General features: G+C 35.5%; 1 protein-coding gene across 1 annotated transcript; it reads right to left on the bottom strand.

Annotated features, from left to right (window-relative positions):
- Positions 1-37,451: 37,451 nt before the first annotated feature.
- Positions 37,452-59,393, bottom strand: LOC131160372 (E3 ubiquitin-protein ligase At4g11680-like). Its single transcript, XM_058115999.1, has 4 exons — positions 58,749-59,393; positions 53,931-54,050; positions 52,833-53,127; positions 37,452-38,041 (listed from the first exon to the last, which is right to left on the bottom strand). The coding sequence occupies exons 1-4, from the start codon at positions 59,189-59,191 to the stop codon at positions 37,880-37,882; spliced, it is 1,020 nt and encodes a 339-aa protein (XP_057971982.1). The 5' UTR covers positions 59,192-59,393; the 3' UTR covers positions 37,452-37,879.
- Positions 59,394-72,089: the final 12,696 nt, after the last annotated feature.

Here is a 72,089-nt window from a genome sequence, read left to right as displayed (position 1 = left end):
TGAAAAGAGTAAACGACAAATGGGAATTTGATGCTCAAAATGAGTAAGAAAAATTGTTTGGGAATTAAAGAATATGCAAGTATACTCCCAATAATTTTTCTAACATTTTCCAAGTGTTTAAGCTTGATATTTATCGATATTTTCAAATTATAGCCATTAAATGACCGTTGCCTAATAAAATAATATTTTATTTTAAATTTGTGTGACCGTTGGGAGCTCAATAACGGCTCAACATGAGACTTCTGATCGACTAGGACATGGTCTAGTCGACTGGACCTAAGGCGATTTCCATTTCACCGAGTTTCGGTCGACTGGGCCTTATGATCTGGTCTGTCGAATCGTCCTTCGTATTAAGGGCGGTCGACTGGGCCAAATAGGTTTTTGAGAAGCTGGTCAACTGGGGCTTTACATTTTGGCCATTTGGTCTTGTTGGTCAACTGGGGCTTTACTAAAAATATATTTTGGTTAAGTGCACTAGTCGGTCAACTGGGGCTTAGGAGCTGGTTGCTTGACTTCAAATTCATTTCAAAACCTTTGAATGGTTTTAATATTTTAAGTAAAAGGTTTTTCATGAAAATGTTGATTCCCTAAGGTCAATTTATGGTCATTTTTGGGCTTCAAATTAAATTCAAATGGAATGCATGCACACATTAAACCTAATTACTATTAGAACTTAAAAACATAAAGTCTTCAGTCTTATGCTCTCTGCAAATTCATGGAATACGCCTTAAGATATGCTCGATTAGGTGTGTCATGACTTCCATTTTACATCTGTCACTTGTGCTTCTAAAATTGTAAACATGTTCATACACTTGACACACAAGTGAGATGTTGTGGTTTGTCATAATCAAAATAGGAATCGGACTTAAAAAGTCAACATTTTGTTTTTATAAGACTTCCTTTAGTAAAAGGAATAAAGGAAAGTCTCTCATCATTAGAGAAATCCTCAAAGAGGCATAGAATCCCCTCTCATCCCCTTCTAAAGCCATGCCTGATCTTCTAGAGAAGGGGAGGAGTTTCAATAACTAGTTACTTCATTTCTAACCTTCTTCTTTAATTTTGCTACATAGCATTGTGTAGTAATTAACAAGTCCCACCCCTCCCTCACCCCACCACCAATCCAAGTTCTCCAATAGTATGCTAGATTGGTTTCCATCAAATATTATATTGATGTGATTGTCTTTAAGGGGTTTAGGCTAACCTCAAATGGCCTTGTGCCAAGGGAGTTCTACCACTAGGAAGTCACAATTATATTTGGTCTTTCTTGTGGTTGTCCTTAATATCATCACTAGGGTTGTATCACAAATCCTATGATGAGAGTCAAGGTTTTCAATTGTGTCACTAGATTCAAGGGTTACTGTTCATTATGTTGAAGGTATACATTATATTTTCCAAGATTTTGTTACCATAAAGGGCTCTTTATGTCATAGATTGAAATTACTAGTGTAAATACTAGGTCATCCTCATGAGGGCACATCAATTTCTAGATGCCTTTTATTTGAGAATTTGATTACCCCTCCCCCCTCTCGTACCCACGTAAAGAACTTCTATGTAGCACTTAGTCAATTTTTACTAGTTCTTTAGTCCAGAGTTGGTAGACTAAAGTCCTCAGTTTGGACACATGATCCATGCCTAACAACATAAATAAAATAATAAGATAATGAAAATTGAGAATGAATAAGAAAAAGAAGAAGTAGAAGAATGTGTTTAGAGTCACTACCTACCAACTTCTATTGCACGATTGGACACTTATATCAACAGACATAAACAAATATTGACTTCTAAAGGTATACTAACTAGAAATCTTGGTTAATTGACCTAATTATGAGTGGATAAAATGTTAGGCACCCTATTATATCCTTAACAAATAAGGGCTTTGATGTTCCAGCACTTTTTCCTTTTCTTTGAAAAACTATATGATTTTTTAAGTTTTATGAAAATGAAAGTCTTATATTGAAGTAACACTTCCATATGCCAATAGAAATGAAGCGGATGAAGTAGACATCTTGATATAGAAAGATAATGCTTTTTTATCCCTGACTAAGAAGTAATGTAACTCCAATGATGATATTAATAATGCAATCCAGCGTGGCTCTCCTTAATGTCATTATAGGGGTTGCAACCCCACTATGAAGTAGGCATTTTGATTTAGAAAAATAGTATCATAATAGCTTAGGCTTGTGAGGTCACTCATACAGTGAGAGAGAGAGAGAGAGAGAGAGAGAGAGAGAGAGAGAGAGAGAGAGAGAGAGAGAGAGAGAGAGAGAGAAACGACCTAGGCTGCCATGTGGTGGTGATGATGATTGTCACGTGTCATCCACGAAATGAAATTCCATTCAAACTAACTTATTACAATGTACTAAAAATTTCATCTACTATTTGGACTATAAAGGATTTGTAGTCAATGAACCTCAAATATAATAAAATTTCTTATTTGCTCAAATTCTCTTTTTTCTCTTAATTTCCTAATTTAGACATGGAAATTTGAGAGGTGGAAGATAAAGAGTGGGCTCACAATTCAAGATTGAATAACTTTTAGTGGCTTGTAAGCCTATGAGGCATATCAACATTATAAGCCCGCATGGATGATAATGAGTTAGGGTTTTGGGGATGTGGCTCATATTTAGAGCAGATCGTATGTACCGAAGAAAGCTACATGAAGCGACAAAAAATTGCTTGAGAGGAGTTTGCAGGAAGTCTTTTTCTCAACACCAAACCATCGATGGTTTAGCCAAACTGTCAACGGCTACTGTCGGCGCAAATTATGTAATTTGAATTCGGGGACTTGTATATTGGGCTTAACTGGAGGTTTTTCCCCTAAGGGATCGCTACAAATGTAGCTTAGGTTTACTAGAACACTTATGTATGCATTAGATGTTATATAAACATCATTATGTACCTATTAGGGTAAGAGACATTGATCATAGAGAAAACCCAAGTGCTGCTCTCATGGACGTAGTTTATTGCCGAACCACGTAAATCTTGTGTGTTCTAGTTGTACTTTTTTATTCTTATTATCATTATTTGATTGCTTTTTGAGTATATTTCATCGTCGAGTGCTTGCATTAGGTTGTTGATTGATTCGTGTGTGATTGTGTGCTTTCTCTATGCATGTTCAAGTTGAACGAATGTCAACAAGTGGTATTAGAGCTATTGAACCTACAATGGCCGGGGTCTCTTCGATTAAGTTTGATGTGAACAAGTTCGATGAAATTAGTAATTTCGGGCTTTGGCAACATAGGGTGAAAGATTTACTTGTGCAATAAGGGATGTTGAAGGCATTATATGGAAAGAAGTTGGATGACATGAACGACACAAGTTGGAAGAAGCTTGAAGCAAAGTCGATTTCCATGATCAGGTTATGTCTAGCCGATGACATGTTGTATCACATCATGGATGAGGACTCACCGGTGGTGGTTTGGTTGAAACTAGAGTGCTGATATATGCTCAAGTCTATTTCAAACAAGTTGTATCTTAAGAAAAAGCTTTATTGGCTTAAGATGGCGGAGGGTTCAAACTTTTCTCAGCACATCAACACATTTAATCAAATCATTAGTGATCTGGGGTGAGTTGATGTGAAGTTCAAGAAGGAGGAGAAGGCATTGATGTTGCTAAATTCCCTACCTATGTCACCTATGTAAGAGAATATGGTTACAACATTGACTTGGGGGAAAGAAACCCTTGAGTTAAAGGACATCACGAGTGCATTGCTAGGGCTCCATCAAAGGAAGAAGACCAATGATGAGGGTTCACATGGTGAAGGGCTCGTGGCGCAAGGTAATCAGGATTGTGGGAGAGGCAAATCCTAGAGTGGACTGAGTGGTAATAAAACTCAATCCAAGAGGAATAAGGATGTTCGCTATTTTAAGTGTGGGAAACTAAGGTACATAAACAGAATGTCCAAAGTGGGAGAAGGGGAAGGCAAAAGCTCAAGGGGGTTCATAAAAATTTGTGAATGTAGTTGAAGAATAGGACTCAGGAAGTAGTAATGGTGAGATGCTTACTATTTCATTAGGTTCAAAATGTCTCACGGGTTCTTGGATCCTATACTTGGGCTGTTCTTTTCACATGATACCAAACAAAGCGTAGTTCACCACTTAAAGATTGGTGAGTCCTAGTTCTGTTCTAATGGGAAAATGTGTGGTTTGCAAAGTTATCGAAATGGGGGATATCAGGATCAAGATGTATGACGGTGTGGTAAGGACGTTGTGTGGGGTAAGGCATGTGCCTGATCTACAAAAGAACGTGATATCATTGGGTGCTTTGGATTGTGACGGGTATAGTTACAAGTCCAAAGGCAGGACGATGATGGTGTGTATTAGAGTATTGATGGTGATGAAGGGATAGAGGATAGCTAAGAATCTCTATGCACTGCAGGGTAACACAGTTGTAGGTGGAGCTACAGCTAAGAGTTCTAAGTCAGGAAATTCTATTTTGTGTAATGTAACCACACACAAAACGGTGGGTGTTCTTAACTACATTGGTGTGGATGTTTTGGGACTGTCGAGGACAACATCACGGGTTAGACATGGGAATTTCATGAGGTTATCACTAAAGGTCTGGGGGTATCTCATGCGGCACAAGTTGGAGTCGTTTTCTAGGTATAACTTGTGGCTAAGGTGGAGTACCAAACCAGGAGAGAGTTCGTCAGGTTAGATATTGGTTCTGAGTACGCTGGCATTTAAGGAGTTTTGTAAGCAAGGCATGATGTATGCAGGGCTTGCAAAGGACTTTTTGGTGATGTCAGTGAGTAAGGCGTGTTTCTAGATTAATCAATCGCCAAAGGTATCACTAGATGGTAGAGTTGCAAGAGATGCTTGGACTGGTTATGCGATACACTTTGGAGGTCCGGCTATGCACGTTTCTAGTGAGGTGGGATTTAGGCTTGGTGTTATGTTTAGACAGTGCATCTTTCTTGTATATAAGAATGATAAGTTCAAGCTTGGTGATCTAATGGAAAACAAGGTGGTGATTGGTAGAGACATGGTTTTAGGTTTTACAACCATGGGATAACAAACTTAGGTAGATGAAGAGAAATTGGTGCTAGAAAGCTACAATAGCAGCAATGGGCATGTTATGCAGGTGAACTTGGAGACTCAGGCCAAGAATGCAGGGAGTTCTAACTCATGAGACTTATGGTATCATAGGATAAACTAGAGCAAAAAGGAGATTGTGTGCATATGGACTTTCAAACTCAGGGTAGGGATGAATTTGGTTATAATTTAGAGAGTTTGAGCTCAGAAGACTAGTAGGTTCACAATGGGCTCAGAGGCGCTATCAAGCCACCTCTATGGTGTGATCTAATGTATTATCGAACCATTACTACCAAGAAGGATCCTACTACCTTTTAGAAGGCAGTGCGTGACCAGGAAAAGGGTAGGTGGACAAGTGTCATAGTGGAGGAGATGGAGGTATTGTAAGAATCAAACGTGGGGGTTGGTGGTGCTCCCTGAGGGGAAGAGGGGGATAGGTTGCAAGTGGGTAGGTATTCTGTGGTTTTATGCAAGTGACATTCCGATTACTGGAAAGGTTTCGACTGAGGTAAATCAGTCAGGGACTCTATTGAAAAAGGAGGTTGACATGAAGGTGTTGGGTGCTTCCAAGAGTATTCTTGGGTTGGAAATTTGCAAAGTTAAAGTTATAGGGAGATTGGGATTATCTCAGGGTGACTTTGTAACTGTGGGAAGATTGGTGTTATCTCAGGGCGGCTATATGGACAAAACTACATGGAGATTTTGGTTATCTTAGGGTGATTTTGGGGATCATGTGTTGGTGAGGTTTAGTATGGTTGATGTTAAATTGGACACCCGTGCACCATTGGCAAATCTAAGTAAATAGTCTACCACTCAGTACTTGAGGACAAACTATGATATTCGGGTCGTGTTAAAGGGTTCCTACACTAGTGCAATTGGGTACTTCAGCAGGCAACAAAGGGTTCCGTCAATTGTAAGGTTCGCATATGGTTTGGTCAAACCGTCGATGGTTACTGTCGATGCAGATGACGTAATTTGAATTCGGGGGCTTGTAGATTGGGCTTATCTAGAGGTTTTTTCCTCTGGGGATCGCTACAAATGTAGTTCGATTTACTAGAACACTTTTGTACACATTAGATGTTATATAACCATCTTTATGTAACCTTATTAGGGTGAGATTCATTTATCATAGGGAAAACCTAAGTGCTACTCCTGTGGACGTAGGCTATTGCCGAACCACGTAAATTTTATGTGTTCAATATGTGTTTTTTATTCTTCTTATCATTGTTTGATTGCTTCTTGAGAATATTTCATCTTCTAGTGCTTGCATTAGGTTGTTGATTGATTCATGTGTGATTGTGTGCTTTCGCTGCGCGCGTTCAAGTTGAACGAACATCAACACGGGGAATGCAGTTTGACTATCTATGAGGTTTTGGCTCGCAAAAATTGTAGAAGACGTCAAGGGTTCTCTGCCCTCTGTAGATAAGAATTTATTAGAAGAGTTCCAAGTGAAAACAAAAACATCAAAGTTTAGAACTCCTTGAAAAGTGGTCTGGGAAAAGCCTCTAGTATGTGGGTTGAAGCTAAATATTGATAGCTCTTGTAGAGGAAATACGGGTTCTTGTGGTGGTGGTGGTATCATCTATGACTCGTCTAGTAATATTAAGGCCACTTTCTCTAAAAAGTTTGAGTTCTATACTAACAATGGAGTGGATTTGCAAGCTCTTACTAGTGGTGTTCGGCTTTGTAAAGAGTTGGGATATCGAAATATTTGTATTGGAAGTGACTCGAAATTGGTGGTGGGATGGCTCACATCTAGAATTTGTTCCCCTTGGTAATTATGGGACTTTTGGAAATTATTATAGAAGCAGTTACAAGGTCTTCATTTCTCTATAAAGCACCATTTTAGAGAAGGTAATTAGGTGACGGATTTCTTGGCTCGTCAAGGCGAGGGAGGCAATACGAAGAGATATTTTGTAGGTGATGTGCAGCCGAGTAAAATGAGAGGTCTCATTCGTATGGATAAACTGAGCATCCCAATCCTTCGTCTTTAATTAACATCATCTAGTTTTCCTCTACTTTTTTGTTTGTAGGTAATTGACATCATTTTGCAAGTAATTTGTTTATGTTTGTTTTGTTTCGTTTTGATTCCATATAGACATGTTTGGATTGGTTTAGTTGGATTATGGTAGTGATTTATTATTATTATTATTATTATTATTATTATTATTATTATTATTATTATTATTATTATTATTATTATTATTATTATTGATTTTGATGCCTGAGATGATTTTTATAGTTTATTTGTAAATTCCATGTGTCCTACTTGTAATCACGGTATTCCTCCACCACAAGCGAGGACTATCAATAAAATTGGGGCTATGTTAAAAAAAAAAAAAGGCATATCAATAGTTTCAACAAAGCATTTTTAGCTCTAACTAATAGAAAACAAGGAACAAGAAGGGTGAAAACTCCTATGTTTTAACAAATTTGAGCTAGACATAATATAATGTCAACATACATGTGATTTTGTTATGAACCTATTATGATTAGATGGTTCTTATTCACATTTTTGACATTTGTTGTTGTGGCCACTTGTTGTGTAAATATAGAGAAAATGATTTTATAAATTTTTAGCTATGCAATCCAAATGTCAGAATATAAGAATTTTGTGGATTAGCGTAGCCTATTTTGTATTGGACCTTTTTGAACAAATATTATTAGGTCCCAATGTAACAACCCAAAAATTATACCATTTTTTTTTTTAAATAAACTGCAAAACATAACATTATGATACTCCTGAATTATTTGTTATAACTTTCTAGGCCCCAAGTGAGCACTGAGGAAAAACTGATTATATTACACACCTATGCAGCAAAAAAATATAAAATATAAAACTATTCATCCATATAAATAATACTAGAATTTAGTAACTCTTCCCAAACCATACACACATATATACACATCACCCTAGAATAATCTACTCAAAAATACTATCTCTTCTATACACTTACCCAACAAATAGGGTAGTGTACTCGCCCTCTCTATTTGCAAGCCCGATCCGCTCGCCTAACTGGATCACCTGAAAAATATTAAATCACTGGGATGAGATAACGATCACTAAGAGGAAATATGTTGTTACCAGTGCATGGCAGCTGAGCTTTCAAACATATTATACTGACAAATAACTGAAACTAAATTTAGCTGGTAAAACATCTCATAGTACATCGTACATCCATATAATTTAAAAATACAACTCATATCTCTGAGTACTATTTATTCTTAATTCTAATACTATAGAATATCTGCTGTTCTTTTGTAAATCCATACACATAAAAATAACTATGATAATACACTAAAAAAATGTACATCATGATTTAACCCCTCATGACAAGATTATGCTGCCCGTAGGAGGGACTTAACACTGATTGGCTTACCAGGATAAGTCAAACTGCACCCCACCAATCCTCAGCCCGGCCCTAATGCAAACGCCGTGGCACGGTAACTGGTAAACTGCACTCCACCAATCCTTAGCCCCGCCCTGACACAAACTTCGTGGCACGATAGCTAGTAAACTGATTTGAAATAGCAACGGTATTGTGCTCTGCTGATAACTAAACTAATTTGTCAGGGTCGAATACTGTATATATATGTATTATCTTACCATTTCATCATGATTTCAAATAACCATAACACCATAAACTGATCTGAAAATACTGTAATAATTGAACTAAAATATTTATAATAATTGACCTATATTATCTGAACTGTACAAACTATATTATCATAGTGTTATAGCTTTAAAGTTATGGAAATCATGGTAAAGTGTAAATACTGTAAATCATAGTAGTCTGAAAATTGTATAATGTTATTTTCTACTAATATATTGTAAAACATGATATTTGAAAGTTGCATAAATATTGTACCAATCTATTACGAGCTCATGCCACATAACTAAATAAATAAAATCTCATTCTCAAGAATCTGTATTTTCTGATACACTAATAATTTGTGAACTGAACAATAATCTAGTAAAACATATAATTTTCTGATAACCATACTAAAATTCCTAGTATAGCATATTTCTCTTACCTATCTGACTAGGAGGCTCGCCTCTAACTTTACCCTCACGTTCTCGGTGTACCAATCTCGAAATCCTGCAATAATACATTTATACAAATTTCTCAATGAATCACTGAATTTCCCCAAAAAATTATCCACTCATATTTCCTGAACCTGCCTATTCAAAATTTCTTAAAATTTAATATACTTGGGTTCCTATAAAAATACCTACTGGGGTTCTCAACCCATGCCTGCAGGGTCTCAAAAATACCCTAACCCTAAAAACATAACACCCAAATTTTACTCCACAAAACTTCAATATATTCTTATATATTACAAAATATGGACTCAAATAAGCCTGCTAATACTAAAAATACCTAAATAATCTACTTACCCTGATTTTGGGATGATGTTTAAAATGTCCAAACTAACAATCTACTCTAGCAGACTTGTAACGAATCTCCCCAGGATCAACGTAGTGGCTTCTGATCTTCGAAACGGGGAGAAACGGGGCGAGAAATCTAGAGAGAATGAGAGAGGATCCGAGCTAGAGAGAGAAGGAAACAGGAAAAATGAGTTTCTCCACTGAAATGTCATTTTTGGCTATTTATAGTCCTCTTGCCACGTGGCCTCATCGACGAGCCACGTCACCTCGTTTACGAGTCCAAGAAGGGAGTTCGTCGACAAACACCTAACCCTCGTCGATGAGTTTTAGGCCCCGAAAACACTCCCTCGGTAAACTCTTGTCGATAAGACACGCGTCCATATCGAGACCCTGTTGCGTCCCCTTTAAAATTTCCTTCTTCCTCTCACTTCTTTATTATTTAATTCCCATAATCATCCAGGTTACTACATTCTCCCGTCCTTATAAAATTTCATCCTCGAAATTCGCTATCTGTATTGAACACCATCCATTGAGAGAAATAAGCTACTTATTTTATTAATTACCCTCACTTATGGCGGAGGAATACCGTGGTTACATAAACGGTTCTAAGAGATTACAAATATACCCATAAAAGAAAACTCTCTCAAAACCAAAACACTATCTATCCTATGATCTAAAATACAACTATACATTCATCACTCTGTGCTGAATAAATCAAAATTAACTTTATTTAAATAATACTGATTAATATTGTACTCCATTAAATAGGTGTGGGTATTTCTATTTGATTTCCTCCTCAAGCTCTCACGAAGCTTCCTTTATGTCATGATTCCTCCACAGGACTTTTGCTAACTGAATTTTCTTGGTATGCAATTCTTGTTCATTACTGTCTAAGATCTGCACTAGTGCTTCCTCATATGCCAGTGATCCCTGAGCTCTATCTCTGCATAACTAATCACGTGGGATGGGTCTGGGATGTATTTCCTCATAATAGAAACATGAATTTCATCATGTATTCTAGACAAAGTTGGTGGCAGAGCTAGTCTGTAGGCAAAGGACCCCACCCTCTCAAGTATCTCGAATGGGCCATTATACCTAGGGCTTAGCTTACCCTTCTTACCAAACCTCATAACTTCTCTCGGTGGAGCTACCCTCAAGAATGCCCGATCTCCCACATCAAACTCTAACTCCCAGTGGTGAGTATCTATATAACGTTTCTACTGACTCTGAGTTGCACTGCTTTTTTCTTTAATTAGTCGGATTTTATCGTACGCCTGCTGCACCAATTCTGGTCGTAAAACTTGCCTCTCACCTACTTCATCCCAGTATAGTGGAGAACAACACCTCCTACCATACAATGTCTCGAAAGGTGTCATGCCAATGCTGGCCAGATAGCTGTTATTATATGTGAACTCAACTGGTGGCATATATTGGGTCCAGCTACCCCTAAAATCTAGCACACAAGCTCGTAGCATATCCTTATATATCTAAATCGTCCTCTCTATCTGCCCATTAGTTTGAGGATGAAAATTTGTGCTAAATGCTAACTGTGACCTCATAACCTCCTGAAAACTCTTCCAAAATTGTGACATAAATCAGGGGTCATGGTCCGAGACTATGGATACCGGCACACCATGGGGGGGAACTATCTACTGAATACACAACTCTGCTAGCCTGTTCATAGAATAGTTGACTTTGATAAGGATGAAGTGAGCGGTCTTCATTAGTTGATCTATGACCACCCAAATAGCATTTTGTCTCTGTTGTGCTAGCAGTAGCCCTGTTACAAAATCCATAGAAGTGTGATCCCATTTCCACTCAGGAATGTAGAGTGGCTGCAACTGTCCTGTAGGTCTCTAGTGCTCAACCTTTATCTGTTGGCATGTCAAGCACTGCTTTACAAATTCAGCAATCTCCTTCTTTATGCTGCTCCACCAGAAGGATTCCCATAAATACCGATACATTTTAGTACTACCTAGATACATGGTGTATAAGGATTTGTGAGCCTCCTCCAAGATAACTCTCCTAATATGAGCATCTATAGGCATGCATAATTTGGTACGAAACCGCAAGGTTCTGTCATCTGATATACTGAACTCTTCTTCCTACCCGTCTTGCACTTTCTCTATCAACTCTATTAGTTCTGGATCAGTTCTCTGGGAAACTTTAATCTTTTTTTTCAATGTAGGTTGTAACACCAAGTTAGCAATAAATGCATAGTGACTGCCCTCTATCAGCTCCACACCTAACCTCTCCAAATCCATCTTGATAGGGCGCTGAATCTCCACTGCTGACACTATTGCTTCTACTGTTTTCCTGCTCAGTGCATCAACCACCACATTTACTTTCCCTGCGTGATAGCTGATAGTACAATCATGATCCTTGATAAACTCTAACCGTCTTCTCTGCCGCATATTCAAATCTTTTTGGGTGAAGAAATACTTTAGGCTTTTGTAGTACGTGAAGATTTCACATTTCCCTCCATACAGATAATGCCTCCAAATCTTGAGAGCATACACCACTGCATCTAATTCCAAATCATTCACAAGATAGTTTTTCTCATATTCTTTAAGCAGCCTAGAGGGGTATGCAATAATTCTGCCGTGCTGCATCAACACGCACCCAAGTCCCTTCTGACACGCATCACTGTATATACGAATCCATCCTCTCCTGATGGAATAGCCAACACCGAGGTGGTGACCAACCACTGCTTCAACTCCTGAAAGCTTTGCTCGTAATCATCAATCCAATCAAACCTCACATTTTTCCTTGTGAGTCGTGTTAGCGGACCCAAAAATCTTGAAAAACCCTTCATAAAGTGTCAGTAGTAGCCTTCCAAACCCAGAAAACTCTTAACCTCCATGACATTTCCTGGCCCAACTCACCATTGCCTCTATCTTACTTGGGTCAACTGATATGTCGTCCCCAGAAATCACATGCCCGAGGAAAGTAACCTGCCTCAACCAGAATTCACATTTCTTGAATTTGACATATAATTTCTTTTCCCTTAACATCTATAACACCAACCTCAGATGATCCTCGTGCTCTTCATAACTGTTAGAATTGGTGTACTCCCAATATGGGGGGTGAATTGGAATTTAAAACTTTTTTCTCCTAGGTTAATTTATCCAACAACAATATATACACAACCTAGGGTTAGTTTATGCAATTTCCAAATGCGTAGATAAATAAAATGTGGGAAATTAAGTCATACGCATCATTCTCCCATAACATACATGTGCGGTAAAAATAGAATGCAGAAATATAAACAAACACACGATATGTTATTGGGGTTCGACCAACTGTGCCTACGTCCTCGCCTCTAACTCACAAGCTAGAGGATTCCACTAACAGCTCACTTAAGGGTGGAGCGGCACCGATTACAACTAGGTCAAATTAACACAGGGCTAACCTCAACCTACACACCTTAACAGGACGACGCACCAAGCTTTCCTAACCGGGTCTAAGCCAATCCGGGACTATTCCAGAGCTAGTCTCCCTATTTCGACCCATGCCTGGAAATACAAAAAATGTGTATTTAATCAAATGATACAGTGTTTGTACTTTCGTGTAAAGCATATATGTACCCAAATACGTGCAATAACATACACCACAATATGATTCAATATGTAAGCTCAGTGTGGTCTAGATAGTTCAACTCTCAAAAGTATGTTCTATCAGTGTAATGCGTACGTGAGAGTGTCAAACAAGCAATCTTTGTTTCACAATATATTCAGCCAATAAGTTTACACAAAGATGTCAAGTCTCAAGTATTTCAATCAGCAAGATGTCTCAAGCATGTAAATATCAAATGATGTATATGCTTGGTTTGCAAAAGATGTATAATCTTTGTATTCAACAAATAATATATAAGTGAATGAATATTGCAACAAAGATCACTATCACATGAACAAATATCTTCTCAAAGCTATATCAAAATAAATACCACAAGATATTTGAAAATGTTTTGAAGAGATTTTGCAACCAAAATACTATACGATCTTCTCAAGATATTGCAATGAATATACACCCTCAGAAGATCAAATAAAAGTCTTCTTAGGAGAGACTTATTAACAAAGTCCCCGAAGATTGGGTTTAGCTCTCAAGAAAATCAAGTCAATCAATCAAGGCAATGAGAGCAAACCTATGGAAACAAACACTCAATCCACTTACAAATGATCGTAGGCACTAATAGAAGGTAAGCATGAGTGAATAAGGCTCAAAAATAAGTAGTATATGTTTTTGGATTATCAGAGAATTCTCCCTAATCAAGGTAGCTCATCATGCCTAATTTTCACAAATGATCACATATATATAGACATGGGAAGAAATATAACCGTTAGGGACCTATTGGGTATTATTAGGGAAGTTTAATGACATTTCAAATATTTTAACCCTGTTTAAAAAATGTTTAATTGCGGTAAAAATCAGGGCAACCTGAGAGGTCCGGTCGACCAGAAAGGTTTCGGTCGACCAGATCTCATATGGTTCGATCGACCAGGAGTATTTTGAACTAAATGGTCGATTGACTGAAAGTCCTCTTCCAAAGGTGATTTTCCTATTTTACCAAGGTTCGATCGACCGGACCATTTTGAACTAGCTGGTTCGGTCAACAATATTGTTGGGATTTCTCCCGAGGACCCTTGATTGACTAGGTAGTTGGAGTACAAAACTGGTTCGGTCGACCAAATGGTCAAAATGTTGACCCAGGGAGGTTTTGGTCGATCGAGGTTTTTTGAACTACCTAGTTCGGTCGACTAGGACCTTGGTCAACTATTGACCTAGGTTCGGTTCGGTCGACCAAGCCAAAATGAACTATGTTGGTTGGTTGACCGAAAGTGCACCAAGTGTGGTGCATTTCGGTCCCATTTTGAAACATACAAACCCTATTCAAGTGCCTAACATACATAGATGCAAATGTGTGTGTCTTAGGGTCATTTATGTCCAAAATAGTGACACCGAAAGAATCTTGTGTCGAAGGTTGACCTACGGGAAAACCCTAAAGTCAAACCAAGGTCATTTTAGGTTGTATTTGGTTTGAGCTTACATAATAAATCATGCAAGTGATGTGTGAGTTTATTACAAACCAAATGTCCTAATTACTATTACAGACCAATTTTCTTAAATGAAATATATTACAATTAAGCTCGATAATCGGTCTTCAAACTTTACTTGCTTTCTACCCATCTGGATCTTAACAATTTTAGTTCCTACACACAACCTCAAACGCCCATTAGATACAAGGAGTATTTGTCATAATCAAAACTTGGCGTGACCGATAAGGTCAACAATAGCTCTTCGAGTATACCAGTATATCATCAATGAATACCACAACAAACTGGTCCAGGTACTGATGAAACACCCGATTCATTAAATCCATAAATACTGCCAGTGTATTATTCAATTCGAACAACATTACCAGAAACTCATAGTGCCTGTATCGGGTTCAAAAGGTTGTTTTTGATATGTCCTCTGCCTTGAATTTCCCCTGGTGATAACCTGACCAAAGGTCAATTTTGGAGTAGACGTGGGTCCCCTAGAATTGATCAAATAAATCATCAATCCTGGGAAGAGGATATTTATTCCTGATTGTCAGTTTGTTCATTTTTCTATAATCTATGCACATTCTCATGGTCTCATCTTTCTTTTTCACAAATAGGACTAGTGCTCCCCAAGGCGACACACTGAGCTTGATAAATCCTTTATCCAGCAATTCCTGCAATTGATCTTTCAATTCTTTCAACTCGGTTGGAGCCATTCGGTATGGTGCTTTAGACATTGGTGTCGACCCTGATAGTAGATCCACAGTAAATTCAATCTCTCGTTCTAATGGTAAGTCAAGTAATTCTTTCAGAAAAATATTTGGAAATTCTCTGACCACTAGAATATCAACTTGTTTTAGTTCTTCCTTTGGCAACTCTTTTCTGTAAGCAACATATCCTTGGCAACCACCCTAAAGCAACCTCCTCACCTGAATAGCTAAAACCAACAGTGGCAAGGCAAGCACACATGAACCCTTAAATCTGTATTGGGTCTGAAAATTACTTCTTTCTAATGGAAATCTATGCTGTCGTGATTACCTTTCAGTCAATCCATACCCATTATTACATCAAACCCCTACATATCTTTAATCACAAGATCAACTGGTAGTATTTTCCCCTCAAGGTTCACTAGAAATTTCCGAAGCACCTTCCTACACCTCATAGTAGATCGAGTTGGCATGGCTACAACCAACTCAATATCTAACAACTGTGCTTCAATCCTAGCTAATTTTGTAATAACCCCAAAAAGGGATACAGAAGATTAGTGGAGTGATTCCCAAAAAAAAAAAAAATAATTAATTAATCGGATTTAAAAAATAAGAAAAAAATAATTAAAATTTATTTTTATTTTTATTAATAAAATATATTATTATTATTATTATTATTATTGTTATTATTATTATTATTATTATTATTATTATTATTCTCCTAAAGCTAGAAGCTTCAAGAGATTTGTTATAATTCTTTTGGTTTTCTTTTCTTTTCTTTTCTTTCTTCTTCTTCTTCTTCTTCTTCTTCTTCTTCTTCTGTTTTCCTGTGCGCACAGAATCTCTCTCTCCTCTCATTCTCTCTCCCTCTCTCCTCAATTTCATGACGGATTTTTGCCCGATCAAAAATCGAAAGATACCGTTGGACTCCATTCTTTGCTACCGTCATTTCTACCGGAGCGGATCGGTGGTAGGAGCAGCGTACACGTATCTCCTAGGGTAAGCCAATTTTCCCTTTTTATTTAATTTCTTACAAATTATAAGCCCAATTGACGAACGGACACCACCACGAGAATCTAGGAATGATTCTCTACAAGTCTAGCGAGACAGAATTGTTGTGGGGTCATCGTGAGCAAAACCCCAAATTTGGGGTACGGGAGTTATTAAGAGGCTTATTTTTAATTAATTAGGATTAATTTAGAAATACTAAAATCTTAAGCATCTGGAGTTGAAGTAGAATTTTTGGAATTTAAGGTCCAGCTGAGCACTACGGGTGTAATTTTGGAACTCACAGGCAAAATTTAGAAAATTAAGTGGGGGCGTTAAATATTAGTTTAAATGTTAATTTGAGTTATATGGAGCCTACAGAAGGTTAGATGGATATTATTTTGGGTAAATAGATTAATTAATCTGGAAAAAATGCAAATTTCAAGAGTTGAATTTTGGGCGCCAAGGGTGTGAGATTTTGGGTCCTAACGAGACTCTCAGCAAATCAGGTAAATGGAATAAATTATAACAGTATTTTTAGAATTACTGTTTGAATTAATATATGAAAATGACCATATTGTATTTTTCCTCAAAAATTATTATGATACAAATATCAAATAAATAGTGTGGCATTTGAGTAATATTAATTTGTGATGCTTTGGAGTCTGAAACTAATATATTATGAATAATAGATGAAAATTGCATGGCACATAACATGTGTTGAAAAATGTGAAATATAATGATGGGTATTTTCTGAGAAAATATTGAAATGAATTTGCACAAATTGTTGATATGAGTAATTTGGGAAAATGTGAAAAATACATGAGATATGATATATGTTATTACGAGATGATGAAATGTGCACAAAAAATGATGAGAATATTTATATTAAACTGAATTGTGATATACTGGAATATGATTGATGAAATGCCAATACCGCATAATGATTGCGGGTATGTGGTAGTGAACCCTGATGGATGGTTATGATATTGAGCATGGTACCGTTGCTAGTGGTGTTAGTGCAACCACACGGACTCTTGGAGCGTGTGGCATGACAGTTAACTAGAGCCATTGTGTAGGGTTGTTGGGCCCCCTAAGTTCGGATCAAGGTTATAGGCTGGTCAATCGTAGTACAAATGCAATATGTGATATGATACTTTGATCTAACTGAGTCGACCAACCACGGTTAAATCCAGCCTTCAGGCCGCACAACATTGACCATAGGGGGAAGCATGGCGTGGATAGAAAGATCCTCAAGGTGGCCATGAGTTACAGATGCGATGTTGGTATTTGATACCAAGGATACTCATCAACCGGAAAGTAAAATGAAAACCGAAAGTGAAAGAATGATAAAATTGGCTAAAATGAAAAATGAAAAAAAAAATGGAAATTGAGAAATAAAGAATGTTAAATATGATAAATAAACTGTGTGAGTTGAGGAGATAAATAATTGAGGCAAAGTGAAACTCTCTGCCTAAGGGCTTACTGAGTAAGGTGAGTGCCCTGATAGGTATCAGATGTGGTCATACCCGGCTGCATAACGTGTTAGGGCAAAGGGAAGCTACCTATATGGGTGGGTAATCTTCCCTATTCTTAGGAACTTCGCGAGTAAATATGTGTTGGAAATCATTGAATTTGAAAAATGGTATTAAAGCTTATAAAAGCTTGTGTTGTATATCTATATGACTATGAGAATATATTTTCCAGTATATTTTCTCAGGTGAAATGATGATTTGAAAAGTAAAGTGTATTATAATTGTACTCATATGGCCACACACTGTAAATAATTTATTCCTTCTTATTGAGATGTGTCTCACTCAAATTACCTAAATTTTTCAGGGGATAGAGATAGGCCAGGCGATAGAGCTCCGTGACCATTAGAAGCTGAGACCCTAACACACAGGGTGAGTTTCTAGACTAGGGGAGGTATAATTCCTCTAGTTTTGAGTAATTTTTGAGTTTGTGATAATGATGTATATGTGTGTATGTAGATACTTTGGGTATTGTATTCTAAATGATATAAATACATTGTCTTCTGCTGTTCAGTTTTATAAATAAAATGACTTTTGACCCGGTACCCAATGCGGGTTGGGTTGTACGAATGGTAGTACGGTTGTTGACATGACCGATTTGTGAATGTTATGGATGACGTGTGAATATTTAATTTATTTATTTATTATAAAAAAATTGTATGAAAATCGGGTTGTCACAGTCTGGTATCAGAGCCTAGGTTGCTAGGTTCTGTAGACTTTAGTAGACAACAGAATACAATACCAGAGTATAGGAGTGGATTTTGAGGGAAATATGAGATGGGTAGATTGAAATAGGAGTTAGTGGTTGTTAGAGGATGAGGTGAGAATTTAGGATTCTATCTTGCGGCCTAGAGACAAGAGTATCAGGGTTTTTTTTGTGTTTTTCCTGGGGTGACGATTTCAGGAAAACCATGGATACTATCCCTGGGTCATGTTTCTGAGTGGGAGGAATGAATCTTAAATGGGGATTAAGGATGTGGATAGAAAAGTAATTTATGAGTTATTGTAGTGTATGGGTTGTGTGATAGTGATTGTATGCTAAGATTAGCTGTTTCCTTTGTAGGATGGATCCGGGGAACAGTAACATGAATACGGGAGGTGATGAAGTAGGACCTTCCAGTATGGGTGGTGCAGACCCTGACACGGTATTGCGTAGCGTCACTCAACAAGTGATGGCTAAGATGGCCAGGAGCTCGAGGCAGCAGAGCTGCACGATCGAGCAGTTCACGCGTATGCGACCCCCATATTTCACTGAAGGAGCGGACCCACTGGAAGCAGAGACCTGGGTTTAGGACATAGAGGACATAATGACAATCCTCTCATGTATAGACGAGCAGAGGGTGTTATTTGCCATATTTAAATTGACCGGGGAGGCAAAGCGCTAGTGGAGATTGGTGAGATTACTTGAGGAGCAGAGGCCTGACCTTGTAGCGATGATATGGAGTTGCTTCAAGGAGATTTTCTTTAAGCGGTACTTTCCCGCTACGGTTTGGAGTGCGAAGGCGTCAGAGTTTCTATATCTGACACAGGGGTCTATAACAGTGCAGCAATACGCAGCGAGGTTTTTTAAGCTGTCCTGATTCGCCCCGTATATGGTGCCAGATGAGGAGAGGAAGGTGAGGAAGTTTGAGGAGGGCTTGAGGCAAAACCTGTATGAGCAGGTGGTAGGTTTCCAAGTGTAGACCTTCTCAGAGATAATGGACAGAGCTGCGGTGATTGAGAGCAGCATACAAAGAGGCGCAGTAGCCCAGAGCCAGAGGAAGAGGCCCGCGCCTTCTGATTTTTAGGCAGGGCCCAGTCGAGGGCCGTGGAGGAGATATGATAGCAGAGAGGGATGATGACAAGGAGGAGGAGATCAAGCAGTACAGGGTAGACAGGTGGCCCCTCCTTGTCCCAAATGTTTGAGGAGGCACCCATGAGAGTGTCGAGCGAAGGAGGTTGTCTACTATCAGTGCCACCATCCTGGACATATGACGAGGGACTGTCAAGCACTGCTAGCTCTAGCGGTTGCTCCTCAACCATACAGAAAAGGTTATCAGGCACATCAAGGTGGATAGCAGAGGAATATTGCCCCGACACGATTTTATGCACTGATGCTGGGAGATGCTGAGGCGGCGAGAGATGTGGTGACAGGTACTATTTCAATACTGTCATTTAAAGCTACTATCTTGTTTGACTCTGGGGTAACTCATTCTTTTCTCACCCAGGATTATATGAAGTTGTGTGGATTTTAGCCTTAGTAGTTAGATATTAGTTTGTCTGTGGCTACGGCAACTGGGGCTATAGGGATATGTAGAAAGGTACTCAGAGACTGTCTAGTGGGTATTCAAGGGAGGTATTTGCCAGCTAATTTAGTGGTTCTTGATATGCATGGGTTTGAGGTAATATTGGGAATGGACTGGTTAGCTGCCCACTATGCCAGCATTGATTGCCATAAGAAAGAGAGTATTCAGATCTCTAGAGGGACAAAACTACAAATTCGTGGCATCACGTGTGTGCACCCCACCTCAGTTATTATCTTCTATTCAGACGCATGGATTTCTGTCAGAAGGCTATTAGGGATATTTAGCCTGGCTGAAGGTAGTAATAGATGGGGAGCTGAGGGTGGAGGAGATCCCAATGGTGAGGGACCTTCCTGATGTACTTCTTGAGGATTTGCTGGGACTACCTCCTAATCGTGAGGTAGAGTTCGTCATTGATCTGGTTCCACGGACCGCGCCGATTTCGAAGGCACCATATAGAATGGCACCGGTAGAGCTGAAAGAATTGAAGTTGTAGGAACTATTAGATAAGGGGTTCATTCAGCCCAGTGTGTCACCCTAGGGAGCACCGATTTTGTTTGTGAGAGAGAAGGATGGCTCGATGAGGTTGTGCATCGACTATCGAGAAATAAACAAAGTGACTATCAAAAATAAATACCCGCTCCCGCGTATCAATGATTTGTTTGACTAGTTATAGGGGAGACAGAACTTTTCGAAGATAGACTCACGCTCTGGGTACCATCAAGTGAAAGTCAAAGCCGGAAGATGTTCAGAAGACAGCATTCAGAACACGGTATGGTCACTATGAATTTATAGTTATGCCGTTTGGGTTGACGAATGCTCCTGCAGTGTTTATGGATCCGATAAACAGGGTGTTTCACCAGTACTTGGATCAGTTTGTGGTTCGTATTTATTGATGATATACTGGTGTATTCGAAGAGCCCAGTGGAGCATGAGGAACATCTGAGGATAATGCTTCAAGTACTGAGAGAAAAGAAGTTATACGCGAAGCTCAAGAAGTGTGAGTTCTGGCTGGAACAGGTTGCCGTCCTTGGACAAGTCATATCCAAAGGTGGTATTTCTATTGATCCGAGTAAGATTGAGGCGGTAGTAGACTGGGCATGACCAAAGAATGTGCATGAGATCAAAAATTTCCTGGGATTGGCTGGGTACTACCGTAGGTTTGTTGAGTGCTTCTCTAGACTATTAGGCCCATTGACCAGGAAAGGAGTGAAGTTTGAGTGGTCTGATGAATGTGAATAGAGCTTCCAGGAATTGAAGTAGCGACTCACCACTGCGCCTGTGTTGACGATTCCTTCAGGAGAAGAGGGGTTTGTAATTTACAGTGATGCATCCCATAAAGGGCTCGGATGCGTGTTGATGCAGCGAGGGAGAGTGATAGCCTATGCCTCATGACAGTTGAAAGAATTTGAGAAAACTATCCTACCCACGATCTAGAGTTGGCGGCGGTTGTTTATGCACTGAAGATTTGGAGACACTATCTATATTGGGGTAGGTGTGAGATATTTACTAACCATAAGAACTTAAAATATTTCTTCATGTAGAAGGAATTAAATATGAGGCAAAGGAGATGGCTGAAGCTAATAAAGGATTATGACTGCACTATCAGCTACCACCTTAGAAAGGCTAATGTGGTCGCTAATGCTTTGAGCTGAAAATCAGTGGGTTCATCTGTGTCTGTAGTGGAGATTTAGCATCCAATCCAGATGGATTTGGAGAGACTTGGTGTGGAGCTAGTAGAGGGCGATCACTAGGCATTCATTGCTGACTTGATTTTGCAGCCGACTCTACAGGAGAGGATTAAAGTAACTGAGAGGAATGATGTAGAACTAGTAGAGCTTATGGGAAAGGTATAGGATGGTCAGGAAATAGAGTTCAGCATCTTAGATGATGGAGCCTTGTGGTTCCGTACCAGGTTATGTGTTCCTGTCAACCCTAAGATCAAGAAGGTTATTTTGGAGGAAGCGCATCGGTCTTTGTATACTGTACATCTAGGTAGCACTAAAATGTATAGGGATCTTCGAGAGTCCTTCTAGTGGAGCAATATGAAGAGGGAGATAGACCAGTATGTGGATCAATGTTTGACGTGCCAACAAGTGAAGGCTGAGCATCAGAGATCGGCGGGATCATTGCAACCACTTCATATTCTTGAGTGGAAGTGGGAGCATATAGCAATGGATTTCATCTTAGGATTACCACCAGCATTGCATGGACAAGACGCTATCTAGGTAGTGGTGGATCGACTGACAAAGACTACCCACTTTTTGCCGATCAGAGTTAGCTACTCCATGGACAGATTGGTTGAGTTATACATCCAAGAGATAGTTAGACTCCATTGCGTCCCAATGTCCATAGTTTCAAACAAAGACCCACGGTTCACGTCTTATTTTTTAAGAGTTTGTAAGGGGCCATGGGTTCTCAATTGTCGTTCAGCATAGCTTTTCATCCCTAGATAGATGGACATACAGAGAGGACGATACAAATTCTAGAGGATATGCTGCGAGCATGTATGCTCGACTTTGGAGGTCGTTGGATATAGTATATGCCACTAGTCGAATTTTCGTATAACAACAGCTACCAGACCAGCATTAGGATGGCACCGTATAAGGCACTATATGGTAGGAGGTGCTGATCCTCATTGTACTGGAATGATACTGGGGAGAGACAGATATTGGGGCCAGAGCTGATATAACAGACTCAGGATAAAGTCAGACTCATCAAAGACAGGATCAGGACATCGTAGAGCCAGTAGAAGAGTTATGCTGATACTCGTCACCAAGAATTGGAGTTTGACGTAGGAGATCACGTGTTCCTGAAAGTGGCAGCACTGATGAAGGGAGTTATGAGGTTTGGGAGGAAGGGTAAGTTGAGCCTTAGTTATATTGGACCATTCGAGATTCTTGAAAGAGTAGGTCCAGTTGCCTATCGTTTGGCATTACCACCAGTCCTATCTAGGATCCATGACATATTCCACGTTTCTACGCTGATGGAATACATCCCAGACCCCTCCCATGTGATCATTTATGAAGCACTGGAGTTGGGAGACACTTTAGCTTATGAAGAAGTGCCAGTGTAGATTCTTGACTGGAAGGAATAGAAGCTACGCATGAAGAAGATTCCACCGGTGAAAGTTTGTGGCGCAATCATGCCGTTGAGGAGGCTTCTTGGGAACTAGAGGATCAGATGCGCCAGAGATATCCACACTTATTCAGTGGAGCTTAGAGTTGAGCCAGTCAAATGAAAAGAATAATATTATATATTTTTATTTGTATAGTGTAACATAAGATAGATAGGGTTTTTAATTTTGAAATATGAATGACTTTGGGAGAATTTTGGAAAAGTTGTAATCTCCTAGAACCCTTGTTATAACCATGGTATTCGTCCGCCATAAGTGAGGGTAATTAATAAAATTGGAGATGTTTTTGCTAAGGATGGGAAGTAAGGGAATAGCAAATTTCGAGGACGAAATTTTTATAAGGAGAGGAGAATGTAATAACCCCAAAAAGGGATATAACAGATTAGTGGAGCAATTCCCAAAAAAAGTTTTAATTAGTTAATTAATTAATCGAATTTTAGAAAAAAAGAAAGAAAAAAAATAAACAAATAATTTAAATTTATTTTTATTTTTATTAATAAAATATATTATTATTAATATTAATTAAATATTATTATTATTATTATTATTATTATTATTATTATTATTATTATTATTATTATTATTATTATTATTATCCTGAAGCTAGATGCTTCAAGAGATTTGTTATATTTCTTTTGGTTTTCTTTTCTTTTCTTTATTCTTCTTCTTCTTCTTCCTCTTCTTTTCTTCTTCTGTTTTCCTGCGTGCACAGACTCTCTCTCTCTCCTCTCATTCTCTCTCCCTCTCTCCTTGATTTCATAACGAATTTTTGCCTGATTGAAAATCGGAAGATACTGCTGGACTCCATTCTCCGCTGCCGTCATTTCTACCGGAGCGGATCGGTGGTAGGAGCGGCGTAGACGTATCTCCTAAGATAAGTCAATTTTTCCTTTTTCTTTAATTTCTTGCAAATTAAAAGTTCGATTGACGAATGGACCCCACCATGAGAATCTAGGGACGATTCTCTACAAGTCTAGTGGGACGGAATTCTCGTGGGGTCGTCGTGGGTAAAACCCCAAATTTTCGGTACGAGGGTTATTAAAGGGCTTATTTTTAATTAATTATGATTAATTTAGAAATGTTAAAATGTTGAGCATCTGGAGTTGAAGTAGAATTTTCAAAATTTAGGATCCGAGTGAGCGCTGCGGGTGTAATTTTGGGACCCGCAAGAAAAATTTAGAAAATTAAATGGGGCGTTATATATTAGTTTAAATGTTAATTTGAGGTATATGGAGCCTAGGGAAGGTTAGATGAGTATTATTTTGGGGAAATAGATTAATTAATCTGGGGAAAATGTAAATTTCAGGAGTTGAATTTCGGGCGCCAAGGGTGTGAGATTTTGGGGCCTAATGAGACTCTCAGTAAATCAAGTAAGTGGAATAAATTATAGCAGTATTTTTAAAATTACCATTTGAAATATATGAAAATGAGCATATTGTATTTTGCCTGAAAATTATTATGGTACAAATATCAGATAAATTGTGTGGCATTTGAGTAATATTAACTTGTGATGCTTTAGAGTCTGAAACTAATATATTATGAATATTAGATGAAAACTGTGTGGCACATAACATGTGTTGAAAAATGTGAAATATAACGAAGGGTATTTTCTGAGAAAATATTGAAATGAGTTTGTATAAATTATTGATATGAGTATTTTGGAAAAATGTGAAAAATACGTAAGATATGATATATGTTATTACGAGATGATGAAATGTGCACAGAAAATGATGAGAATATTTATATTGAACTGAATTGTGATATACTAGAATATGATTGATGCATAATGATTGCGGGTATATGGTAGTGAATCCTAATGGATGGTTATGATATTGAGCACGGTACCGTTGCTAGTGGTATTAGTGCAACCACACGGACTCTTGGAGCGTGTGGCATAACAGTTGACTAAGCCATTATGTAGGGTTGTTGGGCCCCCTGAGTCCGGATTAGGGTTATAGGTCGGTCAGTCGTACTACAAACGCAATATGTGATATGATACTTTGATCTAACCGGGTCATCCAACCGCGGTTAGATCCAGCCTTCGGGCCGCACAACTTTGACCATGGGGGAAGCATGGCGTGGATAGAAAAATCCTCAGAGTGGCCATGAAATACAGACGCGAAATTGGCATTTGATACCAAGGATACTCATGAGCCAGAAAGTAAAATGAAAACAGAAAGTGAAAGAATGATAAAATTGGTTAAAATGAAAAATGAAAGAAAGAATGGAAATTGAGAAATAAAGAATGTTAAATATGAGAAATGAACTGTATGGGTTCATGACATAAATAATTGAGGCGAAGTGAAACTCTCCGCCTGAGGGCTTACTGAGTAAGGTGAGTGCCCTGATAGGTATCAGATGTACCCATACTCGGCTACATAACGTGTTAGGGTAGAGGGAAGCTACCTACATGGGCGGGTAATCTTCCATATTCTCAGGAACTTCGCGGGTAAATATGTGTTGGAAATCATTGAATTTGAGAAATGGTTTTAAAGCTTATAAAAGCTTGTGTTGTATATCTATATGACTATGAGAATATATTTGTCAGTGTATTTTCTCAGATGAAATGATGATTTGAAAAGTAAAGTGTATTATAATTGTACTCATATGGCCACACACTGTAAATAATTTATTCCTTCTTATTGAGATGTGTCTCACCCAAATTATCTAAATTTTTCAAGGCACTGAGATAGGTCAGGCGATAAAGCTCTGTGACCATTGGGAGCTGAGACCCTGACACACGGGGTGAGTTTCTAGACTAGGGGAGGTGTAATTCCCCTAGTGTTGAGTAGTTTTTGAGTTTGTGATAATGATGTATATGTGTGTATGTAGATACTCTGGGTATTGTATTCTAAATTATATAAATACATTATCTTCCGCTGTTAGGTTTTATAAATAAAATGACTCTTTACCCCATACCCAATGTGGGTCGGGTCGTACGAATGGTAGTAGGGTTGTTGACGTGGCCGATTTGTGAATGTTATGGATGACGTGTGAATATTTAATTTATTTATTTATTATAAAAAAATTTGTATGGAAATCGGAGCATCACAAATTTAGTATACCTCAATGAGACAAAAGAATGGGTAGCACTTGTGTTAACAAAACAACAGTTTTATATGAAAAAACAGTAAAGATACTTGTAACAACGTCTTCAGCAGCCTTAGCATCTCTAGGCATCAAAGCATACGCCCTTGTCGGGGTTATGTTCCTCTATTGGTCCCTACGGGGTGCTTGATAACTACCCCGAAGTGGTCTATGAGTTGGCATATGGATCGACTATCCTCGACATAATCGTGCCATATGACTAGGTCTCCCACAAAGATAGCAAACATTTTCTCCCCTTTTACATTCACCTAGATGCCTCTAGCCACATTCAGGACAAATAGGAAAGGTCTGCCCACTCTGAAAACCACTGTGCCCCATCTTCTGTCCTTGACCGCCTCCATACCGGTCTCCTCTCCATGGGCCCTGACTAGAACCCACCTAGAAACCTTGAGACATGGGCCCCTTCCTTTGACTCTGAGCTGCGGTGCCTCTCTGCATGCCACTCTCAATTATTGCAGCTCTGTCCATAACCTTTGCAAATTTCTGAGCTCGAAAACCGATCACCTGCTAAAACAAATTTTTCCTCAAGCCTTCCTCAAACTTCATTGCCTTCTTCTCCTCGTCCGGTGCCAAATGTGGGGCAAACCGAGATAACTCTATGAAATGGGTTGCATATTATTGTACTGTCAACTGTTCCTAAGTCAGGTGTAGAAATTATGTTGCCTTCGCCCTCCTAACTGTAGCAAGGAAATATCGGTCAAAAAAAAACTCCATAAAATGGCTCCACATCACCTCTACCGAATTAGACCTTTGTTCCTCAATCAACCTTACTGATCTCCACCAGCATTTTGCCTCCCCGGTTAGCTTAAAGTCGTAAACAATACCTTTTGCTCAGTAGTACATGGGAGGACCGTCATCATATCCTCAACATCCTGAATCCAATTTTCAGCCGCTAGAGGGTTTGCTCCTCCATAAAATGATGGAGGTCTCGTTCGTGTAAACTGCTTCATCATACAGCTACGCTCCCCTGAGTTTCTGGCAATCTCAACCATCACCTGCTGGGTGATACTGCGCAATACCGCATCAGAATCTGTACCTCACATACTAGAAGGTCCAGCTCCATCACCCCCAGCATTCATACCACTGCTCCCTGGGTCCATCTTGAAAAGACAATGAACATAATTTAAGGATCCTATCTCCCATACAGATCTAATTTATTTCATCTAACTGAAATCTCATATTCACAACTAACTACCCTCCTTGATCCTAATTCAAAAGTCAATCCTACAACCTAGACACACCACCCAACAATAGTTTACTATGGCTTTCCTGAAATCGTCACCCCAGGAAAGACATAGAAACCACCACGGAAATCATGTACCCAGACTACAGAACAAAACCTCAAATCCTTTTCCTATATTCTGGTATTATTTCCACTGCATTCTAGAGTCTACAGAACCTAACAACCTAGGCTTTGATACCAAACTGTAACAACCCAAAAATTATATCAGTTTTTTAGAAAAAATAAACTGCAAAACATAACATTGTGATACTCCTGAATTATCTGTTATAACCTCCTAGAGCCCAAGTGAGCACTGAGGAAAACCTGATTATATTACACACCTATGCAACGGAAAAACATAAAACTGTTCATCCATATAAACAATACCATAATTTAGTAACTCTTCCTAAACCATACACACATATATACACATCACCCCAGAATCATCTACTCAAAAATATTATCTTCTGTATACACTTACCCAACAAATAGGGTAGTGTACTTGCCCTCTCTATTTGCGAGCCTGATCCGCTCGCCTAACTGGATCACCTAAAAAATATTAAATCACTGGGATGAGACAACGCACAGTAAAAGGAAATATGTTATCACTAGTGTGTGGCAACTGAGCTTTCAAACATATTTTACTAACAAATAACTGAAACTAAATTTAGCTGGTAAAACATCTCATAGTACATCGTACATCCATATAATTTAAAAATACAACTGACATCTCTGAGTACTATTTATTCTTAATTCTAATACTATGGACTATCTGCTGTTGTTTTTTAAATCTATACACATAAAAATAATTGTGATAATACACTGGAAAACTGTACATCATGATTTAACCTCTCATGATAAGGTTGTGCGGCCCGTAGGTGGGACTTAACACTAGTTGGCCTACCAGGATAATTCAAACTGCATTCCATCAATCCTCAACCCAGCCCTAACACAAACTCCGTGGCATGGTAGCTGGTAAACTACACTCCACCAATCCTTAGCCCGGCTCTGACACAAACTCTGTGGCACGTTAGCTGGTAAACTGATCTGAAATAGCAACGGTACCGTGCTCTGCTGATAACTAAACTAATTCGTCAAGATCTAATACTGTATAAATGTATTATCTTACTATTTCATCATGATTTCAATATAACCATAATACCATAAGCTGATCTGAAAATACTGTAATTTTGGAACTAAAATATCTATAATAATTTACCTATATTATCTAAACTGTATAAACTGTATTATCATAGTGTTATGGCTTTAAAGTTTTGGAAATCATGGTAAACTATAAATATTGTAAATCATGGTAGTATGAAAATTGTATAATGTTATTCTATGCGAATATATTGTAAAACATGATATTTGAAAGTTGTATAAATATTGTACTGATCTGTTACGAGCTCATGCCACAACTAAATAAATAAAATCTTATGCTCCGGAATCTGTATTTTCTAATATACTAATAATTTGTGAATTGAATAATAATCTGGTAAAATATATAATTTTTTGATAACCATATTAAAATTCCTAGCGTAGCATATTTCCCTTACCTATCTAACTGGGAGGCACGCCTCTAACTTTACCCTCACACCTTCGCGTACCAATCTCTAAATCCTGCAATAATACATTTATGCAAATTTCTTAGTGAATCACTGAATTTTCCCAGAAAATTATCCATTCATATTTCCTGAACCTTCCTATCCACAATTTATTAAACTTAAATATACCTGGGTTCCTGGAAAAATACCTATTAGGGTTCTTAACCCATGCCTGCAAGGTCTCAGAAATACCCTAACCTTGAAAACATAACATCCTAATTTTATTCCACAAAACTCCAGTATATTTTCATATATTAAAAAATCTGGACTCAAATTATTCTGCTAATACTAAAAATACCTAAATAATCTACTTATCCTGATTTTGGGATGTCTAAAATACCCAAACCAATAATCTACTCTAGCTGACTTGTAGAGAATCTCCCTAAGATCAATGTGGCAGCTTCTGATCATCGAAATGGGGAGAAACAGAGCGAGAAATCTAGAAAGAAGGAGAGAGGAGCCGAGCTAGAGAGAGAAGGAAACAAGAAAAATGAGTTTCTCCGCTGAAATGTCATTTTCAGCTATTTATAGTCCTCTTGCCACGTGGCCTCGTTGAAGAGTCACGTCACCTCGTCGACGAGTCCAAGAAGGGAGTTTGTTGATGAACACCTAACCCTTGTCAATGAGTTTCAGACCCTCAAAATAGCTCCTCAGTAAACTCTTGTTGATGAGACACGTGTCCACGTCGACGAGCCCAAGAAGACTGTTCGTCGACGAACACTCTACGTTCGTCGACGAAGCCCTCCTGCGTCCCCTTTAAAATTTCCTTCTTCCTCTCATTTATTTATTCTTTAATTTCCATAATTATCCAGATTACTACACCTTATGTACAAATTGACAATTTCAACATGAATTATTTTTATGAATTCAATGGTGCAATTTGTACATTGCAAAATCAAAATTAGTTTCATAGACATGTACTACTACATAGATTGGGATGATATTTCTTAGAGTTTGATTCGAATGTATATATAAAAAAATGTTATAGTCAAGATGCACTTCAATTTTATCTAGAGAGAGAGAGAGAGAAAGAGCACTAATAAAGCTAGTAGAGACAATAGAAATGGTTTACTATTTATAGTTTAGAGTTAAGGATTTAGGGTGATAAGAATGTTGGCACAAGCTACGTGTAATGGTCTCAACTCCGAGGAGTTATGTGTTTTCTTTGGCCTTGCACTTGCCGCATGGTTTTATCATATAAATGGTGTTTCACATAGTTGAAGTCTAAACTATTCTTATATGCTCAAAATCTCCCTAATAACATACGATGTGGGCCACACCCTTGTGTGAAAACTATATCTTTATGTAAGATTCATCTATATCACTGTACCCTCAAGGGTGGATTTGATACTTAATATAGTGGTCTCGACTAACTTCGGTGAGGTATTGTCTGCTTTAACCCTTGCCACTCTCACAATTTTTTCTTATAAAAAACAGCTCAAATAGTTGAAACTTACACTATCTTTATATATCCAAAACCTCCCTAATACATGCCCAATTTAGATCCTAATGCTATGCAAGTTGGGTTATAAGTAAAGAGTTGCTTGAAACACTAATTATAATGAAGCAAGTGGCTATGGTGGTCATGCTGCTATCAGCCACATAAATACTAAATGAGGGAACATGGTGGGACATAAATTCCAGTAACGACATTAGATTTATTTTAGAGTGACAATGATATCTGAGAAGTAAGGTGTACTCCCAAAAGGGGGGTGAATTGGGATTTAAAATTTTCTTTATAAATATTTTTTTTTAGGTTTTTCCAATTATTTTAAATTCAGCAATCACACAAGTATAATTGATTAGCAATCACAAGTACAGCTAGAACCAATTTAAGATTAAATCTTTATGAATGAAAAGATCAACTTGAATAAAATTTCAGAGATTTTATTTTACAACGCTTTGCAACTTTATCAACATTCCTTTTAGCAATTTAATTCAAAATCATAACTCTATTTAACTTTTGAATATGTCAATCCAATCAACAAGGTAAGCTTGATTTCACAATATAAAACAAAATAGAAATTTCAGAAAGCTTCCAAAATTCATACTTTGATATCAAATAAGTTACTTGAATTTAATTATGTAACTAATCAATAAGTTAATGAGCTTTAATATTTATCAATCAACATACTCCCTTTAATTAAGGTTTCCTCAATTCCCAATAGCAAATTAATTTCCAGCAATTAGGTAAGCATCCATGCAATTTATATATGTAGAAAATTAAAGAGAGTAGCGAAGAGAGAGAGAGAGAGAGACCAGATTTTTACAAGGTTCGGCCCAAGACCTACATCCTTGCCCCAAGCAACCGCTGTGAGGATTCCAACTTTTTATTAGGCCAAGTTTCAACCTCTCTCCTTCTCAGTTGGATTTCCCTCTCTAACGAGAATCCCCTCTCACTAGGCAATGATTCAACAACCCTGAATCGTCAAAAACAAAAGAAGAACAAAAACAATATTTGGTTCATACAAGAACACTCTCAACTAGAATAAATTTGTACACAATAAAAACAATATACTTCAGCAATATAATCAATATAAATAAATAAATATATATATATATATATATATATATATATATATCACCATTGATTATTCTTAGATTGAAATCTTAGTAGAAAACTCAGAGTACGGTGAGAATTTGTTAGAATTGGTGTATTCCGAAGAGAGGGGGTGAATTAGAATTTTAAACTTTTCTATTAAGTTAAACTAGATGTTAACTGAGTATTACAACCTAGGGTCTTTCTATCCAGTTCCAAATATGCTGATAAATATAATATGCGGAAATTTAAATCAAACGCATCATTCAGACAATAACATACATGTGCGGTAAATATAAAGTGTGACAATATACACAAACACACGATATGTTATTGAGATTCGGCCAACTGTGTCTATGTCCCCACCTCTAGCTCACAAGTCCGAGGATTTCACTAATAGCTCACTTAAGGGTGGAGCGGCACCGATTACAACTAGGTCAAATTAATACAAGGCTGACCTCAACCTTAATCAGGTCAATTAACGGGGCTGACCTCAACCTACACGCCTTAACAGGACGACGCACCTAGCTTTCCTAACTGGGTCTAAGCCAATCTGGGACTATTCTAGGGCTAGTCTCCCTCTTCAGGCCCGTGCCTAGAAATACAACAGTATTTGAAATACACTGAAATGGTACAGTAATAGTGCTTTCGTGTAAAGCAGATCTGTACCCAGTTGCGCTCAGTCACATACACTACAAGATGGTTTAATATGTAAGCTTAGTATGGTCTTAAGGTGTCTACTCTTAAATAGATTTACTATCGGTGTAATCAGTGCGTGAGAGTGCAAACCAATATAATCTTTGTGTCACAAAATGTATTCAATCTAAGTGCTCAGACAAAGATAACAACCAAAATATATATATATATATATATATATATATATATATATATATATATGTGTATGTATATGAAGCTTTAGAAATGTATAAGTTTGGTTTGCAAAAAGAGTTTAATTTTTGTATTCAACTAGAGATATAATCAATGAATGTTGCAAAAAAAAATTTTCTCACACAAACAATTATCTCTTCAAAGATTTATCAAGATAAAACACACTAGATATTTGAAAGTATTTTGAAAATATTTTGCAACCAAAAACAAATATAATCTTCTTAAGAAGTTGCAATGAAGGTGTAATCTTAGAAGATCAAATGAAAGTCTTCTTAGGATAGACTTATTAACAAAGTCTCCTAAGAATACTTAGGTTTAGTTCTCAATAAAAATAAAACATGAATGGGAGAGCAAACCTATTAATATAAACACTCAATCAACTTACAAATGATTTAAGAAATCGAAGAAGGTAAGTATGAGTGATTGGAGTAGGAAAATGAGTAGTATAGGATTTTGGATTTTCAAAGAATTTTCCCTAATCAAATCTTCTAATCTATGCTTATTTTCCCAAATGAAGAGGTATATATAGACACCCCATGAGTTATGACCGTTGGTGACCTTTTAGGAATTGTTAGGAAAGTTTAATGACCTTTTAATTAGTTTAACCTTGTGTTAAAAAATTAACTGCGGTAAAAAAATCAAGACAACCCAAGAGGTCCGGTCGACCAGAACTGTTTCGGTCGACCAGGTCTCATATGGTTCGGTCGACTAAAAGGATTTTGAACTGAAGGCATGGTCGACCAGGAGAGGGTGATTTTTCAATTTTCCGAGGTTCGGTCGACCGGACCATTTTGAACTGGCTGGTTCGGTCGACCGGATCGTTGGGATTTCTCTCAAGGACCCTCGGTCGACCAAGTAGTTGGAGTACAAAAAAGGCTCAGTCGACCAGATGGTCAAAATGTTGACCCAGGGAGGTTTCGGTCGACCGGGGCTTTTTGAACTTCATGGTTAGGTCAACCAGGACCTTGGTCAACGGTTGACCCACGCCTGGTTCGATCAACCAGGCCAAAATGAACTAAGTTGGCCAGTCGACCGAAAGTGCACCAAGTGTGCATTTCGGTCCCGTCTTGAAACATACAGACCTTATTCAAGTGCCTAACAAACATATATGCAAATGTATGTGTCCTAGGGTCATTTATGTCCAAAATTAAGACACCGAAAAAGTCCGGTATAAGGGAAAACCCTAAGGTCATTCTAGGTCACTTTAGGTTATGGTTTGTTTTGAGCTTACGTAATAAATCATGCATGTGATGTGTGTGAGCTTATTACAAACCAATCCCTATTTACTATTACAGACTTTTCCTACTTAAATATTACAGACCCGAATATAAATTACAACAAATAAATTATATCTAGGGTCTGCAGAGTCTTCGTTTTCCTCCTGGTCTCCGAGTGCCATCATAAGATACTACCAAGATAAACCTGCACATCAACTCGGCAATCATTAAATACCTTAATATTTGTCATAATCAAAACGGGGTATGACCCATAGGGTCAACAATCTCCCCCTTTTTGATGATTACTATTACAGACTTTTCCTACTTAAATATTACATACCCGAATATAAATTACAACAAATAAATTATATCTAGGGTCTTCAGAGTCTTCGTTTTCCTCCGGGTCTCCGAGTGCCATCATAGGATACTACCAAGATAAACCTGCACATCAACTCGGCAGTCATTAAATACCTGAGTATTTGTCATAATCAAAACAGGGTATGACCCATAAGGTCAACAAAATTGATCAGCAAGAACTTAGCAATGAACTTTCAGCAAAGTGTATTCAGGAAGAGAGTTTTAAGAGTCTGAGTGTAAGCTTGGATACTAATTGCTATTGATTATTGGTTATGTAATTCTTGAAATCAAATTGTATTTATAGAGTTTAAAAAGTAATGTTCATATTCTCCAAGTTACTTGATGCGTTTCCTAAGTTTTCTCATTGTTTGGAGTCCAAGCAATCAATTTTGGAAACATTCCATCGCTGTTTTAAATTTGAATTCTCGAAGGTCAGTCAACTGAACTATTGGGGTCAGTCGCCTGTGCCTTTATAAATCAACAAAATTTCAAACACAGAATAGGGTGTCACCTAATCCTGAGAAGTTAGACGCCTAATGCCATTCTATCTACTCAATTTTCTTAGCATAAAAATTGTCAATCAATTGATTAGACATGGTCAGTCGCCTGAAGTTGCCACTTTCCAAAAAAACTTTTGAATCTTTATTTGTTAAAGATGTCGGACAACTGATCTTACAAAGTCAGTCGCTTGAACTAGCAATTTTTCAAAAAATTTGCTTTTCAACTTTAGAACTTTGGAAACTTAAATGAGACTTTAAAAAAAAATTCTAGGGTTTTTAAAATATGGTCTCTAAGTCAATAATTATTCTTAAGAGCTTCAAACACTTACATTGAAAATATGCGAAGTACTTACATGAGACTTTTAGACAACCACTCTATTCACTAAGTCTTCATGCATTGCTTCCTTTCTCTATGCTTGTCTTGACTTCATGCTTCAATAGTCTCTTAAGATCTTCTATCTTTAAGTTCAAGCTTTCAAAAGACTTTGTCAAGCACTTGATATTGATCACTTGAGTCACTTGATCTTGAATCTTTATCAATACATTTGATCTTAAAATTTTACTTCACTAAATATGTTGAGTTCCCTTAATTTGTTATCGTCAAAATAAAATTCTTAAGTTTTATTAGGCCAACAATATCTTAGCCACTACCAAACCTAAGATTAGAGAATCTGTGAGCAAAGATAAGAAAATATAAGGGGTATTTAGGGTTAATGCAAAGACAAACACATTGAGCTGATGTTTTAAAATCTGCTTCTTGATTTCCTTTTCACTTTTGCATATCTCTATTATTAATTAAGGGAAACATAGATGGTATTTAATCTTTTTAATTTTTTACAAGTTATCAATAACTTAATAATTCTTTTACTATTAAAAAATTTAAAAATATGAAGCATACACGCAATCTGTACCAATAACTAGTAAACAAAAAAAATAAAATAAAACTATACAGTAATATATATATATATATATATATAATGAAAAAAAAAACCCATGAAATATATTTATTAATTCAAAAAGTTCAGAAATTATTGGAAAATTTAGATTTTATTTTGTAATGCTTAAAAATTAAATAATCCAAAAATTCATGAAATATTAGTAATAAGAAAATGAAATATTAAGAAAATAAAAATGAGGATAAAATTTTTCTAAGATTAGAAAATGCATACAAAATTTTAAAATTTTAGGAGAAACATATTTTAACATAAAATATTTAAAATTCAAATAATTCTGAAGCAAAGTAAAAATTTCAAGTGTGGAAAATATAAGAATAATTTTCTAGAATTCGTAAAATGTTCAAAAAAGTTAAGAAAAACTCAACAAATCAAAAAAATCTAAAATGATAATAATAAATTTAAAAAACTAGTAGATTTTAGATGTAACAAATTGTTGAACTAGGGTTCTCTCTCTCTCTCTCTCTCTCTCTCTCTCTCTCTCTCTCTCTCTACTGAAGGGATAGAATGTAAGCTCAGCAGCATTTTTCTATTATTGGATATGTGCATTTGATTTTCTATTGGATATGTTTACTTTTATACATCCTCAGATTTAGATTGTTGCTCTGCTCTTATATCAAGTAAGAGTTTATGATGACAATAAAGGGATTTAAGGGAATTTATTAAGTTCCAAGGTTCCCTTTTATCTTAGGGACGGCTCCCCTCTCAACTAATTCCTAAGATGCATTACTTAAAATCAATATAGGTTATGACTTGTTGGTTTGCTAATTTTTTTTAATTTAGGAGACATTTGGTCAAATTAAGTGTTTAGTGTTGAACACTAAATTCAAAAATAATTTCATAAACCAATTCTCTTGATTTTAAACGAGATACTGAATCTAAAATTTAAATTATTTGAATTGTTTGTTATCTAATATCTAAATAGCTATTGTTTTTCAATTCTAACCTTTGAGAGTATAAATATTTGATAAAATTAATAAACAATTACATAAGCTAAAGTTTTTAACAAAACAGGTTTACGGGTTTGGACCGGTCACAAACAAATGGAAGTTAATAGATTTCCGTTCGGATTAACCCGTTTATTAATGAGTGACTAAATTATAAAACCAAATCCACCCATTTAATAAATGAGTACCCACTAAGCACACATTTAAAAATACAATTTATTTATTTTAATCTTTCTTTAATATTTCATCAAAATTGGCTTAATTTTTTTATTAAAAAATATTTTTTAAAAAACAAAATAGGACGGCCCAGAGGCCAAAGGGCCCAAAAACGAGTCACCCAATGGGCACCCAATCCAAACCCACCCAACCAGTGCAGCATTCCATCCCCCCTCTTTAATGGCCGTTTCTTTTTGGATGTCATTGAACCAATTATAGAAGTTGAATTATTTCAATTGCAGGAATTAAAGAACAAAAGTATGATGACCAAATTGAACTTAAGTGTAATTTTTCCTTGTTTCCAAAAATTAAAAAGCTGCAGCTCCACTTCCTCTATTCTTCATATACTCTCTCTCTCTCTCTCTTCTTATTATTATTTTTTTTCGTTTTACTACTTTTGTGTTGATTAGTATCCAAAATTTATGATAATAAATAAAACTTAACTTTTATAACTTAAGGTGTATGAATAATTTGCTATTTTTACCCCTCCTATTTTCATTCTTTTGGTCTCTGCAAAAAGTTCTTTCATTTTTTTTCTACACTTTTTTGACTTTCATTCTTCAGGATTCATGCGTTCTGCAAGAACATTCCTGTAGAAACATGCAGAAATCTTAGTTTATGAGTTTATGAAAAGGGACTCGGTGTTATATGTGATAACAGCAAGTGTCCAAGTCATAGCTATCTTACAACGGCTTAATTTTACTCTCTGCTTATAGCAAGGTTTTGAAATACACAATGTTTAAAGACAAGTATGCTGAAGTAAAGCTCGCACATCACTCATGGATAGCTCATTTCATTTTAAGATTTTCCCTGTCAATTCATTATATAATATTATGCAAACCAGAATAGAATCCACAAAAACACAAACACGGAAAATGTTTGCTTTCCCCTTCCAACGACATATATAAAATGTTACATACATACATGATAGAAATATAGAAAAGTTATGAAAAAAAAAAAAAACAGTATTATTCACAAACAGAGCGCGAAAGAGAATAAAGCTAGGGTTTAAACCCCCGTTGCTCTGTGTAGGTGTCAGCAGCTCAACAAGTGATGGGGATCTCAATTTCCGCAGATTCCTTCTTTGTAGAAAAATTCAAGCCAGGATGTCTTGTGAAATCCCCACTTCAAACACTGCTTAGAAAGATGGCATCGAATTCCCCTGTACAAAAATTTAAGCCAGGTTGCCTTTTCAATCTCACCTCAAAGGACTGCCTTGTCAGACCAACATATCACCCCTGAGGATATTGAATTTGCATAAAGGGCAGGTTGCATTTATCCGGAGCCATCTGCTGATGCATCCACAATGGAAATGGTGGTTGCAGGGAAGGGTATACAGTTCTACCCCATCTACATACCGTGATAGACAAATGCAGCACTCCTGCAAAGTTTAACAGCCAATTAAGCTGCAAGTTAGACTCCAGCATCTCCAACAGTTACACACGTGTTCTTGAGCATTAACAGTAGAAAAATAACATTCGTAGGAAAACACAAAAACAGACGCAAGAAAACGCAAAACAGATACAAGAATTTGGCATATTAACACTACCAGGAAAGTTTAAGTCTTTCAGGTAAATACAAAGCATTCCCATGTACATTATTCTCACTTCAGTTGCACTTTGGTTCAACTGACAACTAAGGAGAGGATCTTGTCCACTGATAGACCGCTGTTAATTCCATGCGAGCAACCAGACATGCTGCATGCATTTGGACTAACAAAAAACCCATGTTACATGAAAGAAAAAAGCATCATCATGCAACCAAACCCTTCTGCTTCTGATGTGACCCACATGCTAAACCATGTAAGCCAGTAAAACCCACTCCCTCATTCTTCTTCTCCTTCACGTGCGCGTGAAAAGTTATTTTCTCACTCCTTATGTTAATTAGTGATAGTTTTGACTGTAAAGGTAAAAAGAGATCCTTTAATTGGAATTAGAATGGCTATGCTAGTATGTTTCATCCATTTATTAAGAACACTTGCAATGCATGCAACTAACATTTTTTATCCCAAACCAAAAGTTTGGAAACTTCTAAAGCTTGGTCTGGGAACACCTACTACTTCGGTTAGCTTCTTTTTTTTGAAAAAAAAAAAAGTGTTGCGGAACTTTTACTTTTGAGGTCTTATATTTTAAGAACTTCACACATCTTCAGGAAAACAAACTTGAATAGACTGATTAATCAGATTTCTTTATTTAGATCTAATTTATTGTCTACGGGAGCATCTATTAATCCATTAGGTTCAACATTTTTTTCTCTCATGGAAATACTTTCTCCCTATCCCAGTACCTTATCTAAGTAGTAAAATACACACGCACACACACAGAGAGGACAAAGAAGAAGGGGAGAGGGGCCTAACTCGGACGATCCTATTTCACTATGCAAGACCAATCAGATCCAAAAGAGATAAGTTGCATAACATAGCTTCACACTTTCATCCAACATAGCTTTTTTTTTTCTGGGTTAATCCAGATGTGCACCAGTGCTTATGAGCACACCAGTGCATAAATGGAGGTGAACCTCTTACCCCATCCAAGGGAAACAAAATAGCTAGTGATAGTAATGTTCAAAAGTCAAAAAACCCAAACCAACAACATTTACAACTCCATATTTTGGGTTTTCGTACCAAGATGTAGGCTTTCCAAAGAGACTGTTCAGTTCAATTAAACTCCAGATGAGCAAATCTTTTAGTTTCCGTATGATACACAACTCAAGATGGGCAAATCACAAACCCAACTCAACTCCTAGAGACCCAAAATATTATGTTCTTTTTCTTACAGCCATCATCAAATAAAATAAAATAAAAAGCACGCGCACACACACAAACACACACACTTGCAGTTCAACATAAGCAGCTTGGCATGAAGCAGACCTAAACAGCAAGAATAACATTGAGTAATCAGGTAACATTGAGAAAGTAATAATAAACAGAATATGACTTAAGAAATTGATAATGACTGGCCAGTGCACATTATCATCTCTATTTAACAGTGGATGATGATCAAATATATATACAATTAAAATTTACATCAGGAGAGCTCATAACTGCATTTTACTGACAGCATTTTATGATTAAATTTGGTCATAAATTTGTTTTACATTTGGTTGCTTCCTGTAATGTTCTAAATTATTCTTAGGAACTCTTTCCTAAAATACATGTGACATACACATCCTATCCTCTTCAAAATTGTGTGCGCACCCGCAAAGGGGGACAGAGCCCTTTCACCTTCACGTCATCCCCATCAATCTGTTACCGTATCTCTCCAGCTCAATCTCAATCAGCATAGAGTACGCTGAATTCCTGACAACTCTTCCTCCCATATGAAGATTTCTCCTTATCTCCATCTCCTCGGCTAACTGATTGCAGCAGATCTGAACAAATACCAGATCTATAATCTGCCTCCCACGCTAATTGACCATTCAAGGGTTCATGCACTTTGTGTGTGTGCATGCCCATGCATGTAAGCATGCACACATGTGCCTGCGTGTGCATGTGTGTGGACAAAGCTCTCAGTTCAATTACCTAGAAAATTCTGCGAAAAAAGTCAGCTAGAATTCAGAGTTTTCAGTAATCTAGGTCATTGCTGCCTTCAACTGCCATCCAACCACATCCTAAATATCTCAATCCATGATAGCTCCCCCTCTTCAATCTTTATATCTTTTTACAACTATTAGCAAGCGGAACCAACCTATGCTTCTTGCGCATTTTCTTTATATTTATATATAGTTTCTATGTTTACACCTAACAATATATATTTTTTACACGATTCACGTTTTTGACAATCACGCGGCTGGGTTACATACCCAAACTACTCTCATCATGCTTACCAAAAATAAAATCAATTTGATCTAACAGGTGTCATCTTACTGTAAATAAAATATTCATAAAAACACTAATTTCGGGCCATGTTTGGATGAATTGTTCCTAATCACTAGTCACCTTGATATTTGACATGCACAACAATAAGATGAAAATAGGATCCAACAGTCAGAATGTAGAAAAATGAGTGGTAATGAAAGGGGTAAATAACTAAATATAGCAAGATCTGCCCTAGGTGCAAGTCCACTGTCTGTCTACAAGAGCAAAAAACAAAAAAAAAATTAAAAAAAATCTCTTCTCGACATAATTTTACTTAAATTGAAACAATGCAAGAAAAAATCCATCCACAACCCCAAGAATGATGTAAATCTATCCTACGTCATCCTCTTTGTATCACAACATACATAAATGTATGTAACAACAAAAGTAAAAATGAATTAAGATTATCTCAAAAACTTTGAACAACAAAATAAATGTCAATACAAAATAATAAATTTTCATTTTGTAAAATTTTTTCACCTCAGCAAAAACAAACTAGAACATTATACAATCAAGGTTGTTAAAATCTGGATACTAGGACTATGGCTAGGGGGGTTGGCAAGATTTAAATAGCAGTTGTGGGTAGCATAACCCATCCTTTTTACTATTCTTTTGTATTTTCTATCTCTTTTTAAGATTCTTGGAAAGGTAGCTCAAAAGCTTGAGAAGGTTATGAGGGATTTTCTGTGGTCCGGTGTTGATGAGAGGAGAGCTCATTTGGTTAATTGGGAGGTGGTAGGGTCTTGGTATTGTGGTGTCTAAAAATGTCTTGGAAGTGAATTCCCTTTGGCACAAAATAATAAAAAGTAAATATTGCATTCAAGATAAAAGTTGGGGATGGTAGGCTGGGTTTTATAAGTTCTTCAGAGATTCCTTGGATGTTCATTTTGTAGGTTTACCCTTAGTTTCTTTCTCTAACAAAGTATCAGTTGGGTAGAGGCAATAGTATTAGGTTTTGGGAAGATATTTGGGTGGGTGGGAGTTCTATTATCCTGTTCCTTTGCACTTTTAAATCATCCTTCTTGTCACAATGATGTGATTTCCATTTTTGAGGACTCTCTTGCTTTGGGTTTCCAACATGTGTCAGAAATTAATTTTAATGTTTTTATTTTTCAGAAAAAATCTTGGACATTCCCAGTCACGTCATGACATGGCCTGACAAGTCCAGGACACTTCTGCAGCAAAGACACTGCATTTTATCTACTTTGGTCCCTTTATACCCAAAAAAAAAAAGGAAAAGAGCCAAATGTCAGTACTCAAGATTCCTCCCACATTCAGAGCCCTAGTCTGAGCGCAACCAGTTGATCCTTGTCCTTGCCAGATCTCCCAGTCTGCTTCGCAGGAGATGTTCATTCTCCTTCCAAGTTCAAATCCTATTGCTTCGCTCTTGCTTCACTTCTGTCAAAACCTTGAAGGCCAACAAACTGTTGGATCCTCTCGGTCTACTGCTCTTCCTGCTTTATTCCTTGATCAACAGCTTCTACGCTCGCACTTTCACTGCAGAGTGCAGAATATGTAGTAGTTGAAGGAAGAAGTGCTTTGCATGATGGATGTACATGTGTGCGCGCGTGTGAGTGAGAGGGGGGGAGGGGAGAGAGAGAGAGAGAGAGATGGGTTTTGGTTTTTTATAGAGGACAAGTGAGGACAGTGAAGGCAATAAATGAAGGTTATAGGTATTTTGGGTACGGGCACATAGGTTCTCAATGGAGTTTTGTTTTGGATGAGAGAGAGAGAGAGAGCACATTGAGTAGAGTAGAGTAGTGGTAAGAAATGGGGAGATTAGATTTTGACAGGTTGGAAAATGGAGGGTCACTAAAACATTTTTCTGTTTTTCTGCCTTTTCTTTTTTCAATCTATTTGTTCTTTAAAAAATTGATGGGTGAACTTACAACAAGTGTGCATTAGTGATGCTATATTCATTTTAATTAAAATTACCTCAATATTTGTCATCTAAAAAGAAATTTTTTTATACAGAAAAGAAATTAATTAGATGGAGAAAGAATGTAAAATCAGGAGAGAAGACATCTCCTTAACGAAATCTGTGAACCCCCAGAACAGGCAAAAAGAAAAAGCAGCAAAAGAAAATCAGTACACACAAAGAATAGAATGCCCACACATCATAAAGAAGCCATAAAATGAGCCTTTTCCCACACCAGAAAATATCATAAATTCTTCCCGAAATACATGCAAGTTATGTTCCTCCCATAAACCCCAAAACACTGCAAATAAAGCACAATTCCATAATGCAATTCCTTCCTCCTTCCTACCAGACCCAACAAAAGATATTGCCAAAAACTCCTCCAATGTCCTTGGACAAACGCAGGTTTCTCCAAAATAATTGAATAGCTTGTTCCAAACCTTCCATGCAAAATCGCAATACAAGAAAATGTTTGAAACAGATTCTGAACAATCAAAACAAAGCATGCACATATCTGGAGAGAACCTTTAAAGGTCTTCTAGTCTGCAGCAAGTCATTAGTATTTATCCTACTAAGCACAACCAACCAAAGAAATGCTTGATTTTAGGGGGATTTTGACCTTCAAAATAACTTTTTTGAGTGTAAAGGAGAAATTGATACCAACCAAAAACTCACAGAATCTAAAAAGAAAAAAAAAATGCCTATCCCATACATATATTTTTTATATTAATCAGTTAACGTATTCTGGCCATTTCGTATCTTTGTTTTTTTAAAAATAGCCATGTTGATATGTGTTGTATCTGAGGATGTGACACATTTGCTTCTACCACTGTTCATTTTCTTGGGGCTCGTGGAGCACACTTTTTGGAGTTTTTGGTGAAGAGTGGATTTGTCCAATGTCGGTGGAGTTCTTGCTTATTCTTCTTACTGGTTTAGTGAAGGGTAAGGAGGTTAAAGAGGCTGTAAAGGTGTGCTATATGCACCGTGCAGTGAGGATTTTGGCTGGAAAAGAATGCAAAAATATTTTTTGGGAAGAGATTATAAATGGGGATTCCATGGGACAGGGTGCGATATTTGGCTTCACTTTGGGCTTATAGTTCAGGCTGTTGCTTTCAGGATGTCATCCGAGATTGAGTGGCTTGTTGATGTATTTTTTTATTTCTTTTGTACTCTCAGGATGTCATCCGAGATTCAACAACAGCAACAAGCCTTAAGTCCCACTAGGTGGAGTTGACTATATGAATCCACTTCCGCCAATTCACTTAATCGAAAGCATTTTCTTCTATTAGATTAAGGGCTATTAAAGCCTTCCTTACTACCTCATTCCAAATTATTTTAGGTATATTCCTACCCTTTTCATGGGAGTTCAAGCGCAACAGTAAGGTTGTCGCCATGTGAAAAATGAAGGTAAGGCTGCATACTATAGACCCACTGTGGTCCGCCCCTTCACCAGACTTTGCATATGCGGGAGCTTTGTGCACCAGACTGTCCCCCCTCCTACCCCTTTTCATGCTAAAAATAATAACTCCCTCCCTCCTTCTCACAAGTGCTATACTAAGCCTGCGTTTCAAATGCCCAAACCATCAAAGTCACCCCTCCCTTATCTTGTCTTCGACCAATGCTATGCCGAAATTATTGTGTATGTGCCCATTTCTTACTTTATCTTTTAATTTTATACTACTCATCCACCTTAACATTCGCATTTTAAGAACTTTTACTTTTTGAACATGATTTTTCTTAATTGCCAAACATTCTGAACCATAAAGCATAGTCAGTCTTATAGTCGTATTATAAAATTTCCTTTCAATTTAAGAGTATTCTACGACCACACAACATACCTAACACATTCGTCCATTTTACCCTACCTATTTTAATTCTATGTACTACATCTTCTTCATTTTCCCTTTCCGCTAGCATAATAGATCCAAGATATCAAAATCTATTAGTGCTATTAATCTTCTAATTATCAAGTTTAATATTTTCTCCACTACTACTCCTTACATTACAGACATTACATTTCATATATTCTGCTTTATTCCTACTTATCTTAAACCCTTTAAACTCTAATCTTGCTCCCCAAAGTTCTAACTTAGATTTCACTTTGCTCCTACTACCATCAAATCAACACGATATCATCTGCAAACAACATACACCAAGGGATCTCATTTTAGATATTCCTAGTAAGTTCATCAACCACTGAAGTGAAAAAGCAAGGACTCAAAGCTTCTCGTTCTCTGCTATTGCATATGTTTCTTGCTTGCATTAATAAAGCTTCTTGTTCTACAAAAAATTATAATTGTTAGATTACCACTTCACCTAAAAGCCTAAGCTATTAGCTTGTCGGCCAACAATGTATATCAAGCTAAGACTCCCCCGCACATGCAGCCCGACAGCACGTGGAGAGAAAAAGACACAATAATATCACCCATTATAAGGAATACAATAATTTTTTAAATACCACACAATAAACACGGGCAATAAGACTATAACCCAAAACCTCCTAATAACCAGCTTTGGTAACCATGTTAGACTACCCCTTCACCTAAAAGCTTAAGCTATGAGGTTGTGGACCAACAATGCATATCAAGCTTTAACAATAATCATAAACTTATCATTAAAAAAAAATTAATAACTTAAACAAGAAAAAAACTGCAAAAAAGAATAAGCTTGAAGTTGACCTACATGTTTATATATATAAAGAAAATCAAATTACTAATATCAACAAAATAATAAAATGTGTAATGACAATTGCTAATTTTAAATTGTTAATTAGTGCATGTCTTGTGTGACAAAATAAATAACTTAGTATAGTTGTCAATTTGTCATCTCTTTTAATCTTCTCCTCCCCGTCTTCACATGGCTAATCATGATTGATTTATAGAAGGCAAATGAAAGTTGAAAAATAAAAAAATAAATTAAATGTGTCAAAACTGTCATAATAATTCTTTTTGTAGTGGCCATAATGCAACAGTAGTAGTCTGTTGTCCACTATAGTTGTCATTTTTATAGTGATGTGAAAGCATTGAGACCCCAGCAGTTTGTTACAAACTTGTTGACTCTATGAGTCCAATCTTGTTTTGATAATGACAAATCACTTGGTATTTGAACTGTGCAATTGAGTTTGTGAACAAGACCATGATTTAGAATGCACGAACGGTATATTGTATGGAAGCCACAAGGAACTTAAAGTACATATCACCTGGCGCAAATCCATGGAACTAGAGGAATGAAAGGATGATGAAGCAAACTTCAAGTTTAAGATCTTCAATGGAATGGGTATTTAGAATTGAATGATTTACATAGGTCATATGATATAACACGAAGCTCAAATATACCCTAGACAGACCTTAGGACTCATGCATTTCATGAAAAATACATTTACATTAGTTCTAAATTGAACGAAATTATTAGAGGCAAATTTTAGAGGCCTCGTCGACAAACCCAATGGTCTCCCCAATGAATGTACGAAGGCCACTCGATGATGAACAGTGTTGTCTCATCGACGAAAAAATACCGAGAGCCCAAAAGGTTCAGACAATGCTCTCGTCTACAAAGTCATGGCCTCATCAACGAACGAGTGTTATACACTCGCCGACGAACTTACCCATTTGTCAACAAAGGTCGGGCATTGACTCACATTTCAACGCAAACACGGACTAAAACACTTATTTTTAGATGATCCAACGGCCAGGATTGAATCAAATAGCGAGAACACTATTTAAACATGCCCAAAACCCTAGAAACACAAGAAGAAACACTTTATAGAGACTAATCTTGTCATCCTGTGCTAAGTGTGCCTCCACTCAAAAAATCTTGCCAATACTCTAATGCATTCATACTTCTTGGGCAAATCGTCTCAGTTTTCAAAAGGGATTTCATCTACACATTTGCAAGCAATCTGTGGTGATTGAGGTTTGATCAATAAGTGATTTATTCAAAAGTTTTTTTTTTTTTTTTTCATCTCTCACATTATTACATCTAAGATTTTTATTGAGAAAAAAAATCCTTGTTTTACTATTTTAAGGCTTATTGGAGAAAGTTTTTTGCTAAAGTCTGAATCTTTGCGGATATTTAAGCTTGTATTTTAATCAAAGATTTCATCTTACAATATAGTTGCAAAAAATTCTTGACAAGCAAATCCTAAGGATTTTAAAATACATAGCCTTGAGAAATGGTTGTGAAAAACACTGATTTGTGTTCAGATCCTTGAAGAAATTTTATCATATATATATATATACAAAGATCATACGTTTGTTGATATACAAACATCATTGAAAACATCTTACACGCTCATTGAGCTTCATGTTTTTATAATATGAGTATGTATTAGGTTTCTACCGTACTCACTAGCTTTGTGTAGAAGCATTTGAGTTTTTGCAGAAATTGTAATTTTATATTGTATTCACGATTCGTGCTGTGAACCGGAATTGAGGAGGTAGCTACGACTCTAGCAAGCAGCGGATTGTACGGGAAGCTCTGTCCCAGTTAAAGAAGCGGTTTTTTAGTGGAATGCTTATGTGGGTTACTCAAGGCGAGGATGTAGGCTAGGGTAGGCCGAACCTCTTAAAATCGTGTTTGCCTTCTCTCTTCCCTTAACCTTTTTAATTTTCGCTTGCATTTCATGATCAATTTTTGCATGTTTGTATGTTGATTAATATTACATGCACTTGATAATTAATTGGGTATAATTGAGTTTATTGAGACAATAATTTGAATTAATTTCAGACCTTTGTGATTATTCTGTTATTTGTAAAAATAGGGATTAAGCAATAAAATAAACTTAAATATTTTTTAAATACCCAATTCATCCCCCTCTTGGGATAACACTGTAATTCACATTTGGTATCAAAGCGGGTTTATACAGACTTAACCGTTATTTTCGTAAAAGATCACAATAACACACACCGGTGTAACCCCATTCGGTGAGGGACACTCGTCCACTAGACCACCAATTTTCTATAGTGTAAATTACATCTACTAGAAACAAAGGATGAGTATATATCTTTCTTGGGGCACAAAGAAATTCCCTAGATAAAGAAGGGCTTGGTTTTAATGGAAAAGAATATTTGAAACTAAAACATCTTTACATGGGTTATTTTGTAAGAGAATCAAAACTTATGCTTCATCAAAAGACTCTTATAAATATACTACATGCTTTAAATGTAAAAGGATGGGTCATATAAAATTTGATTGTCCTTTTAAGAACAAAAATGTTAAAATGAAAAAGGTATGGAGAATTAAAGGAGAGTCAAGCACTAACCCCCTTGCACCCAAGAAAAAATGGGTACCAAAAACAATTACTTAAATGTCTATTGCAGGTGTGCTTGAGATCATCCTCCTCGAAGTATGCATAACGAATTTAAGATGAGCATGATGGGAGAACTTAACTTCTTCTTAGGACTTCAAATCAAACAAGCCAAACGTGGAATCTTTATAAATCAATCGAAATGTATTAGACTTACTCAAAAGGTTCAATATGGAAGATGGTAAAATTCTAGGAACACCTATGAGCTCTTCTTTGAAATTAGACAAAGAAGAACAAGGTATACCAATAAATTTCAAGCTCTATCGAGGGATGATTGGTAGCCTACTTTATCTGACTGCCAGTAGGCCTAACATAATGTTTAGCGTATGTCTGTGCGCAAGATTTCAGATTGCACCTCAAGAGTCCCATCTATTAGCTGTCAAAAGATTACTTAAATACCTGATTGGAACCATTGAACTTGAATTATGGTATCCTAAGTATATCTCTTTTGAGATTATCAGCTATTCGGATGCAAATTTTGCCGGTAGCAAAGTTGATAAAAAAAAGTACGAGCGGCACATGTCATTTCTTAGGACATTCATTAGTATCTTGATTTTCAAAGAAGTAAAATTCAGTTGCTCTTTCCATAACCGAGGCAGAATATATAGCGGCTGGAAGTTGTTATGCTCAAACGCTATACATGAAACAACTTCTTATGGATTTTGGACTACACTATGACACAATTCCTGTAAGATGCGACAATACGAGTGCAATAAACATCTCAAAGAATCCTATATCACATTCACAAACTAAACATATAGAAATTCGACATCATTTTCTTCATGACCATGTGCAAAAAGGAGATGTGACACTTGAGTTTATATGCACAGATGAACAATGGGCAGACATATTCACGAAACCACTTCCGAAGGATAAGTTCATCCAAATTAGACGTGAACTAGGTCTGATGCATAGTCGAGAAGTTGCTTAGAATTACATTAGACGACATAATTAAGGGGGAGCAACTTACATAAACATTAATATTTGGTTAAACATTTCACATTTGGAAAAATGACACATGTTGATGCTCACATAAACCTTTGAATTTTAATGACTGATTTGCTTATCCATGTATATGTAAACTGACACACTGTATATGTTCACACTGAAATTTAACTCAACAACACAGATATACATTAGCAAGGTGGAGAAGTAAATTGAATAACACAGAGAGATATATTTCGCAGTACAATTTTGAAATATAAAGGTTGCATTCTTTTGCAAAGATGAGATATATTTTTGTCAAAACATTTTTATATATACCTTTTTTTTGAAGTCAAAAAGGGGAAGAAATTAAAGCAAATATAATTAAACGATTTTTGGGAGAAGTTTGTAAGCAAAAAAAATAAAGCAATATTTTTTTTCTCTCTGAAATAAAAAGGGAAACGAGTATAGTATATACATATATACTAGCGAAGATATTGCATATTCTACAATATGTATGAACATCATTGTGTGTAACCTATATTACTGAATTCTAAATTATGCATTATCTTAGGGAGAGCCTTGTTAGGCGTAACCCATTTTTCCTTGTGTATTTGTCATCATCAAAAAGGGGGAGATTGTTGACCTATTTTGATAATGACAAATCACTTAGTATTTAACCTGTGCAATTGAGTTTGTAAACAGGACCATGATTTAGAATGCACGAACGGTAAACTTGTATGGAAGCCACAAGGAACCTAAAATACATATCAATTGGCGCAATTCCATGGAACTAAAGGAATGAAAGGATGACGAAACAAGCTTCAAGTTCAAGATCTTCAATGGAATGGGTATTTAGAATTAAATGTATTTACATATGTCATATGATATAACTCGAAGCTCAAATATACCCTAGACAGATCTTAGGACTCATGCATTCCATGAAAAATACATTTACATTAGTTCTAAGTTGAACGAAATTATTCGAGGCAAATTTTAGAGGCCTCGTCGAGGAACCCAATGGTCTCATCAACGAATGTACGAAGGCCACTCGGCGATGAACAGTGTTGTCTCGTCGACATTCAGACAATGCTCTCGTCAACGAACTCATAGCCTCGTCAACGAACGAGTGTCATACACTCGTCGACGAACTTACCCATTCGTCGACGAAGGTCGGGACGCTGACTCACGTTTTAGCACGGACAGAGACTAAAACTTTTATTTTTAGATGATTCAACGGTCAGGATTGAATCAGATAGTGAGAACACTATTTAAACATGCCCAAAACCCTAGAGACACAAGAAGAAACACTTTAGAGAGACTAATCTTGTTATCTTGTGCTAAGTGTGCCTCCACTCAAAAGATCTTGCCAATACTCTACTGCATTCATACTTCTTGGGCAAATCGTCTCAATTTTTCAAAAAGGATTTCATCTACACATTTGCAAGCAATCCGTGGTGATTGAGGTTTGATCAAAATAAGTGATTTATTCAAAGGTTTTTTTTTTTTTTTCATCTCTCATATTTTTACATTATAGATTTTTATTGAGAAGAAAAATCCTTGCTTTACTATTTGAAAGGCTTATTTGAGAAAGTTTTTTGCTAAAGTTTGATCTTTGCTGATATTCAAGCTTATATTTTAATCAAAGATTTCATCTTACAATATAGTTGCAAAAAATTCTTGACAAACAAATCCTAAGGATTTTAAAATACATAGCCTTGAGAAATAGTTGTGAAAATTACTGATTTGTGTTCAGATCCTTGAAGAAATTTTATCATATATATATATATATACAAAGATCATACGTTTGTTGATATACAAACATCATTGAAACCATCTTACACACTCATTGAGCTTCATGTTTTTATCATATGAGTATCTATTAGGTTTCTACCTTACTCACTAGCTTTGTGTACAAGCATGTGAGTTTTTGCAGAAAATTGTAATTTTATATTTTACTCATGGTTCGGGCTGTGAATTGGGATTGAGGAGGTGGCTACGCCTCTAGCAAGCAGCGGATTCTACAAGAAGTTTTGTCCCAATTAAAGAAGCGGTTTTTTAGTGGAATCCTTAAGTGGGTTACTCAAGGCGAGAACGTAGACTGGGGTAGGCCGAACCTCGTAAAATCGTGTTTGCCTTCTCTCTTCCCTTAAACTTTTTAATTTCCGCTTGCATTTCATTATCTATTTTTGCATGTTTGTATGTTGATTAATATTACATGCACTTGATAATTAATTGGGTATAATTGAGTTTACTGAGACAATAATTTGAATTAATTTCATACCTCTGTGATTATTCTGTTATTTGTAAAAATATGGATTAAGCAGTAAAATAAACTTAAATATTTTTGAAATACCCAATTCACCCCCCCTCTTGGGATAACACCATAATTCACAAAACTATCATAGCCGCTAGCTAAAATCATGAGCAAGATTGGATCAGGGATCATTAGACTCTATTAAGGATACAGGATAAATATAAGAAAGGTATTTCTATATATATATATATATATATATTTTTTTTTTTTTTTTTTTTTTTTTTTTTCTTCCAAAAATTTGAACATTAAAAAACTACAAAATTGGCTAGTTAAGTGTTCATGAGTAAGAAAATAACAAGTAGCTCACATGATAGATCCCTCATATAACAAAGATATCTAGTTTTCATATTGTTGTAATCCTAGCTCAGTTAGACTGGTTTGTAATGAAAAGGATAAAATACTTGTAAAAAAATAAAAATAGAAAAAGATAATTTTAAACATAATCATTCACCAAACAACCATGCAACAAAAACTTCCAAGATATTTTTAAAAATAACCAACAAATAATAAAAGCTAGACCATCAAGATAGGCTCACAACAAAAGTAGCATCAACCAATGTTTTAAAAGGCACAAAAAAGCTTACCTCAAGACAAGGCATCCCTCAACATTCTTATGCTTAGTCATATGCGTTTGTGCAAAATATTCACTTTTGCACTTCTTTGGTTGAGGCTTACTGATTTCAGATTTTTGAACTACAAGTTAGATTTGGTTAGTAAATTAGGGCTATCAAAATTTAGCCTGATTAAAGCTTAGCACGGTTGTCTTGAGTGAATTTAAGGCTGCATGCTTAGAATAGCCAATATATATACAAATCATATTTGTATTACTCCTTTCTTTTTTCAATATTTGTTCATAATTTCCATATTTTATCTTATTTTTTCAACATAAATGTCATTTATTATATATGTCATATAAAAATAAAACTTTCAAAAAGCTTAATCCTTACTGCCTTGAGGCTAACACCTCTCCACTTTAGGGTTGAAACAACGGGCACTACACATTTTCCCTTTAAAACACTAGTATCAACCTCCAAACCACCTTTTGCTTCATTAAGTATCAAAAAGATTATCATGGATTAATTTATTAAGTTCATAATTAAAATCATTGTCACCGTCATTATTATCATCAACATCCAATGCATTAGTTTATTAAATATCTATTTACATCCTTTAAGTTTACAGTTTGAACCACTTAACGAACATCAATCTAAAAATAAATTTTGAGTCTATAATTTCATTAATATTCAATAAACTAAATAAAATTTAACCATTTCTTGTACAAGTTATCCAAGACTCATGCACGACAAAAGCCAAGCATACAGTATAAGCAATTTAATGAAGACTTTAAGATATAATCTATGGTTTACAATCCTAAAATGATCCTATTGAATCACTGATCCTCGCAATCCTACTACAATCCTAATGCCTTTTCTCAAATTTGTGATTGTATGTAGGATCATTACCCTTTAGGTTAAGTAGGACCAAAGGATTGTACAACCTGGATTGGGGGATTTTAACAACCATGAATACAATTGAGTTACATGGAAAATTTGTGGATGGTTATTTCAAATCTGCATTCTTAAATAATTTCGACTGCTATGTCATATCCAAGCATCACCATGTTCATCAATATATCCATATATGTCATTCATGGCATATGCAAACAAACAAGACTTATGGCCAAAGGAAATAGAAAATTATAGCAAAAAAAGCAGTAAGGAAGAAAGGGACAATAAGGCAATAAAGAATAACAAATGCCTTTCCTAGGCAGAATGAAAACGATAATTAAATACAATAAGCAATCAGATTGACTATAGCAGAATTGTAAAAATAAAGAGCTATAGATCCTTACAGAATCATCAGAACGAAGCACAAGTTCACGTGGGCAGTCATTGTTGCCCAACTCCACTATAGTCCCAACCGTTTGGTTCTTATCGTTGTCAAATGCCATCAATGAATTAGCCTCATGAAATCTGTACTTGGGAAGAATCCTGATGTCATCTTCAGATGCCCCTTCTTTAATTGTCATAGCATAAGCAATTGCTACAATTGGAATGCAACAGAACAGAGCGAAGAAAATGACACACGCCATCCCAATGCAAAAGATCATAAAGAAAACATCGAATGCAAGAAAAATCACTGCCAACCTGCACTTTGATAAAAGACCTCATATGAAGATGAAACTTGAAAACAATTTAAATATGTCATAATCAATAAAATTTAGTCCAAATTCAATGTATGCACTACAGATGTCAAAGATTCTCTACAACATAATACAGATAATAATTTATTCACATTTTTTTTTCAGTCTCATAAACCTTCTAATTTCATTTTACTACAAATCCTCTACATTCCTTTAGCTGGCATTGAATAGTTACTGATGATACTAGTGAAAAAGCATAGTAGTTAGCAAGATCGTGGGCTGGGGGGGTTGAGAACCATTGCTATGAACAAACATGCCAAAGAAAACAATTTTACCACCGGTAATCTTATTGCAAAACCTCTCTGCCAGCATGCTTACACCACGAGGATCCTTCTTAAACTTTGCCACAGAATACAACATAAAAGAATAAAAAATAAAAACAAGATAAAACTGAGGGTAAAAATCCAGTGTCCAGAATCATTGGGCACCCCATTAAAGGTCACTATTGCAAAGTTATTTTACATTTTTTTACTTTGTTTTTCTATAACTAAATAAATTTTTAAAAGATAAGAACTTACTAAAAGGCAGAGAACCAGAAGCCCTCACGCTAAAAAACAGAAATAAAAAGAAAGAAAGAAGGAAAGAAAAAAAAAGGGGGGGGGGGGGGGGGGGAATAACACATCAAAACATATTTGGCTATTTTCATAAGCATGCTGTAAATAAAGTAGAATTGTTCATCAGAGCAGTTGCAACATGCATGGATCTAATTAGGATTTTCAGCAAGATGATTCCCAGGATAGCTCTTACCAGTAAAGGCGAGGAGAATTTCGCACAAGTGTTTGGCCACCAACAACAATCCAATAGAATCCAAGCATCCACCAAAAGGATGAAATTATTGTATTCAAGGACTCTAATCTTTTTACAAGGCTGCAAAAGAAAAAAAAAGGAAAAAATAATAAAATAAAATAAAAATAAAAAGTTCACATTTACTTAGACAGCTTCATTCTTCCATTCTCATAAAAAGATTAAATATCCATCTTATACACACATCAAATTTGAATAAATGATAGTGCTCAAAAATTCTTTGAACCAAACATAAGAAAATACATTTTAATATGAAATTCCAATGGTGGTAATTACATAATTTCAACCAATATGAGAATATAAAAAACTATAATATACACTAAAAAACCTGTAAAAGGATTAGAATATTACAAAAAGTAAGCCTAACAGCAGACCAAAAAAATTGATATCAATATATAGATGCACATGTGAAATAACCACCTCATCCCTCCCCACTGAAAGACACTGATTGAATCCCCTATCAGTAGTTCCATTAATCATCCTACTCAAAATATCAGCAACATAAAAAGAAAGGGGACAAAGGATTTCTCACCTCAACCACCTAGAGGCCAAAAACCAATTTTTAGGTTCCCCATCAATAGTAATAGTGAAAGAAGAAAAAGAAACACAACCTCTAAGCCAGCATCTCCTCCTAACACTAAAAATCGTACTATCTAAAACACTATCCAAATTTTCCAATTCAACCTTTCCTCTTTCTCTTCCTAACAACTTTAACAACCTCATTAGCCACAAGATCAGCATCCAAAACCTATCTACCAGCAAGTCACTTGGCAATGATCTTATAAACACTAGTGGTCAAACTAATAAGTCTCAAATCATTCAACACGAATAGAATGATCCTTAGGAACTACAATGAAAAAAGTGGAATTCATACTATTAGGAATCACCTCGTTAGCATAAGATTCCTGGAGAACTCTCAATAGATTATTTTTAACCACATCCCCAACACAGCTGGAAAAAATCCAAATTAATTCCATATAATAAAAGCCACCTTCCTAACGACCTCTTCAAAAGACCCCTCCAACCATAGTACCTAAACCCGAAATAGGACAATAAGACAACCCCTCAATCATAGGCCTAGCCCCTACCTCTTCTGAGTATAGGTTCCTAAAAAATCTAGCAATCCCATCCACAATCAAGCTCAGATCCAACCCCCCTCCAATCTCCAGCTCTTCAATCACACTCTTCTTCTGCCTATCAAACCTAGTAATACAACTCCCCAGCTAAATCTTTATGCAATGATCAGAAAAATGTCTCCCCCGCAAGAATTGAAAAGACATATTTTTTACCTACCAGTGGAACTTCACTGTGGGCTTTTGCAGCTTTTTTATTTTTTTTTAAAGGGATGTGTTTTTTGGATTTACAGCATGAATCTAACCTTCTATCTCCAACTCATATCATTGTTCAACAGCAAATACTCTAGATTGTTCTCAAGGGACTCTAGGTCTTTCCCAAATGCCATAAAACCAGAGACTGCCCAAATCTTCCAAACAATCAATAGTCTCTATCTGCTTCAAGATTTTAGGCTTCCTAAGCCCCAAATCATCAAAAACCTCCACATTCCATTTCTTTGAAGCCTCCTTAAAATGTTTCAATCTCTTCATTAACCTAACATCTCTTCTCTGACATCCTAAACTCCCCACGCCAGGCCACAGGGCGGCAGCCTATCCCAATCCCAAAAACCTTTCAAGAAATAACCTCCAATTCTACTATAAAAAAAATGGAAGGATAAGCAAAATGATTAAAAACTTATCTAACTAGAATATCCAGGAAGATGTTAGGAACACATTCTTTTAAGACAGCATAAGAATCTAGCAAGACTACAAACCACAAAACAATTCCCACCCCCCTCAGGGAAAAAAAAATGATCAGGTAACATGGGATTAACCAAAGAGAAATCCATAAGCCCAAAACTCTCTAAGAAAATAGTCAAAAAGCCATCATACTTGAACATCCCCCTCCCAGGGCCTTTCCAAAAGAAAATTTAATGACATTAAAGTCCCCTGCTAAAACCCAATTACGTGCACAAAAACTTAACACATACAAAAGCCCATCCCAGAACAGCAATCAAAGACCATACCTAGAAGGCCCATAAATCAACAAAAACCTGAAACGCCAACAAAACAAAGAGATTGTACAACTCAAGATGACTAATGAAAAAGCCCATCCTAGAACAGCAATCAAAGACCATACCTAGAAGGCCCATAAATTGACAAAAACCCGAAACGCCAACAAAGAGATTGTACGACTCAAGATGACTAGTGAAAATCCTACATATATGGTGACATAAGCTCAGCTCTAAATTATTTGTGCTATCTTTGTTAGAAATGGGTGTTTTTGGGATTCTGCAATCATCAGAGCGGACACCATTTTAAATCAGAATCTTTTATCATGTATTTCAGTTTGATGCCTATCCAAGTGATATATAAATTCAAATTTCAAAACGGTAATATGAAGTGATTTCGACCTAAGTTGAGATTTATTTTGACACTTATGTGCAGTTCTCCCCCCCCCCCCCCCCCCGGCGCGGGCGGGGGCCTCAGCAGAATGCAAGGAACTTTGGCAATAAATGATTTCCTCAACCTAGCAATTTTTAGCATTAGTTCTATTTATCATTTAAGCCACACATCTAATCTTTAGCTTTAGACAATATTTAGTCTGTTTTGTTGAGATTTTTTTTTTATTTCAAAAGAAATATATCAAGATAGATAAAAGACAGAATTGCAACTCAGAAGAGGACGAGAGATACTCAAAGGTAAAACAAAAAAACAAAACAAAACAAACAAAGCAAAACAAAAACAAAATAAGAGAAAAAAGTAAGGGTCTGATCAGTATTGTTTAGGTTATGAAAACGCATTTTTTTTTTAATGCTTTGCCAGTCTTCTATTTTTTTTGCTGGTTTTCAGAAGTTTGTGAAAAAATTGAACCAGATTTTATGATTTTCAATTGTTTTACAACCTGTTGCCAAAATATTTTAATATCCATAATTAACTTTTTTGGGATTAAATTATTCATTTCATACATACTTCTAAATTAAAATTAAAATAAATTATCATATGAATTTAAAATATAATTTAAATAGAAATGTCCATACAATTTCAAAAAAATATTAAAAAATATATAAGACATTTACAAAATTTATTTTTCAATTTTCATCCATAACAAGATTGTTCTTGTAAAGTGAGATTTTAAATACATACTAATTAAGCAAGATAATAATAATTTCCTTTGTGACTATTGTTACCAGTTCGAGTCCAAGGAACCAACCTCTCTATGTAAAAGTAGGGTAAGGTTGCCCAGTGACGCCCTTTTTTCACTTTTAATTTTTATTAATTTGCCCTTTTATTATTTTAATCATATTTTTTTTTAATTGTTACATGATTTAAGGACAAAAATGAGCATTTGTTTAATCTAGTTTTCAATTTATCTTAGTTTTATAAACATTAACCAAACAGGTTGTTAGTTTCAATTTTTAGTTTCTACTTCTAGCTTTTAGTTTTCAGGTTTTTGTTTTCATAATTTTTGACAATGGTACCAAATGGCCCCTAAAAAGGTAATAAAAATAAAACTAAGAAATTACCAAATGCTAATTAAGAAAACCCCTCTTTTAAGTCCTTCCCTTCCAAATTGATATAGCTCTATAATCTTGCTAGTTCCGCTAATCTTTAGTTGTTTTTTTTTTTAGCCCCATATAGTCAAACCTCATTTCCTCTAGGATCACCTAGTCATATTCCCATATCATCTAGAAGATTTTGAGCATGAACATCATGTGCACAAACATCTTGTGCACGAACATCCTGTGCGCCAACCATTAGATTCCAATTTCAGGGGGGAAAAAATGCATAAAGCATAATGAATCTTAAGTGAATAGAACAAATAACATACAAGCCTAAAGGAAAAAGATAAAAAAATATAACTTGAATTCATGTTATATGGTCTGGGTGAGATACAAGGGTGCTTAAATTCATTAATAGATTCCAAATCCAGTCCTAGAACTTGGAAATATCTTTTGCACCTTTAATGCACTTGTGAAGATTTTTGCTATTGATGCGCAAATTCCTTTTGATGCAAATACATGACAATTTCAGTATCAAGAGGCAGCAGGCATACACACAGATTCCTCGTTTAGTCTGTCATGCTAATCTTTGTTGCCCATCAGAACAAAATTTTGCTTAGGGGACTTTTTAGACTGACTGAGTCATTGCTGTCTTATTACAAAACATATGCATTGATCCAGACCCAGATAAAAAATTTGATTCATAGTTTCATGTAAAAATAGAACAATAGTTGGAGGAGAAGTATGTTTGAGGGCAAGAGCACAAAAGCTCTCTGAATCGAAAAATTTAAGCACAGGAGACGTATGTGCATAATGATTTTATAATAAGAAGAAGAAGCATAATATAAATCATCATTCCCGTTGAGAAGAAAATATAAAAATTTATTATGACTGCACAAACATGCGCCAAATATTCCATCAGAGGAACAAAAAAATGCATAAAATTATATAACCACATTACTTAATGAGAATACAATACTCTAGAAAAAACAAAAACTTATTGAATAAAGCTAAAAATCAATTACTTCCACTAAAAAGCACAAATAAAATATACATAAAAGGACCTAAACAAATAGAAATAATTATTTTAAATAAAAATTAAAAGATGAATAGTAAAAGCTCTGTACTCCAAGCATAATGAATTGCAAAGTTAACCAGCAAACAAAGACTTGAAAACCAATAACAAAAATAAAAAATAAAAATACCTGCTGTGACTGCCAGACGATGAAAGCCCAACGACATCCTCAGGTTCGTCCCGAAACGTCTTCCGATGGTCGAGATAGGCAAAGCCCACATGCAAAAGGCACTGCAAAGCGTACCCAGCAATCCAAACCCTCAAAGGGGTGGACGGCCTCTCTTCGATTGTGAACAGAAGCACCACCGCCGAGACCACAACGAATGCCAGGTTCCACACAACGTCAAGAGCCAAAAAGCGCTTCGAACGCCCGGCGCTCGGCGCCTCATCGTGGCCGTCCGAGAGGGGTTCATCGAGCTCCGTCGACCGGTTGATCAGCCGGCCCAGAGACATGGAGAAAGTGGTGCTCACGAGGTGGTTTATGGTGGGGTGGCGGAGGAGGAAGGCAGCGCCGGCGGTGGAGGTAGACTCGAACCCACTATCGATTCTTCCCTGCAAGGGTTCTTCCTCCATGGTTTGAGAGAGAAAGAGAGAGAGGGAGAAGGGTTTTGGGTTAATTGAAAAAAGGAAGCTTTTTGGTTTTCAGTGTTTGTGCGTTGTTGGGTCAAAGCTCAAAGCTGGGGAAGGAGAGGGTGGTTTGGGTGGGTTTTGGGGTTTGGGTTTGTTGATAATGGCTGCTGGCAAATTGGCAAATGGTTTTTAGTGGCGCTAAGACAAAAAAACTACAGATCACATCTGCCTGATTATGAAGTGTCTTAAAACACATATCCCTTTTTCAGCATGTTGCAGTTTTTTCTTTTTGTTTTTTTAAGCGCTGGCTCAATTTTGATTTAAAAAATACCCACATTCTATTTTTTTTTCCTTAAATAAAACTCCTCATCTCGTTTGAAATTTAAAAAATTATTAGAATTTTTTTTTTTGAATCAATTCAATTTTTATATTAATTATTAAAGAAAGTAAAAAATAAAATATAGAATAAATTAATTAATAAAACTTTTATTTTTACATTTCATTATATTTTTATTTTTTAACTTTTATTTTTATTAAAATAAATTTCTATTTTTAATAGTATTTAAGGTTGAGAAAAAAAATGACTTCCACTCTTACATTTCTTTTTTCTCTCTATCTCAAACAAAATTTTTAATCCGATGTAAAAATTATTTACATTTGATCAAATAAAGAAAAAAGGTCTTATCCATTTTAGCAATTTCATCCTATCCCAAATTGATTTAGGCTAAGCGAAATAATTTAAGAGCACGATGTGACAATTTTAATTAACATTAAATGCTCTACTTTCTTTCTTTCTTTTACTAATTGAAGCAAATTGTATCACCGCTTCAATATAAATGTTATTTAATTTAAGAGCAATATTATTTACATTTTGTGGCAAAATTTTTGTAAATGAAAAGGAAAAATATTTATTATGTCTTATGAGAAGGGAAATATATTCATTATGTTCTTTAAAAAATATATCTATTTTTATTAATTAATTACCCTTAGGTCCTGCTTTGTATATAACCTAGAAAATATTACCAAATGGAAAGAAGAAGAGAAAAGGTTTTTTTTTTTTTTTTTTTTGGTTACCATGGAAAATAAGAAATAAAAATAAATAAACCTCATCAATGAACAAAAAAATTTGATTTTATATATTATTAAGTTTTGATTTTCTTTTTTTTATGATCATATTAGAATGAGTTTTTAATTTTAAAATGGTCGGTACAAAAAGAATATATGTCGAAAAATAAGTTTCCTACTTATTTTTATTCCTTTTCCTTTTTCCAAATAAAATTCTTAATGTGAAGTATGCCTATTGTCTATTTATTAATATTTTATTTTGAAAAAAGCTAACATATCAATCTACTTATATTTATACTATTATATCTATTTATATTATATATATTTTCAGAAAAGAAATTTTGAGTAAGACACCTAAAAACTATTCAAAATTTATATTTAATCTAACAATGATATTTGCATTTGAAAAAATTATACTCCTTAAGATTTTGGAAATATAGGTAATAATTGTTTATTGTGTGTTTACTATTATTTTCATTTGATAAACAATCTCTTGATAAATTTGCAAATAATTATTTCTTATACATTCCTTATTATGGTCTTGTAAAAAGTTTTACATTATTATTTGTTTTACGGTACGAACAAAATCATTTGTATAACTAATTTTATCTAACTTATAGTCTATTCTTATAAATAGACATTTTGCGAATCGAACGTAGGATAAAGAAAATTAAAGTATTACTTTATATACAATCACAAATTTTTTATGCTCTTTGTTTTCTTTTTCTTTCCCCGATATTGCGTATCATTGTAAGAAAATTAATTCTTTGTTCTCGTTCAAAACAAACCATGCATATTTTTTAGTTTTTTTGTTGTATTATTCTTAAGAGATAAATATAAAAAGTTGCACTTGCAGCTTGCGTTGTTGGAAATAAAAGAAAATAAATAGGAACAGAATGGTAGTATTTTTAAATTGTAATTCCATATTTTGCTTTGTTAATTTCTTAATCGGTATTTAATTAGAAATTAGAATTTTAGATTTTAAATATAAATAAAATACGTGAAGAATATTAAGTTTTATTCAAATGTACATAAATCTAAATCCATACAAATCCAACTTGAAATCAATCTAAATACAACTTCAGTGAATTTAAAAACAACAAGCCAATCAAATATAAAATATAAAACCGAGTACAAGAAATTCTTTTAATAAAATAAAAATTCTCATCAAATTTGTTGATTGTAGGAAAGTTTAAATCATTAAAATTTGATATAAAGATGTTACTAGTATTACTTCTACACACTTTAGCCAAACTTTGAGGTTATAAGCGACATAACCTCTCGGGTTCGTTTCTGCCTCTAGACTCCTGAATTTACCCTTCTTTTGGAGTTGTGGAGTCAACTTCAATAGGCGCAGGATTAGTCACGTGGACCACGTGGATACCCGATGCGTAATCCAAAAAAAAAATAGTAGTTTTAAAAATATATATATATCCATTGGATACTCATTGTCATAGGATCTTGGTTATACAATGAGTTTATCTCTTATATTACACCACTTCTCTCCTTCTCCCAAAATATTAACCCGAGAAATCAAATATTTAACTCAGAAGTTTTAACCACTAAAAAATTATTAATTAGATAGCTCTTTTTTTGTCAAAATGTCCATACAAACTTCATATATATGTTTGTGTTTGTGTGATTATTTCAATTCATTATTTGAAATAATGGGCGATTAAGTACATAGTTTCTAATTTAGCACATGCATAACATGTGCCTGTTTACTACTACAACAAAAGAAGAACCACCGACCAAATGACCATTGTTTATCATATGTTACACACACACACACACACACACACACACACACACACACACACACACACATATATATATATATATATATATTATACCGTTGCAGCATATGGTTGTGTTTTAAAAGTTATAAGTGACCGTGACAATAAATTTTTATTATATTATTAAAAAAAATTTACTTTTTTGTTACATTTTTTCTCCTATCTTATAATGCCACATGACTTTTTTTTTTCTTTTTATTGCCACTACTTTTTTGTTTTCATTGTCACTTTTTTTTACTTTCTTTTCTCTTTTGTTGTCACATGTAAATATTCTTTATTGCTTTTCTTTTTTCATTAACACATATCATTCCCCATTAGAAACTATCTACATATTTTAAAAAGTTAATTGCTTTAATTTCTCATTTCTCTTCGATGCTAGTCATTTATTTATCTCTTTATCTATGCCAATGTTGTGTCTATTAAAACTATGTTCAATATATATATATATAGTTGTTGCTACCAAAAATTGAATGGCATACATAGATTGATCTTCGATTGCGATCACCTGTAAGAATTCAAATAAGAATGACTTGGAGGACCTAGGGTGTGCTCCGAGGGATCGCTCCAATGCCTAAGTTAGGGATTGTGGGAGGTTTACATTGCAACAGTAGGAGAGAATGGGTAAGAATGAAATGCTTACATTCTCTCAGAGTACCCTTTTATAGTGGTAAAGGCATGTCCTCCTTTAATTTCATATTTATAAGTGCATTATTATGTTAGTTGGAGGGGGCGTTATGAATAATTTAAGGGAATTTATGTAGGGGTGTTAATGGTGGTTTTATAATCGTAGCCCTTCATGAATATGCCTATTGATTTCGGGTATATCAGTTGTCCCCGCCTTTTATTCTCAAATTTTTGAACTGAGTTTCTTGTATTCGAGAGTGTTTAGAATCACCTACCTTGTGTGTATGATTTTGGCCCCCCATCCAAGCCGATTTGGGGACTTCCAACTCAATCTAAGTTGGTTGCAGAGCTTCTCGACTAGATCCAAGCTGATTACAGAGCTTATTGGCTTAATTTGAGCCAGGTGTAATGTAATTCGGCTCATTTCGAGCTGGTTACCTTACTCTTAGGTCTCAATCCATGTGAGTGCATATGTTTAAGTAGAATTTTTAATTAAATAATTGTACCTTTTTTAGGGTAGCTTTTTGGATAATTCTGTCTAAGCGGCTTTCTGCCTAACAACTTTTTTTATGCTACTTCTCTATGGAGCAACTCCTTGCTGAGCAAGTGTTGTTATCTACTGTATCAATGTTGTAAAAGGTACCTTATAATTTGAGCTTACCATTGGGTTGCCTTATGAGCTCTGCTCATCAGATGAGCATGTCTTCAGGCCACATCAGTTGGACCTTATCTGGTGAGTCGTACTCACTCTCAAGTTGCCTCATAAGCGGTGCTCATCAGATGGGTCATAATCAGTGAGTCGTGTTCAACCTTGGGTTGCTTCATAAGTTATGCTCAAGTGGGCATGTCTTCAGAAATCATGAGCGGTGCTCATCAAATGGGTCATTGCTTGTGAGTTGTGCTTACTCTTGGGTTGTCTCATGAGCTATACTCATCAGATGAACTTGTCTTTGGACCACATGAGTTGTGCTCATCAATTGGACATTATCTGGTGAGTCGTGTCGAGCTCACTTGCCAAGTCGGAAATATAATTTTCAAAAGATCCATCTCCAAGGAACTCAGTTGCAGCTTTCAACTCATTTAATAGAAACAGATGCAGGGAAGGATCTTCATCTTGAATTTTTAAGGCTTTTTCGTTCACACTTGTGTCTAGTGAATGTCCAAAAATGATTACTTTATTTTCTTCTGCTGATAAACTCTGATGTGAGTCATCTTTTGCCCCACTCGCTTTAGTTGTTTCTAGCAAAGACATGTCAGCTACATATATTAGCCCATGGAAGGAGCTTATTTGGTGTGCCTTTTGGTTTTGAGAGAAAAAGAAACAATAAATTTTGTAGGAATGCCAACACTTTCCCTCAGGAGATCATCCACCATTTGTCCTTCGACCATGTTGTTTCCATAAGCCACTCCATCCATGATTATGTCAACTTGCAAAGTCTTGGATCATTTGAACAAAGTAAACGGTTGCAAAGAGTTATAAATCCAACCCTTGTCTTATCTACAATACCATTACACTTCATTTTTAGAAGCACCTCCAAGTCCACTATTGCTGCTTCTGTTGCTGCATCAATAAACCCTCATCTCAATATTGAAGCCTTGTATTATGGTGTGGGTCGTGAGATTAAAAATGTATTTGATGATATATATTGGGAGATGTGAATTACGGTGTTATCCCAAGAGGGGGATGAATTGTGTATTTTCAAAAATTAAGTCCTTTAAGTTCTAATTTTGAAAACTATCAATTACAAACTTACAATCTATTTAATACCTAGCTTAATGTATCACAATTAATCAATTTAATGTATGTCTTTATCAAACATACAATTTTACCCAATCATACACAAACTTATCAAATGCTCAACTCATACGCAATAAACATATAATTTAAATGTAAGCAGAAATTAAAATGAGTTAAGAGAAGAGAGAAGACAAACACTATTTTTACGAGGTTCGGCCTACCCTAGCCTACGTTCTTACCTTGAGCAACCTACTCAAGGATTCCACTAAAAATCTGCTCATTTAACTGGGATGAAGCTTCCCTTACAATCTACTGCTTACAAGAGGCATAGCTTCCTCTTCAAACTTGGTTCATAGCCCGAACTATGAATATAATAGAAAATTACAATTTCTGAAAAAACTCAAATGCTTCTACAGAAAACTAGTGAGTACAATAAAAACTTAATACATACTCATATGATAAAAGTTGAAACTCAATGTGTGAGTATGATATTCAATGATATTTCTTGAAATAAGTGATGAATGATCGTTATTTATAATATATAGGACAAAAATGCTCCAACGATCTAATCAACTATACGATTTTTATAAAATTATTTGAATAGCAGGTATGGTTCAGAAATTAAAATCAGATTTATGACCTTCACAAAAATTTCTCGAACAATTTATTTTCAGTAAAGATAAAAAACATAGTCTTTATAAAAATATTTCTCTCAAATAATGATCTTTCACAAAATGTATATATAATTAATAACCCAAGATCAATCTCTCAAAAAAAATATTCAAGAATAAATTTGTGAGAGGAAAAAGTATTTGAGAATAAGCAAACAATAGTTTGATCACCAAACCTCAATACCCAAGTTGTTTGCACAATATTTGCTGGAACGCCTTTTGAAAATCAATGTAACCCAAGCTCAGATCTGATGCGAATGCTTTGAAATTGCAGACAATAGCTTAGTAGGGTGTTCAATGCTCTCAAGAGATGTGCAAAAGTTCAAGGCTCCCAATAGATGTGCAAAAAGTTCAAGACTCCCAATTGATGTGCAAAAAGTGGTGCTCTAGGGTTTAGAGTTTAGGTTTATAAGCAATCTCGCCATATAAACAATTTTTGGCTGTTAGATCTTTTAAAATATCATATTTACATCCGTGTCTGAGCTGGAATGTCGTTTTGCGCTGCGACCTTCGTCGATGAATGGGTACGTTCATCGACGAATGTACAACACTCGTTCGTCGATGAGGCCATGAGTTCGTTGACGAGAGCACTGTCTGAACTTTTTGGACTCTCGGGTTTTTTTCGTCGACAAGACAACATTGTTCATCGCCGAGTGGCCTTCATACGTTCGTCGATGAAGCCTCTAAAATTTGTCTCGAAAAATATATTCAACCTAAAACTAATGTAAATTAATCTTTCATGAAATGCATGAGTCCTAAGGTCTGTCTAGGACTTGATTTCAACTCACTTTATGCAAGAATAACAAATAAGATCTTTCAAAAAATAGTCTTGAATAATATGCAGATCTAAGTTCTTGCTATCAAATAACTTGCAGATTAAACCTTTGAATAAAGATATGTTTTTGGATGTTACAAAGATCTAAAAACAATAGTTTTCAAGTACTTTTTGCACTAATAATGTAAAATTCTTTGTATAAAGATGTAACTTTGAATATCACAAGGATTCAATCTTTAGAGTGCTATTCCCAAAAGATTTTTTCAAATAAATAACTATGGGAAAATAGGTGTCTTGCTCCCAAGAATATTTTTATATAAACAACTAATGGAGAAGAATATCGTTTAATAACAGATTGAATACTCAATGAAAGATTTTTCCAAACCTCAAGATCAAACCTAGATTAGCAGAAGTTGTGCGTGTATTCGCTTGAATCTTGATGATGAGAATGCCCAGACAAATGTGTGTTCTTTGGAATGCAAGCAAAGATTCTTAGCAGTGGATTCAAGGCTCTCAAAATGTAGGCAAAAAGTTCAAGGCTCTCAATAATATGCAAAAAAGTGTTCTTTTAGGGTTTAGAGATTATTTTTATAAGTGTTCTGGGCCCTAGATTAAGTTCTGGCTATTGGATCATTTAGATTAAGTAAATTCCGTACGTATCCTCGCTAAGACGTTGTTTAGTGCTGCGACCTTTGTCGACAAATGGGTACATTTGTCGACTAGGTCATGCGTTCGTTGACAAGAGCACTATTTGAACTTTTTGGGCTCTCGGTATTTTTTCATCCATGAGAGAAAACTATTCATCGTTGAGTGGTCTTCATGAGTTCGTCGACGAGGCCTCTAAAAATTTATTCAACCTAGAACTAATGTAAATGAATCTTTCATAAAATGCATGAGTTCTGTGGTATATTTAAAGAATATTTGAGCTTTGAATTATATCATATAACATATGTCAATACATTCAATTCTAAATACCCATTCCTATTGAAAATCTTGAACTTGAAGTTTTGCTTCTTCATCCTTTTATTCTTCAAGTTCCATGGATTAAGTCAAGTGATATGTACTTTAGATTCCTCATGACTTCCATATCAAGCTTACAGTTCGTGCATTCTAAATTATAATCCTGTTCACAAACTCAATTGCATAGGTAAAATGTCAAGTGATTTTTCATTATCAAAACAGGATTGGACTCATAGAGTGAACAAACTCAACGTCCATATTCCCAATTTAAGATTCAGTCTTACTGCTTTGAAAAAAAGAATTGTCGTTAATTTACCATGACTTTCATGAAATCGTCATCCCAATAAAAACAGAGTAACCACCACGGAATTTCCTGCCTCTAAGCCGCGAGATAGAACCCTAAATTCCACTTTAACTTCCATAACAATATCCTACTATGCACCTGATCCACCTATTTCCTAGTCTCATCAAGATCCATTCCTATATTCTAGTATTGCATTCATTTAAGTCTGCAGATCCAGCAACCTAGGCTTTGATACCACATTTGTGATGACCCGAAATTTATATATATACATATATATAAATAAAATAATATCTAATACCATAACTGTATAACCCAAAAATATATGCAGCGGAATCATTTACGTAAAGTCTGGAATACAATACCAGGGTTCTAGTACTATCATATATACATTAGTCACTCTCCAAAATGCTACCACAATTCCTAGGTGCACAAAAAGGCCACTATATACAAAATAATTCTTACCAGCACTTATTCTTAATACACTGTAGCTACGGTATCGTGCTCTATACATAAATAGTGCACCAAGGTTCTTAATATATATATATATATATATATATATATATATATATTGCAATTTACATAGTATTATATAATAATAATATAACGAACTCCTCATATCCTGCTAACGTTATATTGATATATATAAAACGAACACCTCATAACCTGCCAACATTATATTGCAAATTCATAACCAACAATATAACGAACTCCTCATATCCTGCCAACGTTATATTGTGGTTTCCATAATATTCATAAAAACAAACAATATAACAAACTCGTCATTTCTTGCCAATGTTATTTTGTAATTTTCATAACCAACAATATAATGAACTTCTCATATCTTGCTAACGTTATATTGTGGTTTCCATAACAAACAGTATCAAAATCTCATTTTCCTAAATCTGTAAATAGCCAGTCAAATCACATTTTGGTATAAAACCATCATTTTCACTTTCAGTATGAATCAACATATCACACTTGACATTATAGTCATCATATCATAACTAGTAAAATCATCGTATTCAACCAAGCCATAAAAATCATCCTCATGTCACACATTTTTTGTCTAATAAATTATAACATTATATCCACGCAGGAAAATATAGATTTTGCTAAAATAAGTATCATTTCCCACATGCATGTATATTAAAAAAAAACACTCATATAATATTTCTGAAAATTCCTGACATAACCTATTCCCCTTACCTGTTTACTGAGAAAGTGTCTGCAAGGATCTAAAACTGACGCCCGCGGCATTCGCACAAATCCCTCTATTCACATACCTAAGTTTAATCAGCTCAACCCTAGAATTATAACTACTTAACATTCCTAGGCCCACACATTCTATTAACCAGTTAAAATCAACATAAACCATTTCCCTTACCTCAACTTTGGAGTGGTGCTCAAGATTCTCGAAACACAATTCCGCTCCGATTAAATTGGCGAGGATCAAACCTAGGACCCTATAGTGGTGTCTGATCATCAATTTGGGCAAGACTTGAGGGAGAAAATGAAGAGAGAGAGAGAGAGAGAGAGAGAGAGAGAGACAGGAGAGAGGAATCTGGCAGCTAGAGAGAGAGAAAGAAGAAAATTTTAATTTTCTCCCCAAAATGAGCTTAAGTCCCTTTATATACAAGTTGTCGTTGGACAAAACCATCGACTGTTTCCCTTGAAATAGTTGACGATTTGACTTTTTAACCAAACATTTTTCACTGTTTTACCTTAATCTGGCCGCAGTAATGCAAAATCGTCGACGATTTACTGGGCTCCCACCAAACCATCGACGGTTTGGTCTACACCAAACCAAATTTCCTTCATTTTATTATTTTTCTTATTCTTTCTATTTTCCGGGTCTCTACGGCACTAGTCGACGAGTGCTCTGTTTTTCCATGTCAATGAGCTAACTCCATGCTAGGACAAGTGTTTATGATTTATATAAAGTCTAATGAAGATTAAAACATGTCCTGGTGATTTTTGGCCAGAGTTTTGATTTTAAAACTGTTTCAAATCCTTTTGGTAAGTTTAACTTTGTAAAACAAAGGTTTTCTTTGAAACGTTGGGTGTCCTATGGTCATTTTAAGGTCTTGGTCATTTTAAGAGATTTAGAGAGAGCTTCAAATCAAGAGATGCATGCACAATTTAAAACTTAATAATATTACAACTTAAAACAATCAAAAGTCTTCTAGATTTTGCTCTTCTGATGTCCATGGACTACGCCAAGAAGATGTGATTGTGTATGTGTTGCATGACTTTCCATTTTGCATCTGTCACTTGTGTTTGCAAAGAGATAAACCTATACACACACTTAACACACAAGTAAGATACTGTACTTTGTTATAATCAAAACGGGACTGGACTCAAAAAGCTAACACTCTTTGAATGTGATTTTTTTTTTGCCAACAAACAATGCTTTGAATCAATTAGACAATGATTTCCTAAAGAAGCATACTAGTGCCCTCATAGGGTTTCTAGAGGTAAAATAATCCTCATTGCCCAAGCAGACTATTAGGAGGGCATTGAAGGGATTCAAAATAAAAGAAAAGGTGAAATATAATATAATGACGATTAATTCCATATACGATCATCCATGTTTAGGGGTATTGTTTAAAATAGAGGTGACAAGAGGTTCTAGTAACTTCTCTATGCTTAACTGTACTCCTAGACCTGACCATATTGCTGACCAAACCTTACTAGTTATTACATCTATATTTGACACTACGGTGCCAATGATGGTCAAACTTAGGTAGTGATTTGACAACATGTAGTTAAAGAAAAATATTAATTTAGTTTTTCACACCTTTCACACATTTCATAGGCGGTAAGTATGATGGAGGCGATGGTTAATGATTTCAAGGGTGAAATGGGATCTAGAATGAGGCACATGCAAAAATACATATTTAGGAATGCAAGGCTCACAACAAAAACACACACAAAGATCTTGCCATGGTTCCTAGATTTAAGGTACCACCGTGTCACTATTGCCTAACAATCTAGAGATAATCTTAACTATTACTTGGCCACCTTGTATTTTTAGCCTATCCACCCAATAGGCATTGAAGCTATGCCATTTTAACCATATGAAGTCGGCCATTGGGCAGACATTAGGGGGGCAAAGCTCTCTCACTTCTTAACTGTTCCATGTGTGTGGCCAAATCATTACTCACAATCATATTGTTCTAGAGGTTTGACCAACCTACTCTTTATTAGGCGAACAACAAGGACAAGTTTTGCTAATCTCCACTTGTCTGAACCATTTCTTGGAATGAGTTACTCCATTGTTAAGAGAGAATCAATGACTAGGGGGTAGCAAAATCCCCCTACTAGCATCACTAGTTATGCAGATTATGAGAATCTTCTAATAGTTGATTTCATAGAAGAAGACGAAGAGCTTGAGCCCACCATTGATGAAAAATATGGGGACTCTTTCATAATCGACTATGCCAAGGAGAATGGGGACAATATTTGCCCAATCTTTATCTACACCCCAAAGTACAATATAAAAGTCGAATAATCAGGCACGCGGCATATGGAATGCTCAATTGGCATAAATTAAAATAGGAATTCATCAAACTAACACATAAGAAGAGTCATGAGTGCAGCCTCTGAACATGAAAATATCGCCCAACACAAGCTAATCATCAAAACCAATTTACTAAAATTAGTTGGAGATTGACTATAGAAGACTTTGCTTGATTTTCGAAGAAAGTCCAAGAATTGTAAGTATTTTAGATAATGACCATACAAGATTCTTTGACAATTGTGAGCTTAAAAATCATATTCTATGATTTCTATACATTCTATGATCCCACCATTTCCTATTATCCTTATTTAATTAGGTATTTTCTTACATGCTAGAGTTCTCTACATTTTTTTAGGGGGCAACTTGAGTTCCTACACCACTTCCACACCAACCATTTCCAATTCCTACTATGGGAACTATTTATTGGACACAATATAGATTTGATAGCTTACCAAAAAAAAAAATCTTTTCAATATTATAAAACAAATAATGGCAATGCAAAAGTTTTCAATATTCCATAATTTTTCCTTGACATTTGTTCTATGATAACATTGTAACCATTTTATTTCTAAAAATAGATATTTTACGATTCAAACTTAACTAAACACCGCAATCAAGTTTGATATGTTAGCGCCTGGTGTCATTATTATTTTCTATTTTTTGTTTTTATTTTGTAAAATGGAAAAAAAAGTATAAATATAAATTTATTTTATGTTGCTAGTTTTTTATTTTCATTATTAATTTTTAGTTATTTGAGAAAAAAAAAATTGAGAACTACATTTTTATGATTTTCAACTGTTTTAACAACCTGTCATTAGAATTTATAATATCTCCAAAGTAGCTTGTTTTTTTTTTTTTTTTTTGCATTAAATTATTCATTTCATACACATTCTTAAACTAAAATTAAAATGATCATATGAATTTAAATATAATTAAAATAAATATATATAAAAATTTTAAAAAAATAAAAAAAAAAGTCATTTCAAAATATTTTTACTATTTTTTAGATGTCAATTATTATGAGATTTTTATTGTGAAGTGAATTTTTAAAAAAATAACAATTAGGTAAAATGATTATAATAATTTTTTTATTATAGTATTTTTAATTTGCAGTATTTAGCAATTCTATTATTTTAATAATATTTTTATAATATTATTTGACTTAAAGATAAAAAAAATAATTTTTAAATAATTTTAAAAAAATATTTTAACTTTACAAATACTAACCAAATCGATTGTTGATTTCTGGTTTAGCTTCTATTTCTAATTTTTATTTTTATTTCCAGTTTTTATTTACATAATTTTTGACAAGAATATCATATGACTATAGGTATTTTTTTTAAAAAAAAAATTATGTGTTCTAGTGTGTGTGGTTAACTATTGAAAAATAAAATGGCCGTACAATAATATTTTGTCATCACAATCTACTAATTATATAACATCAAATT

Source organism: Malania oleifera, chromosome 7 (assembly GCF_029873635.1).
Source record: "Malania oleifera isolate guangnan ecotype guangnan chromosome 7, ASM2987363v1, whole genome shotgun sequence".
In the NCBI taxonomy this organism is placed as follows: domain Eukaryota; kingdom Viridiplantae; phylum Streptophyta; class Magnoliopsida; order Santalales; family Ximeniaceae; genus Malania; species Malania oleifera.
This window is presented reverse-complemented; position numbering and strand designations above follow the sequence as displayed.

What these genes read in the sequence shown, in the direction of transcription:
- LOC131160372 (XM_058115999.1), bottom strand. Translation starts at nt 59,191, where the DNA reads ATGGAGGAAGAACCCTTGCAGGGAAGAATCGATAGTGGGTTCGAGTCT. An exon ending in TCGTCTGGCAGTCACAGCAG is followed by an intron (nt 54,051 to 58,748) that starts GTATTTTTATTT and finishes TTTCTTTTGCAG; the next exon opens with CCTTGTAAAAAGATTAGAGT. An exon ending in TGCTTCGTTCTGATGATTCT is followed by an intron (nt 38,042 to 52,832) that starts GTAAGGATCTAT and finishes TAAACTTTGCAG; the next exon opens with GAGTGCTGCATTTGTCTATC.